This window comes from Protopterus annectens, chromosome 9.part0, assembly GCF_019279795.1.
Source record: "Protopterus annectens isolate FY-2018-M chromosome 9.part0, PAN1.0, whole genome shotgun sequence".
In the NCBI taxonomy this organism is placed as follows: Eukaryota; Metazoa; Chordata; order Ceratodontiformes; family Protopteridae; genus Protopterus; species Protopterus annectens.
This window is the reverse complement of record NC_056743.1, coordinates 802814119-802886207: the sequence shown is the minus strand read 5'-3', so window position 1 is coordinate 802886207 and position 72089 is coordinate 802814119. Positions and strand designations below refer to the sequence as shown.

General features: G+C 38.9%; 1 protein-coding gene across 1 annotated transcript; it reads right to left on the bottom strand.

Annotated features, from left to right (window-relative positions):
• Positions 1-39441: 39441 nt before the first annotated feature.
• Positions 39442-71737, bottom strand: LOC122810913 (chymotrypsin-like elastase family member 1). Its single transcript, XM_044082456.1, has 8 exons — positions 71698-71737; positions 66723-66805; positions 57644-57744; positions 54217-54342; positions 53269-53405; positions 47321-47466; positions 41961-42110; positions 39442-39518 (listed from the first exon to the last, which is right to left on the bottom strand). The coding sequence occupies exons 1-8, from the start codon at positions 71735-71737 to the stop codon at positions 39501-39503; spliced, it is 801 nt and encodes a 266-aa protein (XP_043938391.1). The 3' UTR covers positions 39442-39500.
• Between the last annotated feature and the right edge of the window lie 352 nt (positions 71738-72089).

Sequence of the window (72089 nt, the reverse complement as noted above, 5' to 3'; positions counted from 1 at the left end):
AAACGCAGATCCACATACACATTCACACACACACACGCGCACACACACACACACACACACACACATATATATATATATATATATATATATATATATATATACATATACACACAAAAAGACACACACACACACACACACACACACACACACACACACACACACACACACACACACACAGAGTCACTTACATATGTACACACATATGTATACATGAAGACAGATGTAGAGGCAGAGAGACAGTCTTGCACATATACAGAAACTCAGTTACATATACACACTCACACATACACATAGATACATAGAAAGTGACATGTACACACGTACACACATAGGTGCACCACAGTTTTGACTGTGCCCCTGCAGGTGATCAAAGGTATGAAGAAATACATAAATTATGACAACAGTAATATCAACCACTTACATTGCATAGCGTTACAACTCCTCCTCAACACACACACGTGCACAGCCATACGTGTACACAAAATCTCTCTCTGTTACACACACACATACATACACACACACACACACACACACACACACACACACACACACACACACATATATGCACACGCTGCCACTAAACAAGACACTCAGACACACGCCACAAGAAACACACACAAACAACACTAAACTGATACCCTTACTTATCCCTACCTCTAACCTGCAAACACTGACGCACACAGTTATCTTCCACCCACACACACACAATAGACAAAACCACACATGCGCAACACTAAATCTATCCCCACTGTAGCCCTTACTCTAACCAGCAAATATTCATACACATACTCACAAACACTAATGCCAGAAACATAGGTTCATAGATTAGTACTAAGCTAACTGCCCTTGTGAGCCATTTTAATCCTAGCCAATTATCCCTTGTGAGACTCAAACCCTACACCTTGCGTTTGTAAGGCAAACACCTTAACCATTAGGCCACCCTCCCAACCCTAATCAGCACTGCCAAGTCTTAAACCCATGGCCTTGTATACCATAGTCAGAGCAATGCACCACTACACCATTTGATCTATAAATAATCACCCCTGCCAAGTCTCGAACCCAGGACCCTAACAACTACAGCATAGTGCATTAGCCCACTAGGCCACTCAGCTTCGATCTAATCAGACAAAATTTTCTCTTTATGCCATCATCCACACTCAACCAAATATCCACTTCACTCAGTGTAATTACCACACATTGCTCTCTGTAGACAAAAGTACAGAGTAACAGTGATAAACATATGTACAGTATGTATATGTAGGCCTGCATCAGTTTACAAAAGACAACGTTATTATGGAAATACTAAACTTATATACAATTTTCTAAAAATATGTTCATAGGTTCATAGGTAGGTACTAGGCTATTTGCCCTAGGGCCTATATACGCCTAGCCAAAAAGGTACCCTGGCTTTCGCCAACCAAGAAAATTATTTTCCTGTGCCCCTGTTGAGCAGAGCCACAGAAGTGATCCCTGGGGTGAATTTCCTATCTCCTATCCAATCATTAAGATTTTTCTTGAAGAGTGCTAATGAGAAGCTTTGCTTGATATAGATAGGTAGTTTGTTCCAGAGTATGGGAAGTCTCTGGGACAGAAATCTATCCCTCGAGCATGTTCTGTTTATTGTGGTGACAAGGTTTAGGTCCCTAGAGCATGTAGCTCAGAGGGATTGGAATTTCTTTAAGTGGAGCATGTCCAACAGCTCTGGGTTTGGCATAGCTTTGTATGTTAGGCAGCGATCACCTCTGAGTAGGTGATATGCGATGGAGTAAAGCTGAAGTTTTTTGAGATGGTCTGCCTACGGCATCTATTTGAAGCCTGTACTCCTCTTTGTGAGGTATTTCTGTGACCTTTCCAGTTGTTGTAGATGTCTTGTGAGGTACATACCAAAAGGGGCATTGTACTCTATAATGGGTCTAATGAGTGATGAGTAGAGAAGAACAATGACCTTTTTTTTCCTGGATGAGAAACTTTTGTGATGAGGTGTGCCATGTAGAAGGATTTCCTGACTACTGTGGTGATGTGATTATCAAAGGAAAGACTACTGTCCACCTGTGTCCCAAGGTCTCTTATCACACTTTTGGTGTTAAGTAGACTACCACCTATGTGGTAGTTCATGGGTACAGAGTTTTTACCAAAGGGGATGACAATGCACTTTTTGGCATTGAGCTTGAGGTCATGGCTTTGACACCAGGCATCTGTCTCAGTGAGGCCCTTTTGTAGGAAATCCACATCGTTAAGAGTTTCAATTATGGCTCCTAGTTTGCAGTCATCTGCGAACTTCGTTAGCCAATGACCTTCTGTGTTAGCCTGTACTTCTGAGAAGTAGATACCAAACATGAGAGAACCCAGGACTGAACCCTGTGGTATCCACTTGTCACTGGTCTGAAGTCAGATTTGGAGTTTGCTACTTTCACAGTGTGGATTCTGTCAGTGAGCCATTTGGCAACCCATCTTGTGACATAGGGATTTATACCTAGTTTAGTGAGTTTATCTATAATTCCAGAGTGGGGGATGGTGCCAAAAGCCTTGGCAAGATCTAGATAGGCTGTGTGAACTTTGGTGACTGCTTCAAAGAAGTCTATCAGGTTTAGGAGACATGATCTGCCTTTTACAAACCCAAACCGGTTGGAGTCCAGAGTTTGGAGGTTACCAATGTCATTGTTTATAAGTTCCATGATGATACGTTTCATAGCCTTGCAGACCAGGCTCATCAGGTTAATGGGACAGTAGTTCCCAGGGTCTGTGGTGGCTCCCTCTTTGTGGAGTGGGATAACCGTTGCTGTGCACCATTCAGTGGGCACAAGGCCTGAGGTGAGGATATAATTGAACATGGTACTTAGGTGGTGTGCCAGTTCATTCTGTAGTTTATGTGGAACGCAGCCTGGGATGTTATCAGGTCCCATGGATGCTGTGTTCTTGGCTTTGCAGATTGTGTTTTTTACCTGTGCAGCCATAATTACAGGAACTTTGCATTCTTTCGATGTAGAGATGGGCCCTTTAGGGGGGGGGGTAAAGTTATCACTGGACCTATCTGCCAGGATGTTGGCAATATCAGTTGGTTCTGTATATTTAGTGTCATTGTGCAGTAACTCAGAGCAGAGCTGAGTGTTGCCATTGAGATTCTTGACATAGCTATAGAGTGTTTTGTGGTTGTCTTTAGAATCTGTGGTGATTTTGTTTTCATAACTAGCTTTGGAGGATTTTATGAGGGATCTCAGCTTCTTACTGAGGCTGACCAGGGAGTTCCTCCAATCATGGGATTTTACTCTTTTTTGCAGCAGTTTCTTTCTTCTGCTGTAGAGTTTGTTTATGGCAGGGGACCACAAGACTGACTTCCTTTTTTTGGAGGATAGCATCTTGGTTCTGTTAGGTATAGCACGGTCCATGCACTCATGTTAAGTGCTTATAAATTGCATTTGTGTAGGATTCAACAGTCATACCTCTATTGTCCGTCTGCATGGGTGTCATGAAGTTTGCCACTTCTGTCTTAAGAAGCGTGAAGCTGGCTTTGGAGAAATTTTTTACGGTGGTTTCCCTAATGGGGGTGGGGGAGGGGTGAGATGTGGATGTCTAGGGTGATTAGCTTGTGGTCGGATCTGACCAACGAGGAATTGAACTCTGGTGTGGAACACCGGTTGCCCATGTTGGTAATGACCAGGTCTAGAATATTGCTGCCCCTGGTGGGGGTGTGGATAAGTTGATCCAAGGCATTGGAATTTATGAATTCCAGAAAACGTTGAGCAAAAGAGATGGTAGATGAGTAGTTTTCCCAGTTAATGGTGGGGTAGTTAAAATCGCCCATTATTAGGGTGTTAGGTTGTACCCTAATATTTTCCAGTGTATCAAGAAATGAGGAGTGGGAATCCTGGGGCATGGTGGGGGGATCTGTAGCAAGCTACAATTTGGATTGCGGTCTTGCCCAGAGTTAGCTGCACTTGGATAATCTTGGATGCATTATGCTGAGCAACTAGCCTGAAGGTGTGGATATCCTTAATGAATATGGACACGCCTCCACCTTTAGTGTTTCGGTCCAGGTTAGGTGGCCGAAAGGTGTGGTATGTATTATAGCCTGGTAATGCAGGGGTGCTCTCTGGAGCCTTGAACCTGGTCTCTGTCACTGCACAGATGTCGATGTTCTCCATTTTAAGGAGTGCCTCGAGTGAATGCATTTTGAGGTTTAGACTTCTCGCATTGAGTAGCATTACCTCAGATTTTGCTTGCTTGTACCTGTTAAGGTGGTGAGTTTGTCATTTGAACCTTGCCTAAAAAAGGCACTATAGGGGTTGCAAGAGCCTTAGCCAGTATTCAGAATCCCAAGGGTAACAGGTGTAGGCCATCTCTGGCAAAGCATCGTGGTCTGCTGATCATGTCATCCCAGGCAGACAGATACTGTATCCCCTTAGAATGACACCAGTAGTCTAGCCAGTTGTTGAAGTCAATCATTTTGTCCTTGCACTGTGGTATCATTCTGGATGATGGCAGGATGCTACTCAGGGCTAGGGTCATACCTGCCTGGGCTATAAGATTCGAGAGCTCCTCCATGTCTCTTTTCATGTAGTCCAGGGAGGTACGTCTCCGGTCATTCACACCAACATGGACAATGAAAGAGTCATATTTGTACTTGTTGTGGAGTGACCTGAGTGCGTGCATTGTGTGGCGGATCTTGGCACCTGACAGGCAGCTGACAGTAACTTTCTCCTTGTTTAGCATGGTGAGTGGAACATCAGTGTGCCTGACTATGGAGTCACCTATGATTAGAGTGTTGGGTACGCTGTTATGCCTTATGGGCTGTGGTTGAGTGGCACACTGAGTTTGTGGGCTATGTGTCATTTGGGTTGTGTTGGAGGGTGGAAGTTGCTTGCGTTTCTGCTTTGGAGGTGCCTGCTGCTTGGGCAGATTTTTATTGAGAGCCTCCGTGAATGTAGGTGTGTGTTTTGTGTTTCTATGTGTGTGTTTTGGTGGTGTATGTTTTGAGGGACTATGTGATGAGTGTGGTGTGGTGCAAGTATTTACCCTCTCCTCTTGACTGTCTAGTCCAGTCTTGGGTGAAGAGAGCTTGGCTTCCAGTTTGGCTACATAAGTCCTGCTCTCACAAGTTGTAGTGTTGGGTGGTAGGAGGAGAGGGTTGTCTGTGTACATGAGGCAATTGCTGCATTCCCCCAAGATGCCCAGATTCATCAGGTAGACAGGAGAAAACACTGGGAACTGACCCTTAGACATGCCTGGATAGGTGCTTATTTATTAAGTAGTAAAACCTGTTTTACTCTAGACAAGTAAGGAAAGTTGAGTGCTGTAGTAATTTATAGCTTATTTAGTGCTTACAATAAGTTCTGAACAAGTGCTGGGCTCAAAGAAACAGATTTGAGTTTTAAAACTAGAAAACTGGCTAGTTCTAAGAGAAAATTTGAAGAGCGGACTTTATGGTTCCGGGAATAGTTTAACCCTAGCTAAGTGGGGGCTCAGAAGCTTACAAACAGTCCTGGATACAGCAAATTTGTATCTGGACTAGACTACTTACAGGAAAGGCAGGAAACAAGCTTAGAATTTTTTTTTTGTAAAGTGGAAAGGAAGTAAGGAGGAGCAGAAGATAACTCAAGGTTAAGAACTAAGTGGATTGGCCTTCTCAAATGTTCTCCCTTTATTAGGTAGAATGAGGTAATGACACTAAACTGGAAGGAGTGTCCCAGATCAAATTTACAGTAGTGGAGGGCAACTGCAAAGCCACCAAGTATAAGAACAGGATACCAATAAGGAGGGAGGGTGGGAAACAAAAATCAAAACAAACAAACCCAAACAGGTGCTTAATAAATGTAGAAAAGTTCCAGTTAATACCTCACACACAGTGAAACTAGCTAGAAAAGTATGCAGCAGACAATAAAAGTGCTATAAATAACTCATAAAAATAAGCAAAAAAACAAGATACTTAATGTTATATATCACAGATCAGGGTTTTCTCAGTGACCTTTCTCTGATTAGCTCAGTGTGACATGGCAGAAACACTCACAAGTTAACTTCTTAAGCAACAGAAAGTTGAAACCTGAAACAACTTTAAAAAAAGTTCGAAAGAACCAATGAGGTGCTTACTCCAAGCCGTAGTCCAGGTAACCCCAATCAGCCAATGACCATAACCCCCCCCCCTCACTGAAATGCAAGAATGGCTTTGACTAAACTAAGATGGACTGGAACATGTGCTCAGACACACAGTCTCTACAAACAAACAACTAGGCCCAAAACGCAAGCCTGAATATGGACAATGCTACAACTACCCACACTACTTAGGCAGAAAAAAACTGCAGAAATACTCTATCTAGATAACAAAAATATTGTCAATGCAACTTTTTGCTGCATTATGTTTAATCAACACATGAGATGAAGTTTCTTATTGTCAGTGCTGCAGGTCAACAGCTGTTGCTTTGTTACAAATTTTCAATTCTATCTCCCAGGTTGAGTGATTTGAAATAAAGGGGTGTGCAAGTTAGCTGAGCCCCATGTGAGTGGGTGTTCTGTGTCAGAGCCCTTTATGGAAACTATGTTTGTTGATGTGAGTGAAATATTGTTATGTGCAGCATTTTGTGCCTGCATTTATGTGACACATATTTTTTTAGTTACAATAATCGAATTTCAGTTATGGATTGTTTTGCAGGGCAAAAGCCCTTCTCTGCACCCAAACAGCCATACCTCCATTAACTGACAATCTAACTCCCAGGTTGCAGTTTCTGTGGAGAAGGAATGCATGTGTGAAATGCAGCAAGCATCATATGTTGCCCTTTCCCCAGCATAGCGCCACCCTGGATTAAGGATATTAATTAGCTGGGTGGGTGTATGAGGCTTGTAGTTCTGATAGAACAATGTACTATTTATTTATGTTATACCCATCATTTTTCTTTTGACAAAATGTTCCTGAGTTGGACAGTTCTCTGAATTGTTTTAAATAAGTTTGGACTCCTTAAAAAATGTTTTGCATAAACTGATAATTTTCTCAGTGTAAAATGAAAGAATATGCTGATTCATCCTATGGTCAAGTGAATTTTCTACACAAATTCTCTTCCTGTACTGTGGTTCAGACTGCATGGTGAGGCAATGAATTCCACATGAGAAGGTGTGTAGCAATGTATGAACAATTGTGTGACATCATTAAGAAGTGCAAATGGCTAGGTTCATTCTCTGATCTCAGTTAAATACCTGTGTTTCAGATATCATTGATCGTTCTTCCTTACAGCAGTTCTGGCCTGTTAAAACAGCATGTGATATTATTGCCTTACACTACACTGATTTTATACTCTTGATATAGGATAACAAAATACAGGCACTGTATAAGGTCATCCTTTAATTGCCCCTGATTGCACACAAGTTACAAGTTCAGTACCATCTGCCCGTTAGTCTTGTGTACTTACTGCTAATATTCTACCCACTTCTGTTTTGGCAGTTTTATTTTACTCGTTTGCTCTTGCAGGAAATGAGTAATAGCTTTTAAGAAGCCCACGGGAAGCCACAAAAGAGGAGTGCCTAAATATGATCACATTTACTGATGACTATCTTTATTAAGGTAGTGCAGCATTAGTTGTATGCCTCATATATTATAACACACTTGCTTTTGCATTACTCGTTTCCTCCTTAACAATTTTATAAACGCAATACCTACAGCAAAAGCCAAAAAGGAAATGCAGAAGGATGAAAGGGGAGTATATGCAGGCCATAATCCCTCAAGCTGTCTAAGATTTAGCATACTTAACAGCAATTTAGAAGAGCAAAACCTAAATTATATGCAAGTCCACATTAAAGGAGAATTTCAGTGGCCATCACATGTCAGCTGACCCAGACTGTGTGCAAAGCAACCATTAGATAACTAGTCAGGAAGAAAAGTGTATAACTATGCATGCCCTCTGTTGTTGTCCATAAATTTGCAGATGTTGTCAGCTCACTTCATACAGTTTTATAAATAACTTAATCAGATTTATATAAAAGATGCCTACACACTTACCTAAGGACCATTTTGAAGTTGTTGTTTGTCTTTTCGGCTTTTCCCGGTTAGCGGTCGCCACAGCGGAACTCCGGTCCGCTAATGATTGGCAGTAGATTTTTTTTATGGTGCCGAGTTGCCAGCCCGACGCCCAACCATCAGCGAAGGCACGGCCATTAACGCGTGTCTTTCAGAGGCCACTTGACCACGGGGAGGACTTGCAGACTCCACACAGATGACACTCCAGTCGTGAGTAGAACAGGAGAACCTGTTGCTGTGAGGCAACAACGCTAAGGACCATTTTGAAGTAAACATTTTAAACACATCTTTCAGTGCACATTGTACTTGTCAGAGAGAAACTTCCCCCTTTTCTTCTTGAATACTGCTATTTTGTATGACCACCTTTTGTATGTGTGCCAGTGCCTGACCACCGAGTAGAAGACTGTGTTCAGTTTACAGCTTTTTTTGCACTTGAAACACTTGATTTATTTAAAATATTTGATTTATTATACTCCCACGAGTGAAGAATTGTGGCAGACAAAGACATAGGTTGGTAGTCACTGACATACGAATATTTGAGATGGTCCTGTGTGAAGTGCAGCAGAGCTAATCATAGATATAACTGGCAGGGACAGCATCTAAACACGGAGGAAAGACCCCCATAAGAAAACATACGCACAGTGGTAATGAAATGGACAGTGCTATGATACCATATGGCAGGGGCAGTGCTACAGCAGTATGCATGGCTGATGTGATCAATATCGCGATTAGGGCAGGTTGTCATGGTTAGGTCGGTGCATGTTCATGCATGCCATGCAGCACAGCTGCAGCTAGCGGCCAAAAGAAGGGCACAGCTGAGCATATTGGTCAACAGAAAATCTAATGCAGATCTGCACAGCACAATGGCAACCCATTTGAGCGTGTAAATGAGGAGAAAACGGAGTATATAAGGAAGTAGCAGCAAGCAAAGGTAAAAACAGAAGGGTAACCATAAGGTATTAAAGGCTGGGGAGGGGAGGGGAGGGTAATTTCTTTTTGGAAAGGAACTTTATTTCTAAGCCTTACATATGAAGGTTAGGTGAAGAATGTACTGAAGAATGGAAATGGATGGAAAAGAGAGAGAGAGAGAGACAAGGGCAGGTATCAGGGGCAGACAGATGGGCTTGTATGCACACAAAAGGAGGAGAGGACAGTAGATAGACACATGCATACAAAGGGTGGACAACTGGTGATAAAGGGGACTGGACACTGAACAAATAATGCAGAATGACATACACAGATATAGCTAGCTAATCTGATGTCTGGTGCATTCTCCAATCTGGCACTCCCTCCCCTCAAAAAAACAAGCTCTTCTCCCTGATCTGGCATTCCAAATATAAGGAGCAAGCCAAGACCATTCTTTACAAACACTTACAAAAAAAAGCTGTGCTTAAACTGTTGCAAAGTACTTGCTACATTTGTAGCAAGCAATTTCCTATAGTTTATGGTAGACATGGAGCACTAAAGTGCTTCCTTGGAAACTGCAATTGCAAATCCCCCCAAAATCTTTTTTGTTTTTATTTGAAGTGCAGGAAACAGATTGCTACACTTTCAAATGAAAGAAGTTCTTTTATTTCTTAATGTCAAACACAGAGCGCTAAAGTACTGCTTCAGTTGAGAACCTGAGAGCATTGCAAATGCAATACTGGCATTGATAAATGCCAGTAATATACTGAGGACACAATCACTCCCCGTAACAGTTTGCGCACAGGGCAGCTACCCACTTCAACCCACCCTAGCTATGCTTCTGGTGATACATAATAGAGGGGACACATGGAAAAGAGGATAGGATGGATTCATGGTATGGCTGAATGCCAGGCAGACCAAGACGTCAACCGAGTGGCTGATATTATGGGCTGGTTTCTCATCCGGGGGTTAAGTGGCCAGAGTCTGCTTGTCAAGCTACCAATTATGCGGGAAGATACTCTGCACTGCTAAGATTGGAATCCAGTTGCTGTTGCACCTCAAAAATGACCCACCTTAACTACTGATGCTAGGAAACTATTGGAGACTCCTCAGGTCGAGTCTCAGAAGAGGAGCCTTCACCCTACCCATAACAGGTAGACATGAACCTTCCAGGTCATCTACAGCAAGGAGATCATTGTCTGTTTGCCAGGAGGAAGTCATGGCAGCCACTGGTGATCCAGCCCGAGAGTGAAAGTGGCCAACAGAGACCAAGATGATCTTGGCCTCACTTCCTCTTCTACAACTGGTCCTGCAGGATGCTGACACAATGGTTAGAAATTATCTCACACACAAACACACACACATGCACACATATGCTAAAAGCACAAGTGTAAATGTACAGCTGTTTGGCACAGAAGTCTACACAGCCTGTCTGCTAGGAGAGGTGCTACCACCTACTGCAGCACCCACCCATGTTCAGCTAATGCTTCTCTATAGCCACAAAACAAGGCATGTCCTCTTAAGCATGCATGTACAACACTGTACATAGGAAAAGACAATGGTATAAATGCTTACTGTACATCTCTGGTTCACTGTCCTGTACCTATGCCTTCCAGCATTGGAACAGGTAAGGATGATCTCACGTCATCACAACTACAATGGCACTGCTTCCCAGTATGACTTGATGCCTATTGCATCACTCAGCACCTGGCCCAGTTTATACCAGGTGTGCACTTTCTTCAAAAAGTCATTAGTCTGGCCCAGAAGGTGCTCCTTGAAGCCTCTGTGCAGGGCAAAGAGGTAAATTCTGTTCTCTGTGGCACACTATGCAAGAGCACTGCTTTTTATAATTGCTGAGGCAGTCAGGATCATCCAGTATGTCCACTGTGAGAGAAATATGATAGATGTGTGTGCACTGACATATGTCTGTGAATCATATGTCATATAATATATTGTTGCACTGTGGCAAGCTAAATGAATACACATGTTGCATGCATGAGCCAACAGATTGCATGCTTTGCAATGTGACATGCACAGTGCATGTCAGCTTCTATGGGAACAGCATCACACATAGGCAGTGTTTCACATGCAGTGGTGCTGTCTAGCTTCTTTAGCATAAGCAACATGTTAACTGCCTCCCTGTTAGCATGACATAACTCATTTAACTTCATTTAAAACACAACCATATAGTTATAATATAGAGGAATTTGAATAAAACTGCTGTACATAAGGTGCTTCAAAGAGATAAGGAAAAAGATCATCATCAGCCATTGCAAGCCTTGTGGAAGATGTTGGAATGAGAGAGGCCAGTGTCAGGATGTAGGAGCAACTGGAACCTCATGGTGGTACTGGGTTCTTGCTTTGAACATCAGAATCTGTGAGGATTACATGTCACAGAGGGTGTGTGGTTTCCCTGACTAAATACATAAGCATGGGTACAGTAGTAAGGGGGTGAGCCTGTGCATAACACTAACTGCAACTGTTAATCAGGTACATTAAGGGTGGGAAGACCATGGTCATACACCTGTGCACCTTGTGGCATAGCATGTACACCCACTAATTGAATGACTCACTCACTCACTCACTCACTTACTCACTCACTCACTCACTCACTCACATGTTTTGCCTCAGAAGTACATGTACTGGCTTGGTCACCTGAGGGAGGCAATACCATAAATATGTTACTAGACAAGGGAATGATGTACTACTATAGGTCCTCAACGCATGCATAACGTGATCTTGCAGGGATAATTGCAGGATGTAAATACTGTAGACAGCCATAAGAGCTGTGATGAAGGGCCACCAATAAGATACTGCATGTAAATCAAAAAGTTCAGGGCATTGTCACAGAAAATGTCTCCACAAGAGTGAACTACTAACACCAAAATAGCTTAGAGAAGTCACGGATTTTGTGGTGTCACTCAACAACCATGGGGCGTGGCATTCATACTTGGGAGTGGCTTGGTTGTGGGAGCTAGACTGGCACAATGCAACCATGTATCAGTAGCATAAGTAAAAAGGTTGTATACTAATTAGTTAATTAATCATGTGATGCATATTAGGGCTGCATCTTGGGAGGATGTATTTAAAGGATGTTACTCAGTACTGTCTTATCTTTTGTCTGAACAAGTACAGGTATTATCCTGTACGAAAGTGCTTATTTTTATCTGCAATAAATTTTCAACTTGAGTGCACCTTGGTACAGAGCCTACCTTTTTGCTCATTTTCCAGTTTGTTCTTGTTTTACAATGTATAGTTTGTTTTTAGTATGGCTACTGACCTTGGGCTTAGCACTCCCTCATTGTTTCCAGAGAAGTCCATGGAGATGAACACTACTCAGGATATCGGTGCTTTAACCTGTTTGATATATGCACTTAACAAAAAAGTGGATGATTTGGCCAACATGGTAGTGAACAATTCGAACAAACCAGCTACCTATTCCAATACCATGGAGGGTCGTTTGTCCTCCCCTGCAGCCTCTGCTACCTCTGGTTCTGCAGCTACTTCCAACCATAGGCACGGAGAGGAGAATTCCGATGTGCGGAGTACATCTCAACATTTGAATGAATCAACTACCTTTGAAAACTCAAACCAGAATGGTAATGTAACTGAACTTACATCTACCTTACAGGGACCGGCTTTACTGGTTTTGAATTCTAACAATACTTTTAATTCTGATGTTACAGACAGTTTACATAGATGGCTGCAGCCCATGCCTAATTTAATTTTAACACAACTTATTCAGCCAATAATACTGTTCCCAATTCATCACCTAATATTAGCAACAACTTGAAGAACTTAGATGCACAATCATTCAAGCTGAAAAAGTTACAACTGGAACTATTATACTTCCATGAATGTATAAATAGAGGTATTGTGCCGAAAGGCTTGAGAACTTGGTGCTACCCAACAGAGTTAATTCCTGATTCTCCATTTCATATGGAACTTATTCAGTTGTTCAGTCAGCAAGGCATCCAGCTAATGGAATGCTTTTTTAAAAACTATAACGAACAAATCAAATCTTTAGAGGAAGGAATCCGTGTTTTAGATGACACTGTTAAACATGACATAGAATTTCACAGATATAGATACGATTATGATCATATCTTCAGTAGCATCGATGCTCAGATGCTGAAGTTTCAGACAGCTAAACTAAACTAACTCAGTAGGGATGAGAACAAGTATAGCAGGAGAATTGCTTATCCACGCCCTCCGGAGTCACAGCAATGGGGAGTGACGGATCGTACAACCAATCAGAGTTCCAGAATGACGAGTGACATGAGAACTTCAAGAAATTATGACGCTTCACTTTTAAATTCGCTTGTAGAAGGAGTTAATGCCATGCTTGTAGCTGAGGGTCCTAGACAAAGTGAAAGATTACAGAACGAAAACAATTATGCACATTCTTCTAATAACATTGGGATGCAACCAAGCGACATTCTAAATTAACAGAATTTTCAGGAGAATCAGAACTCTGCCCAGCCAAATCCGAACTACAAAAACAATAGGAAAAGAAACCACAGAAACCAGCGACAAGCTCGGAGGTAACAGATTGCAGCCTTTGCCCACTTGGTGAGTGTACTCTTTTCCCTCTAAATCACAGCAATAACTTACATGTTTCACCTGGAATAGAGGAAAAACATTTGGATATTATTTACAGTTCCGTGGGTGATTTCAAGGTGTTTAATTTCTCTTGTTTCCATGTGGATACCAAAATAGCAGATATTTTAGCTAAAGGCATGACATTTGTACCCTCCAGGAGTTTCGATTTACCTAGCAGCATCATAGACTTGAAACTTTTTGTTAGAAAGCTAAATTTGAAACTTCTTTTGGGTGCTAATAATGTTAATCATAATAATGAATTTCATGTGTATAGTACATTTAATACTGTCTTAAATTCTACCCTAGCAACCTTTGAACAGATTTGTGAATTTGACTTGTGGAATATCAAACTATTTAGATCTGCTTTGAGTACAACTAGCAATAATAACTTGAATGCTGATGAACGAATGCTAATATCTAATTTAACTATTAGTGATTTAAGAATTTCACAACTGGATAAAGGTGGTGGTATACTGATTTTTGTCTATGATTCCTATAAAATGAAAATGAAATGTATGTTGGAAACTGACAGCTACAAACTGGTGTCTTTAAATGAGCTTAATGGGGCTCATAAAAAAATCAGAATATTTTTAAATGATTTAGTCATAGAAACACACATTACTTTCGAGATGTATAATTGTTTAACAGTCCCGGCACCACAAATTCCAATCACATTCGGAACACCCAAGATACATAAGGATTTATATAACCCTCCTTTATGCCCAGTAGTCAATGGTCATAATTCTATTACTTACCCCATGGCCAAATTTGTGGACAATGTACTTAAAAGGTTTTTGATAGACGAACCACAAGTATGTAAGGACTCATGGTCTTTTTTGGCAAATATCAATGGATTGGGATACACCGGGGATAACAACTTTGCAAATGTGGACGTTAAGGACTTGTACATGGTGATCCCTCATGAATTAGGTATAGACTGAATTAGCCAGTTGTTGGTCCAGAAAGGCATTAGTAATGAGGAAATATATTTGATTCAAGAATGTCTTGACTTGATTCTTACTAATAACTTCTTCTTATTTGATGATTCTTACTATTTGCAGACCCAAGGTGCTGCCATGGGGGTCACCGCATGGAGCTAGCTTCTCCAATTTGGTCATGGTCTATTGAGAAAAGGAATATATTTTTAAGAACAATCCTTTTTGGAATACATTTATCACTACACACATTACCTTGATGATATTTTTATAATTTTTAAAGGCAACGAAACCATCTTTAAGGAATTTATGAGTTACATTAATACCACCACGGATTTTCTACGTTTCACTAGTGAGTTTCAAGGGGAGACTATTTTCTATTTGGACTTTAGCCTGAATAAAATTAATATCAGACAATGCTATGTGGCCACTATTTTCAGAAAAGAAACATATTCTAATTCTTTTCTGCATTATGCTGGCTCTCACCCTGACCATCAGAAGAAATCAGTGGTCAAAGGGCAGGTAGTCAAGGCTGCCAGAATGATTTCCAATTTCAATGATTTCCTAGCTGAATACCAGTTTCTTAAAGATATGTTTCTTAAACGTGGTTACCCACAGTCTCTGTTGGAGGATATCATGAAGGAGGTTATTTCCAAGAGGTCAATTGGGCATTTTAAAGCCATTCTAAATGATTCTGCATTCCGTGATGGGAATGACCTTGGACACTCTAGTGTACATATCAGCAGACCAAATAATAATACCACTACAGATTTTTCAACTACACTCATTACTCTATTTTGTAATGAAGCACATATAATATATAAGAATTGGGACCTGATATCAGCAGATGCTAATTTAAGGGACAATTTACCTAGTAGACCCAGGATTATATTCAAGAGGGGTATAAACTTGAAAGCCATCTTAGAGCAGCGGAGAACTGATAACACTAGGATCAAAGGCATGTTTAAATGTGAATCTTGTCCTTATCGTAAACATGTCAGCACAGGACTTTCCTCCATGATCAGAGACATGAGATTTTCTTGTATGGGTAGATTTAACTGTAATACCCGCAGAATCATTTACCTGGCCCAGTGTAACATGTGTCCTGTTTTTTATATAGGTAAATCAGACAGGAGATTTAGGGACAGGATGTATGAACATCTATATGTAATTAAGAACAAAAGAGTTGAGAATGCTTTGGCCAAGCATATCATCAATTCACCAGAACATATCTTTGAATTTAGAGTAATTGATAGAGTTGACACTAATATCAGGTGGCCCAAACTCCTTACAATTGGAGAAATGCGAACTTTTGTGGCAGCTAAGATGTGATGCATTCAGGTATCCAGGTATTAATGAAATGTGCTCCATAGCATGCATACTAAAACTAAGGAGCCTTATTAGATAAAAGATTTTCGGATACCTAATTCTTTGATACAATCAAACTTGTATGGATGGAACTAATTATATATGCATTCAGTAGCTATACACTGTTATACTTATATTCATACATCTGCTAACATACTTGTTTATAATTATATATTTTTATTGACTTTATCTTTTTTAAATGTTACATATTTGTATATAACTATTTTTAATAATTCAGAGAGTTTTTTTAGCTAACATATTCATATATTCATATATTTATACAATTCAATATATTTATATAATTATTTATTTCAGTGGTCTTCATATTTAATTGTATTCTGAGTATTTCGCTGCTTTTTTATACTAATTAGTTAATTAATCACGTAATATAATTTATTAGGGCTGCATCTTGGGAGGATGTATTTAAAGGATGTTACTCAGTACTGTCTTGTCTTTTGTCTGAACAAGTACAGGTATTATCCTGTACGAAAGCGCTTATTTTTATCTGCAATAAATTTTCAACTTGAGTGCACCTTGGTTCAGAGCCTACCTTTTTGTTTCTAAGTAAAAGGTTGTTAATGTCCATTACAGTGCACCATATCACACATAATGTTATGATTGAAGTAAGGGATTCACCAAAGCCCACCTCTATATCTGTTCTTCTAGACATCTCAGGTCTGAAAGTGCAACAGTTGGCATGACAGTTTTCTTTGTCAACTTATTTCATAGTGGTATTTTCATCTGTAGTAGTTTGCATGCCAAAGGGGGCTATGGGTCCATATGTGTGTGGTTTTACAAACATGGCACGTGAAATTATAATTTCGCAGGTTCCAGTGGTGATTTGTGCTCCACAGAATGGCCAGTCCATACACTGCCATGCATAACCAGGTTGCGGTACTTTCTTGTTTCATTTTATTCTGTGCTATGTGTGTCCTGGCTCATAGCTGTGGAGCAGACACCACCTCTTTACCAGTGCTGCTTTGTATTCGACTCCCTTCTGCCTCGGCTGCAACTGCTGCTGTATGTTTTGTCCCTGATTCTCCACCCTGCTTTGCTGCTACTAGTATGATTTGTAGGGCAGGCCATGCCATGATATTCACTTCATGTTCCATTTGTTTGTGTAATACCATGTTGTGGAGCATGGCACAGACAGCAAATACCTTGTTGCATATGTCTGGACTATATTTAAGTGCCCTTGCTGAGACATCTAGAGATGGGAAGCACCTCTTCAGTAGTCTGGCATTTTCCCATGTGCTCTGTTATAGGTCATTTCCTTCATGAACTGAGGATTGTGCATTGGGGGTCATCAACCAGGGCTTTTTGGCATATCCACATTACCTTCAATGGATGACAAACTATATATTATATCTGTGCATGTACATGTAACACAGAAGGATTCGTTTATGCCCTAAAATGTATGTGTAACCTGTTTTATATTGGGGAAACTTATAGAAGCTTTAAGGTTCACTTTCAAGAACATTTAAGAGATATTAGAAATAAAAAGAAAGGGATAGCTCATTGGGTTATTATTTGTTCTCTTTCCACAATTCTAATTCTGAAGATTTACAGGACTGTGTTTTGGAGAAACTAGAGGTATGTTTAGGGGAATGTATGAGTTTGAAGGAGAAACTTTTAAAAAAGGAAACATTGTTGATTTTAAAATATGGCCCTTTGGGCTCAGTAAAGAATGTAACTGGAAATATGTAATTTATTAATTGTATTATTGATTGATTGCTTGATTGCTTGTTTTTTGTATATAAGGGTTGTTTTGAAATATGTTTTTTACTCTTGGAAGGCTTTTGCAAGCTGAGGCGCTAAGTTTTATTAAACTCGTAATTCTTTTGGACTGATAGCCTTTTTGTTGTTATTTTTATCTTCTTTTTTGGTAGTTTGCTACATATTATATCTGGCCTGCTCCCTCCTTGCATAGAAGTTATGTGTATAGGCCTATCTATCTGGCATGTGTGTACATGTACCAAGCAGATGACACTGTAGGGAGCCCTTTCGCAGGACAAATAGCTATAGGTTGCATATGTATGAAATATGTCAATCATGTGTGATTCACAGATACATTGTAAACAATGACCCGTGCATTACAGGCTATATGCAGTTCAGGGAACCTCTTCCTGTTAATGTATTGCAGGTCCACTGGACCTAGTAAGACCCTTGACAGAAATATGGGGGCAATCAATGCTCCCCAGAACCTCAGTGATATGGACTATGCCATAAATGCCCCACATGTTACTGATTCTCTACGCTGTTGTCAAAGGAACCAGATATACTTGTCCACATGCTATAGAGGAATTGGTTTAGGGTTCACGAGGCCAATGCCTGTGATACTCCTAATGTGTCCATCACAGGATGATGGACATTCTCTGTACATAAGATGGTTAATGCTACACACACCTTTGTGTTCATGGGAAATGAAATACCACACATTGCTCTTATGGGTGACACAGTTTGACTGCATCCATTGCAGTATCACTTTCCATTCAGAAAAGCTCTACAGTCTGTTCACTGGTCAGGTGTTTGATATGTTACTCACTGTTTGTACCATCCCTGTTGATATGGATGGCTGCAACATGCTGCTTTGCTATAGATTCTGCTAGTCCTAGTATGGCACCCATTATGTAAATGTCAAACCTCAGCTTTCAAAATGAGTGAGCACAGCCATGCAGCACTGCCTTTTATACATTTCTGAATTGGTCTGTCATGTTCAATTCTTTCATTTCAATCATCTGTGATTGTACAGGGTCCCTCTATTACATGTCATTATATAGTCATTAGCATACACTGCATACCAAAGTTTTTTGACTGTCGCAAGTCCATGCTTTATCTTAGAATCACCCATACCCTGTTTGTGGCTGCCATCCATGTTTCTTTGCATTGTGCAATGTGCCAAATGTCTATGACTCTCACCTATAATATGCTAGTGAAAGTAAAACTGCACAGAGTTTTATTTTTATGTCAGTGGCCTCTATTACTTGGACAAGAGGTTGTTCACTTCAATGTGGTTTTGCGAAAAGCATCATTTTTAAGTCTGTACAAAAACAATCTGAAGCAAACCCTTTCACTTTAGTGAACAGCATTTGTTTTCCAGCAAACCAGTACTTCTTCCCATTAGGTTATTACAGGACAACAAATGCCCGTGCCATTATCCAAATAGTTCCACATCTTTGGGAATCATCCTTCTCCATTGAATAATCTTACTTTTTTACATTGAATGTTGTCTTCAAAACCAGTTAGATACATTACAGTTATTCCATTAAAATGACTGAATTACAGAAAATGTCAACAAAGTAGGTAACTCTAAGGAGGAAAATCCTGAGCTAGGTCAAAATTAGACCAATAAAAAAGAGAACAGTCACCATCTCCAAAGAAACCATGGACGTTTATTGTATCCACTAAACAACACAAACAAGTTTCTGAAGCTAATGTGTTTTGTCAAGTGCATATCGCACAATTACTTACAGATTTGACACTAAAGTAGGGCTAAGTAACTTATAAGAATAACTCAGGTAATAACAAATAAGCTGAAAATGAACATATAATATCTTTACATTAACACCCCCCTGATGGAGAGTGGTTGCCCATTGCCCAAATATATATAGGATGCAGAATAGAATCACTTCTTTTCTACAATGCTATGAATTTAATGGCAGCTTCAGACTGTATATACCATTCAGACTTGGGGACAGTCTACCCTAAACCTAGATATCCAAAAACATTTATCTTCAATGGAAAAGTTATTATCTCACCCCATGTGATGCCCACCACTGCTACCAATATGTGATGGCCACCAATATGGGTCATCCCCATGCTGGGCCAGGAATCAAGGAGCCTGAATCCTCACCACTGACACTAGAGAGGGACGTGCACTTGGGATACAAATGGATACACTTGGTATTTCCAGATGCAGACCTCTCTGCATCAAGTACAATTTCCCTTAAGAGCACACAGGGAACACACACAGCCTGGGGTTTGGATGTCTCTATATCTGTCTCCCTCCAGGTCTCCAATAAGACTACCCACTGGTACAGCTGTAGGGTTAGGTCCTCAGCCAAGTGTCCAAGCCAAGTCCTCCAGCACCCTGTCTATAAACCCAGTGCTTTGTGTCCCTTCCCCAAGTAGCAGACACACACACATGCATATACACACATACACACACACACACACACACACACACACACACACACACACACTGAGAGATTTGATTTTTCACATGCACACATCTGGGAAAGGCTAGCACAGATTTACGTGCTGTGTCCTTTTCTGCCCAGAATATAAGGTCGTTATCACTGCCACCAGACATGCCACAATCAGCTACTCTAAGGCCCTTAACAAAGGGTGCCCAATTATACTGTTTAATATTAATAGTGTTCTATAGTTAATTTACTTACCACCACAAGGCAAGATGCTATCGGTGAGGGTCTTCCTAGTCAGGCTTTCCAAACAGAATACTCTATACCCTGAGATTTCTCTTTTTAATATTTAAAATATAATTCCTAAGAGGGCAGCAGAATGACTTCATTTGGTCAACTGACTCTAGGTTCTCACAGTTTTTCCCTTTGAAGCTGAGACAGGAATTCAGCACAGACAACCACAATACATATCCAAATATTTATGGCAGTGCCTGTGGCCTCCCCTCTTTTCACTGAGCTAATGAACAAAGGCTCTTTCCCAAACTTATCGTCTCCGGTCCTATGCTGCACTGTTGGGTGCTGTCTTAATGATTTAACAGATTATTTACATTTCCCTTATTTTTCTTAAAGTTGACATTTGCTGTCCCAGTGGTCTCTATTAAAACATATACATTTAATGCAGTTGCAATAATACATGCATATTTCTTTTCATTTCAGCAGGGTGCACTGCTGATACATTTTAACACAAGCAAACCTCACAAATATATTTTCAGCACAAGCATCTGTACAAAGCAGTTTTATATACAAATGACACACAGCTCTAATAAATTTGTAACACAGGCATCTTGTATAAATCAGTTTGATATTCAAAGGACATATCAGTCTTCTCAAAACTCCAGTAGGCTATGCTGGCACTTGCCCATATCATCACACCCCCCCCCCGAAGATTGAAGCTAGTTTTTCAAGTGACAGTTTAGAAACATGGCCCAAGAGAAATAAGCCTATCCGGGAATATGTTACCCCATTCCCTGTCTTGCGAATACATCTGCGTTGGCATTGCTGACCCCACTATGCTGTTGTGCTGACATGTCATATGCCTGCAATCCTAAGCTCCACCTTAATAACTTGGAATTTTGCTGGCTGGCTCAATGTAGCCATGTTAGGAGATTGTGGTCTGTAATTACAGTGAATTTCCTTCCATACAGATAAGGCTGAAGTTTCTGCAGTGCCAATACTATAGCTAGACATTCATTTTCTACAACTGCATAACATTCCTCCCTGGGTTGGAGTCTATACCACTGGGTGCTCTTTTCCCTTTGAAGAAACTTGGCTCAGTACAGCCCCCCCCCCCCCATGATTTGATGCATCCACCTGCACAACGAATTCCTTGCTGTAATCTAGATTGGCTAACATGGGGGATCCTCTCAATGCTCGTTTAAGCTTCTGGAATGCCTGCTCACATGCTGGGGTCCACACTACCTTATCTGGCCTGTTTTTCCTTGTCAGGTCTGTGAGGGGAGCAGCTATGGTACTATAATTGGGGACAAACTTTCTATAGTACCCCGTTGTCCCTAAGAATACCCTCATCTGTTTTTTAGTAACAGGAGCAGGCCCGGCCTGAATGACTTCCACTTTGGCAGGTTCTGGTCTGATCGTACCACTCCCCACTCTATGTCTGAGGTAGGAGACCTCTGCCATACCCACCTGACATTTACTGGGCTTAATGTTCAAACCTGCCCTCTGCAGTCTGTCTAGCACCTCCCTGACATGTTGAAGGTGCTCTTGCCAGGAATGGCTGTAGATGGCAATATCATCCAGGTAAGCAAGGGCATAGCCTTCTGCTCCTGCTGGGATACAATCTACCAACTTCTGGAATGTTACTGGGGCATTTTTCAACCCAAAGGATATCTTTGTGAACTCATACGAGCAGAAAGAACTCACAAAGGTTGACATCTCTCTAGCAGTGGGAGTCAAGAGCACCTGGCAGTAGCCCTTGGTAAGATCAATAGTGGTCAGATACTTTGCCCACCCAGCAGCTGTAGGGCTTCATCTGTCTTAGGTATGGGGTAAGCATCTGACTCTGTATGACTATTTAGTTTCCTGTAGTCCACACAGAACCTGGGACTGATGGACTCCTGTATTACTCATAGTTCCAACATCTCCAGCATCTCCTCCCTCATTGTCTGTCTGACTCGCTCAGGCACCCTGTAAGGGGCCTGCTTGATAGGTCTTTGGGGCCCTGTATCCACATAGTGCTGCGCCAGGTGAGTGCACCCTGGTTTCCTAGTGAACATGTCCCCAGCCTCCTGTAACACTGCCTGGATTTGTCAAACCTGAGTAGGGGATAGCCCCTGGTACATTGCTACCCTTCCACTGAGGTGTCATCCCAAGCATCACTGAGATCAGTCACCAGATTGCCCTCAGACTCCTTCTGCCATCCACTGCAAATACTCGGCACAAGGGCCTCCCTGTCATGGTAAGGCTTCATCATGTTAAGATGGTACAATTTGTGCCCCTGCCTCCTGCCTAGCAGTTAACATCATTGACCTTCCTTACCAACTTGAACGGTCCCCCCAAGCTGCCTGCATCTTATTGTGTCTGACAGGAATGAGAAGTATCACCTGCTGCCTCACAGCATACTCTCTGCCTCAAGCATTCCTGTCATAAAAGGCCTTTTTCTGCTGTTGGGCTCCTGCCAGGTTCTCCTGGGCCAAGCCCATGAACTTCCTAAGCCTTGTCCTTTGATTTAGAACATATACCACAACAGACTCCTTATGAGATTCACACTCGCTATCCCACTCATCACAAATCGAATCTAGAGGTCCCCTCACCCTCTGCCTGTACAGCAACTCAAAGGGTGAAAAACCTGTGGATTACTGGGGCACCTCCCTGTATGCAAACAATAGATGGGGCAAATATTTGCCCCACTCTCTCTTAAACTGGTCTACAAATGCCTGTAGCATGGTCTTTATTGTAGAGTTTAACCTTTCCACAAGACCATTAGTCTGGGAGTGGTAGGGGGTGGTCTTTAGGTGCTTCACCCTGCAGCAGTCCCACAGACAAGCCAGCAAGTCTGACATGAAATTGACACCTCTGTCAGTCAGTATTTCTCTTGGAAAACCTACCCTGCTGAAAATCTGTAGCAAAGCATTTGCCACCTTCATTGTTTCGATGGAGGACAGAGCTACTGCCTCAGGGCATCTAGTACCATAATCTACTACCACTAGGATATACTTTCCCTATGGAACTTGGGGTACTCAGAGGCCTCACAGTAGCCATAGCCTCTGGAATGGCTCCTCAGTCACAGGCAAAGGCATCAAAGGAGCTTTGACGTTGTCTCCTGCCTTGTCTATTTTTTGGCACTTCTCACAGGTCCTGTAGTACCCTATTACATCCCTGGCAATCCCACGCCAATAAACGTTTTGCATACTATGTCTCTTGGTACATTTTATGCCCATATGACATGCAAAGGGAATGTCAGGTGCTATGGCTAGAAGTGCCAGACAGTAAGCTCTGGGCAGTACCAACTGCTGTATTATCTCACCTTCTAGTCCCTCCTCAGGGGTCCACTCTCTATACAGTAACCCTTTGTTTCAGTATACAAAATCTCCTATTCCTTGAGAATCAGGTGCCTCCCCAGCTACCTCCCTCAAGCCTAGTAATGTAGGGTCTGACAGCTGAGCCTGTCTCAACTCTCTCATTGTAACTCTTCCCAGCACCCCTTCCATAGGAAGTCTGGTATCCTCTGACAGTGGTGCCTCACTTTCAACCTAGGTACTACTACTCACCTCTGCCCTTGCAGTCACTCTGTCCAAGGGAACATCAGTACCCATCAGCAGCTGTGGCTCGCCTTCAGTCTCACTGCTACAGGGTAGTTCCCTCCCTGAAGTAGCCACATCACCCATCCTGGCTTCAGGTGTGCGGTCTGTCTGGTTCTCCCTCAGGCTACCAGACTCACATTCATGTCTCCAAGCCTGACTGAGCGTCACTCCATGCACACAAGGTACTGCATTATCAAAATCATTCCCTATCAAGACATCTGCAGGGATATCCTCAAGCACACCTACTTGCTTGCTTCCTTTTCCAGCCTCCCAGTCAAGGTGAACCCTGGCCAAAGCCATTTGGAATGGGATCCCTCCTAAAGCTCTGACTGGAGTTGACTGCCCAACAAGTACTGCTCCTCTTAAACCACTGCAAGCTTCAAAATAATTATATCAGAGGCTGTGTCTCAGCAGTGGCCTGTTTTCCACCTACTAAGATTGGATGTAACCTCTGCTGGTAGTTTAGTACCCCTGTTGTCTACAGACAACATACCACTGGCATTCTGTTGTTTCCACTTGCTGGGTCGCCCACCTTTTGTTCCTCACCTTGCCTCCATGGACATCTATATGCTAAATGGCCCCATTGGTTACATTTAAAACATTTAACCCTTGATCCTGGCCATGTACCTAAACTAGTGGCTTCCCCTATTACTGGCAGACTCTGTTGGGGAAGTTTAGGTTGCCCACCATGGGTTCCCTGATATCCATCTGCAGCACTAGGAATCCCTTTCCTGTGCAGTGATGCCCTATTTGTTAGGCATAGGTCTCCTTTTTCCCCCAACTCATCTGCAGAGCTGCATTCCTTGTCTGCCAACCAGATTCTCATGTCTTCAGGCAAAGTGCTGAGGGCTTGTTCCCTCACCAAAAGTTCTGACAGCCCTTGAAAAGTGGTGACCTGACACCCACTCACCCACCTATGAAAATAAGTGCTTAGTTCAGCAACATAATCACATACACTTTCATCTGCCTTGCGCCTATGCTCACAAAACTTTTTTCTGTAAACTTCAGATGTTAACTTAAAACATTCTAATAAACAGTGCTTAATTTGATCATAATCTAAATAATCAGTATCAGACTATTTGGAAGCAACAGTTACAGCTTTACCATGGAGTAAGGAGGTGAGGAACTGTATCCAGAGCCCTCAGTCAGCATTATACTGTTTGCATACTCTTTCAAAAATATGAATAAAACTATCAAAGTTATCACCTTGTTGGTACTGAGGAAGACATTTATTGACCTTTATTGCTTCTGGTGTACAGTTACTCCCTTCCCCGTTACCTCCATGATCCTGGCAAAGAGTCAGCATTTCCTTTTCATGTTGCCTCTGCCTCTCATTTTCTTCGGCTTCCAAACACTGCAGTCTCTCTGCTGATTCTACTTTGACCTCCAAATGCCATAGTCTGTCTGATAATTCTAATTCCAAATGTTTGGACTCCAGTACAAGTCTCTTTAACTCCAGACAGATTTTTTAAGTCCTCTGAGGAAAAGTTGAACTGTCCTGTTTCTGAGAACTGCAAGTGCCCATCAACATATTGGTTATCCTCCTGGTTGCTGGCCTGTGTTGCAGCTGTGATTAAGGCTGTAATCATTTCCCCTTTAATCAGGTTGGCATGCACCAGTCTTTTGGCTTGGCACATCTCAGCCAACTGGTTCCTTGTCAGCTTGCCATAATCTTCTGCTGACATCCTTGCCTGCTCTCCTTGAGTAACTAAGCTAACAAAAAGTAAAGAAATAAAACTATTGGGATATGAAACTCTGAATATCTATCACATGGTTGCTGAGAGTACACTTTTCTTTAGTGACAACTGCTTATAGGCTACAGGAGTTCAATATCCACACCACTGCTCACCAGTATGTGAGCATGTGATGGTCCCTCTACTGCCAACCAAATATGTGATGCCCATCACTGTTACCAAAATGTGACGGCCACCAATATGTGCCATCACCATGCTGGGCCAGCAATTAAGGAGCCTGAATCATCACCACTGACACTGGAGAGAGACATACACTTGGAATACACATGGATATCTCAGTATTTCCAGATGCAGACCTCTCTGTATCAAGTTCAGTTTCCCTTAAGAGCACACTGGGAACACATTCAGCACAGGGTCTGGATGTCTCTATATCTGTCTCCTTCCAAGTCCCTAATAAGACCCCCCCCACACACACACACACACACACACAGACACACACACAGACACACACACACACAGACACACACACACACACACACACACACACACACACACACACACACACACACACCTGTGAAAAGCTGGCACAGATTTGCATGCTGTGTCCTCTTCTGCCCAGAGCACAAGGCAGTTATCACCTCCACCAGACACTCTACAATCAGCTACTCTAAGGCCCTTAACAAAGGGTTCCAATTATACTGTGTAATATTAATACTAATACAAATGGTAGTAGTTTACCAAGATGGCTAGGCCTTCTGGAGTATCTCACTCAGTGTCACCATATAAATATAAGTTCTCTCAAAGGTTAGATACTTTCTACAAGGACTGGCCACAATAAAAGTTTTAAATATATTTAATAATAAATAATATAAGAGCATGAAAATACTGACAATATATTTACAGTAAACCATAGAGTTCAAATCACAGAAAATTTTGAAATTAACATTGATAGACAGACTCATACAAATAAAGAAAAACACTCTCTAAACTAAGCTTCACTATATTCCTGACTGAATCTAATCTTACTGTTCCCTAGTTAAGTTATTTACTACCACAAGGCAAGATGCTGTAGGTGTGGGTCTTTCTAATCAAGCTTCCCAAACAGAATACTCTATACTCTGATATTTTTCTTTTTAATAGCTAAAATATAATTTCCAAGAGAGCTTGCAGAATGACCTCATTTAGTTACCTTTCTCTAGGTTCTCACAGTATTCCCCTATGAACCTGAGACAGGAAATTAGCACAAACGGCCACAATACACATCCAAATTTGTATGGTAGTGTCTGGAGCCTCCCCTCTTTTCACTGAGCTAATGGACAAAGGCTCTTTCCCAGACCTATCCTCTCCAGTCCTATTTAGCACTACAGAGTGCTATTTTAATGGTTTAACAACTTATTTACATTTTTCTTATTTTTCTTAAAGTTAACCTTTGCTCTCCCAGCATCCTCTATGAAAACATATACATATAATTCAGTTGCAATAGTGCATGTACATTTCTGTTTATTTCAGCAGGGTGTACTGTTGATACATTTTAAAACAAGCAAACCTCATAAATACATTATCAGCACAAGCACCTGTACAAAACAGTCTGACATACTAATGACATACAGTTCTAATACATTTGTAACACAAGCATCTTGTATAAATCAGTCTGATATTCAAAGGACATATCATTCTTCACAAAATTCTAGCTGGCTATGCTGGCACTTGCCCATATTATCACACCCCCTATTATATCCACGTTAACAGCCTGAGGCACACTAAACTTAAATGCATGCTTCTGTTTGGCACTTTGCATATGTCTGAACAGGACATGACATTGCTTCCTACCTTATGTTTTTTTATCTGACTAAGGTCCCCCAATACATTCCTTTAGTTTCCTGTTACATTTTTTGGGGGGTGGGGGTAACAGGACAAAACAAATATATGGTGAACAGAATGCATTTACTGTAACTACAATTATAGCAGGGTATTATCATTTTACCATTATTTTCCAAACTATTATCATCTTCTTGCTCTTTGTAACACAGTATTTGTTTCAAGTTTGTAGAATTCTAGGATATAAACATGTATTCTTCTGATAAGAATATCAAATGACTGTAGAATAACCCAGTGTTAACTATTTTGTAAGTGCTTGCTGCATTTATTATATTTAATAAGAAAAATGAGCTTTTTCTAGCCATCTCATGAATGGGAGATGAAATGTTGGTATAGCTTTTGTTTCCCTTTGTATTTAATACCTGGTTCCTATTACATCCTCTCATGTTGACTTCTTGTATTAATACATGGAATTATTTCTTAGAATGCTCTTGGAGTGCCATCCTTCTAAAACCTCTTAGTATTTGTCCATATGCAATACTGGGGAACACATAGCTTGGCTGCATGTTAGCTTTATGTAAATAACTCACCTTTCTTAAATCTTTCCTTATAAGTAATTGTTTCTAAACTATTTTTGATATATTGGAGACGTACATGCAAAAAGTTGCTCTCATTTTATGATGTTGTCCACTTAAACATCAGAAAATCAGTGTTATCAGTAAAGTAACTATGGAAATGTATAAGTTCTTGATGAGTTCTCCTCTATAAAATACATATGCTGGCAGCAAACATTTTATGAAAAATAAATTTCATATACAAAGTAGTAGTGTTAGTTAAAATTGTCTGTTTTTCTCATATCAGTGTCACTATATTAGCATATGTGTTTGCCATAGGAGTACCCATGGCTACCCCAGATATGTGGTGATGTATCTTATTTTGAAAGGTGAACACATTACTTTCTTGTACTAATGACACCAATTTATAAAATGTATTAATAAAGCTTTGGTCAAAGTTGCTGTTCATTGTTAAAAGAGTGAGAAGTACCTCAATCCCAAAATTGTTAAGGATGACAGTAAATAATCAATATCAAATGTAACCAATAAAACCTGCTCTTCACATGCAACATTAATCAATCACACAAAGCTGTTAAAAAATCATTGCTGTCCTTTATTTAGTTGTTAAAATGGTAGAGACTACTTCAGAACAAATTCCAGAGAAAAGGAAATAGGCTCAATAAACCACTTCCTTGTGGAAACAACTGGTCTCATCACGGATTAAAAGCATCTTGATGTACCTTCAGTAATCCATAAAATAATGGAATGACAGGATGATTAACACAAAAGTAAGATAAGATTTCATATAATTTAGTATTCTTACAAGGTTATATTTAGTTTAGATCCTGAATGATTAACCATACAGATGAAGTCACATATTTTGATTTACATCTGCATGGATATAAGATCATGTTATTAGAGTTGATAATCATTCACAGAAAGTCATAAGATGGACATCACAGATTCTGCTTCAACTCCATGTTCATTTACAACACACAGAGGCCATATTAGCAAAGCATTAAAGGAAACCACCACCTTAGAACTAAAAAAATCTAGTTTTTCACTCTGCCTCTGTTTTCTAAGCTATTTTAATACCTAAAAAATCCCTCTGACGTCTTCTTATAGAATTTGTTTTCTGCAAAATGGCTGTCAGTGGAGCTTGACATATCAACCCGATTTTATTTTTCTTCAAGCCTTTCACTTTCTCATAATCCATTTCAAGTCTGCTTTGTATAAGTCATGTTAGACATAAGGAAGTAGTGGTGTATTCCCATGCCATTGACATATAATAGGATTAGTGTCAGCCAATGTCATCTTATATACCTTTTTAGCAGGACTGCTTCTTTTCTTGAATGGCCCTCATTTGTGTGCGTCTCAGGGCTTGTTTTATAGTATATGAAGGAATTATACAGCTGCAACCAAAACAGCAGCTAAATTGCAGGCCTTTTTTAATATCTTTTTGTAGCCCATCATGAACTGACAGTCGCCCCACCATACACATACACACACACACACACACACACACACACACTTTAGTAAGTGTGCTGATACCAGGGATTTAGCCAGAAAATTCCATTTTGTACTCACAAAAGCTTTTTACTGTCCCCCCAACCCACCTGGCATTTAAAAAAATGGACCCATCTTTCAAAATGTTACCCCAACAGTTAGCAATCCGATCTGCAAGCAAGTTGTTCACCCGTTAGAGGTATTACTTTAGATAGCTATAGACTTAATATAGACTGAAAAAAATCAATGTTTCTGAGTGATGCAAGAACAAAATGTACTCTGTAGAGTACAAAGAGTATGCCTCGCTACACCCTTGGCTGATACTTTACAAGAATTACAAGAAAAAATATTTTCTGACTTTCTTCTAAATGTGACAGACATCTTTGATATACATTCAAGTCATCTTAAAATGTGAAGTAGTATAAACAACAAACATTTAAAGTTTAAAACTTAGCATTTCAATACTGTGATGCTGCTTTTGTAAATTTGTCAAAAGAGGTGAAGCTGCATTTGAACCATTGACTGATCTAATTGCTCTGTTTTGCTATGAAAGGCATGGCTACATTGGAATCAGTTCTCTTCCCATCTGCAATAAAGACAATGGAAAACAGTTCCACACCTCTCTGTCTTGTTCACAGCAGCCTGAGCTTCTGGCATTAGCAGGACTAATTATCTGTATAAGACTGTCAGCAGTACCTGACTAAACATTTCTCTGTGTTTACGGTATGTCATGCAGGTGTACACAAATTCCCCTGCAAATTATGTGAGAAGTTAAACTTAAAAAAAAGTGGGTGGTCTTTCCCGTCCTTTGATTCCACTGTGAGGAAATCAATGTTTTATAAAGTACAAGGTACTTTCAGGTACATACACAGTACTGGAATCATATTGTAGGTAGAAAAGCAACCTAAGAGTTGAATTAAACTGTAGGAGAAGTTTCAGTTTTCCTTTAAGTACAGCTTTTTAAGATTTCTTACTGAATGCTATAAAATGTCAGAGTTTTGCAACTTCCATGGGGGCGGGGGGGGGGGTGTTACCCATATTTCCTTTAGGCATTAACATAGGCTTCTTTTTTGTGTGCATGTGCAAACAAATGTCTCAGTGGTTCACATAGGTTAGTAAGGTCTGTTTTACTTCTGAGCTTAAAATAAAATTAAAGAATATTTTTTCCTCCATTTACAGGCTTTTATCAGGGATTATTCAAAATGTCATGGAACCTTAACATTTCCAAATTATTCCCCTCCCACAATGTTCTTCAAAGATCAACTGATTCTTTTGCTAGATTCCCTCTTGTTTTACAACTCTTGTATTTGGATCATCTCATTTCCATCAGTTTATGATGTCTTCACTCTTTTGCCATCTAAATCTCCTGCTACGACAGAGGGCGCACACTGTCCAGCACTTTCAGCGGGCTTGTTTGTGTCTGTACAGTTTCACACTGCCCAGCATCAGCGGGCTTGTTTGTGTCTGTACAGTTTCACACTGCCCAGCATCAGCAGGCTTGTTTGTGTATGTACATTTTTATTATTTTTGTACAGTTTTATTATTTTTCTCATCCTTCTTGCTATAAACTTTTGTCATATTGACATAATCTACAGATTTTATAAACTGTTATTCATGCTATCCCTGTGTTATTTCATTACCTGTGATTTATTCTTTACCTCTTTTTTAGCTCAACCCCTTAATTTCCTCAAATTATGTTCCTTGTGGCCTGTTTTCCCTTAATCCGTAACTTATTCCCCAAGAATTTTTTCAGTGCTTTTGCCATTTCCTCAGAAATATTTACTCCACTTTTCTCTCCTCCTTTTATTATGCTTTAGATTTTATGGTCATCAATTTATCCAAAAATAAAAGTTGATGTTGCTAAAGCAGGTTGCTATTTATGTAACAGCATTGCTTTATCCACCTTTATGCTCTGTTGTGCAGCTCAGATTCCTGCATATTTTTAGATTTTTAAGTGTTTTTAAGTGTTCTGATTCTTTTTAGTAATAATAATAATAATTAAAAAAATAAATAAAAAAATAACAAGAAATAGAAGTCCAACTGTTACCAACATGACCCAGTATGGACAAGCAACCTTGGAGTTGGAGGAGATGATGTGGGATAGTGGGACTGACCATCTGATACTATCTCACCCATCCTAGGAAGAGCGAGGTGGCTTGGCATGCAGCAGTGCCGGCACCTACTATAGAGGAAGGTACATGCGGCAATGTACTGGCCAAAAATGTGTGCTTGGTTCTGACAAGTCACATCCAAGCAGGAGCATGCACACTCACAGGGAAGGCAAAGTTGGCTCTCACATTTCAAAATGTCCATGTCAGGGAAGGGACCGGTTAATAAAAAAAACACTCATGACTATATGAGTGATGGCCATGCTATGAATGACTCTTGCCTTTGTGGTGAGGAACAAATGGACACGGTCGTGATGGTCAGCAACTGAAAAATAAAGCTATTAGTAACATAGGAATACAGGACAAATACTATGCAAGTGATCAAAAGGGCCATAAGAGGCCTAGCTATATACACCTTTCAGTAGACACACTTAAAAACTGTTGTCACATTACAAGTACTTAATAGGGCCCACTTACCAAAGTAAGAAGGATCATATTTGATAAACATGGTACAAAATTTGCCTACACATCTAGTCATCAAGACTAGCCTTAAAGGCAGGCAAAGCAGCACTTTGCTTGACCTACAGCAGTAATTTATTCTATAGGCTTAGAATGTATTGAGTTAGGAACATATCCCTCCAAAGTGTCTTGTTTATTTATTGATGTCAGTTTTCATTGAGTTAGGAACTTATCCCTCTAAAGAGTCTTGTTTATTTATTGATGCCAGTTTTGTTCCCAAGTAAGAATGTATGTAGAGCCTCTGGTTTTACAAAGAAATTGATGATCAGATAGGTCTGGGTCTTTCATTGGTTGAAAAGCAGATACAAGTCACCTTGAAGCAGCTGGTCATCTAATGAGTATAAAAAGAGTTGTGGTTATCTACTGAGAGAGTTGAAGGATTTAAGACCTTAATTTATTTATTTTGGGGTTAAAAATCTCTGGAGCCTTTGCAGTTGAGTGATATGCTTGGATTTGTACATACCATAGGGGTACCGTATTCAATGATGGGTCTGATGAGGGAGGAGTACAGTCCTAAAATAACTTTTTTTGGAACTTGAAGATATTCCCTTGGAAATTAACTGAGCCAAATGAAAGGATCTCATTACTATGGTGGAAACATGATGACTGAATGAGACAGAGAGATGTCCTCATATGCACCCAGGACTCTTATGACTCTACCTCTTTGAAGATGAGTACCACTTATAACACGTAAAGTGGGAACCATTTTTGTGTTGAATGCTGCTATAATGCACCTTTTTGCATTTAGCTTTAGATTGTTTTCAGTACACTTATATGTGCATATTCTAGATCTTTTTGGTACAGTGTACAGTTTAGTATCACTGGATGAGTAGGTAACAGTGTCCAACTGGCAAACCTAGGCAACCATATTTTTAGGGAAATTGTCCTGGATGCCTGGAAATAAATGCCAAACAGGGGAGTCCAGCACTGATCCTTGCAGTACTCCATTAGTTACAATTTTACATACAGAGACGATACAGGAAAATCTTGCTACTTGGGATCTGCTGGAAAGCCACTTTGCAATAAAATGGATAACATAGGGGTTCATTTAACCTTTCAATAATACCAGCATGGGGATAGCGTCAAAAGCCATGGCCTGGTCAAGTTAAGCAGCTTGCATGGCGTGACTATTGTCTACAGCCTCTACAACCTTTTTAATATTCAGGAGGCAGGGCCTCCCTTTTACAAAACCAAACTCAGTGGGTCAACATCAGTTAAGTTGCCTATGACTGCATAAATGAGTTCTGCAATGGTGCATTCCACTGACTTTGCATATAAGGTGAATGGGTTTATAATTACATGGGACTGTAAAGGGGCACCCTTATATAGAAGAGACACAGTGGATGCTCTCCAGGCATCAGACACAAACCCTATGGATTGTCGGAGGCTGAACAGTTTAAGTAGAGGCTTTGGAAGTGCATGCTTGGCATTGATGAGGATGCAGCCTGATATGCTGGCAAGTTCCAAAGAAACATTATTTTTAGCCTTTGACAGAAATTTTAAGACTTATTCCAAGATGATTATAGAGAAAACAAAATTTTCAGGGATAGCGAGTACAATAATGTGGGTAGGTGGGGTAAAGTTAGCACTAAATTTAACTGCTAATATATTGGCTACATCCTTGGGATTGGATTGTGTTGTATAACTATGCATAATCTCAGAACATTGTTGGACATTAGTTCTTAATTTCCTGACAGAACTGGAGAAAGATTTGTTGTTTCCCTTGATATATGTAGTAACCCTGAGTTCATATTCTGCTTTACATTTTCTAATAGTGTTTTTAATTTTCTTGCTGGCATGCTTCACTGTGGTCATGAGGTAGGGTAATAGAGATTTCTACAACTTTTCCACATTTTTCTTCTTTAGTTGTATTTTATTGAAATGAAAGTTTTGCCAGAGAGGTTTACTCTGGAATTTACCATTATATTTATGTTTGGTATAAGAGGCTGGCAGGTATCAATGAGCATGTACAGGTTCTTCCAGACGATCATTATCAGCAATTGTTATACAGCTGCAGAGAGTTTTGCTTTGCATTTTTGCAGCTTCACTGCAAAGATTAGAAGGTTTGCTATCATCTTTCTGGGTTACTTCATTGGCTATGACATCTGGAGTCCAGCAACTTTCCCATTAGTTAGCTGCAATAACAAACGACTTCCTTATAAAGAAAGTTTACAGGCTTTTTCCTGTGAATCATCACATCAAAAATCAATGGCAAATGTTTTTGGTGATTTATGTAAAATGACCAAAGCATCCATCGGAAGTTATAAAAAAAGCATTTTGTTTGCATGTGGCAAGCCTCCCCACCTTACTTATATATGCCAATAGCACTGTCGCATGACAGGAGGTGTTAAGAGAAAACGTGGTTTATAATGCAGAGCAATTTTGCTTAAGCAGTGATCTCACCGTGCCTAAAGAAGTACAAACACCAAATGTATGTCATGTCAACAAAATGTGTTTGATGAAACAACAAACAGAAAAAAACACAACTTGACAGAGTGTAAGGAAATGGTTTGCTAGTATAGTACAGGAGTATTCTTCAGCTTAGCTACTTTGGCCTGTCACCTCCCTTATATATCTAGGACATCGCCATTTAAAAAGCTGATACCTGCCAAAATATTTACAGTTATTTTAATTTTCTTTACAAAAAATAGTTAATTTAGATCTTGTTTTTTTTTGGTCTTTTTAAGTTTGTCTTTTTTAGGAGAGAAATTTTAATTTTACTTATGTAAGGTATATGGCAACAAGATTGCTATATTTATTTCATGTGCATTATTATTAAAGTACTCCTACTCTATTTCATAAGTGCTATGAGATCTTTTACATCCACCTGAATTAAAACAAACTCAGGCAGATGGAGTCTCAGGTTTTAAGTGTGTGTGTGTGTGTGTGTGTGTGTGTGTGTGTGTGTGTGTGTGTGTGTGTGTGTGTGTATGTGTGTCTGTGCAGGTGTGTGTGAGTAAAATTACACACGTAGTGTTTTCAAATACATAAGCCATACTTCAGTTATACTACTTATATAGTGACATGCACAGATATATGATAACAAAACATGTTTTTTTTTAATTAATCCAAATACATACTAAAATCTATACACATTGAACAGTTACTATATCCCACTGGATTCTAGATCACTCTTGCATATTTATTTACAGCTAGTTGAAAAAAAATATGAGTAATATTTTATGCAGTTTGTAGACCTAAAGTATTCATATTGAGGTGATTCTTAGTCAGATTCAGACAGCTTCCAGAGTGATCTAATTTATCACTCCTGGACACATTTCACTCAGAGAAGGTGGTGGTGATTTCCCCTAGGTATGATTCTCTAGACAACACACCTGAATCTTCATAAGTAGACATCTGGACTTCTTTGAGGCTTGACTTTCAAATAAGTGTTATCCCTTTCTTCTATACACTTGCATATTTAGACCTTGAACAAGATAATTACTTAAGTTGTTCATTTGGACTAGTCAAAATGTGAGATACATTGTTCTCTGAGAAAGTCCAAAATCTCCATTCATCCTTATTCTTTCCCCTTTTGCAACACAGAAAGGGTTTCAGATGAGTTGCCATAATAAAACTTATGTTTATGTTGCTTTTTTATCAGTTCAGTTCCTCTTTTCCTTTTGTCAGGTACTAGTAATGAGTGTCAGGTAGTTAGTTTAGTTACAAGACATTTATCCATCAACAAATGCACAGGTGAAAGTCTCACATATGGCAATAATGTATCCATTTATTACAAAACTAATTGCTGAGAATCTGAATTCTCTGAATTATTACATTTTCTAAGATTTTTATCTTTCTGGATCATCTGATCTACTCTCTCATTGCTTTGCAGATATCTAGGACTTGAGACAATGTGCTTAAATTCCCATTCTTCACTTATGGACAGAGATTTGCATTATCTGATAAATGGCATGAGTTACAAAAAATGTAAAGTATAAAAGCTCTTCAGCAGTTAATGGGCAGTGAACAGGTGTTATTATCAAAACTATATCTGTATATAACTGATTCATATAGCAAATTTATGAAAGAAAACTGTATTCTATTTGCTAAAAGTAACAGTGGGTACTTTTCCGTTAACGGGGCAGCACTCGTCTGTTACGTGTTTCTTTGGGAGAAAGTGTTGCAAGATTATGTTATGTTATGTTTGGAGGCACATGTAAATGTTGCCGTCACCAAATAGGAGCAGTATTCATACAAACTGTGTGTGTGTGGGGGGGGGGGGGGGGGGGGGTTATGTCCTGAGCATGCAAGTACAATGCGTGCAATTACAAATTAAGTAAACAATCCAAAGAGAGAGAGAGAAATATCACCAGGCTGACTGAAAATGCAGTCCTTTTTCCAGGGGAAGGGACTACTGTGTGCCCTTTCTTGTGTAATAGTATTGCATACAATTATGCATGCATGTTTGTCTTTTCAAAAAAAAAAAAAAAAAAAAAAACAGAAAAGTTAACAGAGCTGTGTCTCTCGTCTTAGCACTTTTTTCATTTTATAGTACTGGAGAGTTTTTTCCAGTTAGTGTAAATAAAGAAAATGAACTTATGAGTAACTGCGGTGGTGGTGCTGCGGTAGCGTTGTCGCCTCACAGAAAGACGTTATCCTGTTCGATTCTCAGCTAAAGCGTCTTCTGTGTGGAGATATGCGCGAATGGGCGTACCTTCGTTAAAGGTTGTGCGTCAGGGGGGGCAACTCGGCACGTAAAAAATCTACTACCCAATCATTAGCGGACCGGAGGTCCGCTGTGGCGACCCCTAACCCGGAAAAGACGCGATAACAACTTATTGTAGGAGTGCTTTAGTATCACTGTGATTGAAGTTAAAGAATAAGACCAGAACTTGTTTAACTGGTACATAGCAACAATTCTGTCTTTGGGTGTCCCGACTTCGCTCTTCTGTCAGCAACATACTCAAGCACATCAATACAACCATTGTTTTATTATGCATTCTTTGGCATTAATACTTATTAAAAGACAAGAGCAAGTTAGTAGTATCACACCTACATGAACGCATGAAGACTGGAACAAACTCAATCTTGTTGACCGTTAACTTATACCGTATGTGTGCATGTTGGCATTTTCTTCAGTGAAACAGGATGCCCTTCGGATAAACCCAACGCCATCCAAGTCAGAACGATTGTGCTTACGTCTTTATCTAGGACAAAGTGCTGCAAGCAGATTATTCATTATGTTTGCCGACGAGTGCTGCCCCGTTAATGGAAAAGTACTGTATATATTCATTTCTTTAGGAGAAAGTGCTGCGAGATTGTTCGTTATGTTTGGCGGCACATGTAAATGCTGCCCCGTTAACAGAAAAGTAAGTGTGTGTGACAGATTCCAAACAGTGGGAGAATCGATGCCTTATACAAAAGTTTTTTTCAGTTATGGATGATAAGAAAGGCTAACATACTTTTTTGTGATATTGAAGAATCTGTACAAATTATGCACATTTTCACAATATTTCAAAAAAATATTATTCTACAGTTCCATGCGTGTTAAACGGCAGCTATGACTGGCACAACTGTGTCTTAATGTTTTGTACAAGAGCACTGTTTTGTTCACTTGTAGGTCACACAGCTTTTGTGAAATGAATAAAGTTATGAAAATGTAGATAAGCTATAACTGCTTTTCCATGAAAGCATTTATATGTCAGAATGTCGTCACATTACATACTATTTTTTAATGTTGTTTTTTACTAACACACACTGCTTACATACACCACCTCTAACATGACAGTATCACACTCCATGTTTTGCATTGTTATTGTAAACATGGAAAATGACTCACATTTTCATAGCTTTTTGCAAACACTCCTTAATAACTCCATCTACATACTTCCCTGCTGACCATTCCACTATGCATGCTTAGCAAATGATGTCAGCATATAGATGCCACCTTGCTGCCCTAGCTTTAGTTACTCGTGTACCAAGACTGCAGAAATTAGACTTTGAAAACGCTGGTAGGTATTCCCATTCCAGGTACATAGGGAAGTCTGTTATAAAGATAAGTGTACTCTTATAGGATACAGGGGAACTCTGCTTCTTGATGACTAATACCCTTGCAGGAAGCAATGATTAACAGAACATGTACACAGTCACAGATATTTGTGCACTTAATCATATGTGGACAGGCAGTAAAGGATTGCTATTGCTGTTATCAACTTGTTCTCTCACTAATGATGACCTGTTCTGTCACCATTTGGAATGTTGCCTTTGGCAGCACAAAAATAGTGTTGTAAACTCCCAATCCATCCCTTACAATAATACACCTTCCTCAACAACAGAAACCTAATGTAATTTCTTCTGCTGAAAAATAAAAAAAACTGCAATACATTATTAAACATTCAAATTACACTATTTTATTATGCAAACCCAATATCCATGTTATCAGGCTGGATTCTAGTGTAAAACCATACAATTCAGACAAATAATGTCAACAAGAGTGTCTCTTTTTTTGTTTAGCTAAATAAACACAACGCATACAAAACAATAAAACTTTCAGCAAAGCAGGGTACAGAGTGCAGAAAAAATAACAGCAGTTCCTGATCAAAATACAAGAGCAAGGAAGGTCCGTTCTGTGGCCTGTGAGTGTAATGTTAAGTCAGGTGCTTGGTCCTAGATGCCAAGCAGACAAGTGGCCATGCCCAGGGTCAAAGCAAAATGGATTGGTAGAGTTTGAGTTAATGTCTCAGCAAGTGTCTGTCCTTAAGAGTTTGTCTAAAGGTACTCACCTGCAGGTTTTGAGACATGGAAGAAAAGGTAAGAAAGGTAAGTTGAAGACTTTGAATGACTAAACAATAAACATTAAACTTCATGTTTACAGCTACAGACTACGATACAGCTGCTTAACTAACTCAAATGATAAGGTTTGATCTGAATTCATGCAAATGAAGCTGAGATTGCTCATTAATTATTTAGAATTAATGACAGATGATATGGTAAAGTAGATTACAGCTCCCTGTCCATGAGTACTGTTTTATAATTCTGAAGTTCCCTTGAATATTTGACCTTTTTTTTAACTTTCCTTCTCTTACTGTTTTCCTGACGGTTTGATGGATGAAATGCATCTGAATATCCTTAATGAATAAAGACATCAGTGCCTCTGTTTTTTTCTTCCCATCTTGTCCTTCTTAACTCTATCCTTTTTCTAATTGAAGATCTGCTTCAGCAGATATGGATGCAGAAAACCAGACTGTACACCAAGTAGGATTACAAAGGCTATGCAGACATAAATAGAACTGTTTTAGTGATACTTGTTAAAACCTCTTCATTTGACCCTTGAAACTGCAACTTGTAAAGGCGATTGAAAAGTGAGTATCACTCATAATGTGCAAGAGAAACCGTGTGGAAAACTTTTCAGACAAAAAAAAAAAAAAACAAAACAAAAAAAAAGAAATATTGTAAGAATATATCTTTATTTAATGTTGCTATTGTTTCGTTCAGCATAATTAACACTGTACTGTAGTACTCCTGAGAAACACAAATTGGTCATTTTAGATAAGTATGGCTTTCATTCCTATCCCAGGTTCATGGCTTAGTTGTTGGCAATGATCTAAAAGGGAAAGAAAATGACATCACAGTTAAATGACAGCTTGGTCACATTATATTACTGTATGTACTTGTAGTAATAATTTTGAAAAATAAAGCATACAGTCAAAAAACAACACTGGCAACTTTTTAATACACTCAAAAGAGGCATTTTATAAATGTGTGCTTTTCTGAAAAAAATGTTTGGTTGTTGAGGTTCTTTTTAGTTAAAAGTTAATCTTAGCCACATTGTACTAGACTGCGGAACATTTAGACTCATCAGCTTAGTATGTTGCCACTTTTGCTCCAACGCAGAGAACACCATCAGGTTTCCCAGCAGTGGGGAAAAACGGGTCTATATTACATCACTGAATGCTTAAAAAAAGTGAACGGTGATTAATTGACCCTATGTAAGCAAAAGCTTACAATGTCGAACTGTCAGAACAGCGATTTTTTTCCAAGGGAAAAAAAATCGCTGTTCCAACAAAAAAAAAAAAAAAAAAAAACACTTTAAAAACATTACATTAAGTGGGAGGCTTCGCACTCCACACACCCCTACTTAAATATACCACCTCTGAGACTGCACTACAGTGCCAAATAAGGCAAAGTAACGAAGCGGACAAGCAAATTATTTCCCAGGGAAAGAATTTGCTTAAAAGCCACTTCAATATTTTGCCTTTTCAGTCGTTTATGTTCGACCAAGATGCATTTGAAAGAATGCATCTTCGGTCTTGTAATAGGAACCCGAAAAAACACATGGCATAAGGGAATCATCCCCGTGCATTCCAGTGTGAGGAATTATACTACCATAACCCTCACCCCCAAAGTTACTATTAACTTCTTCAGAGCTGCACAGCCATGACCCAACATACTGCCCCAGCTCCATATCATAGGGGAACCCCCCAAAGTTACTATTAACTTCTTCAGAGCTGCACAGCCATGGCACATACTGTCCCATCTCCATATCATAGTGGAACCCCCCTCAAAAAAGTTACTATTAACTTCTTCAGAGCTGCACAGTCATGACCTGCCCCATCTCCATATCATAGGGGAACCCCCCCAAAGTTAATATTAATTATTTTAATATTAACTTCTTCAGAGCTGCACAGCCATGGCCCAGCATACTGCCCCATCTTGATATCATAGAGGACCCCCCAAAGTTAATAACATATTTTATGTTATTAACTTATTTTAATATTAACTTCTTCAGAGCTGCACAGCCATGGCACATACTGCCCTATCTCCATATCATAGAGGAGGTCCATCTCTAAGTGGCGGGTATTGCCTTTCTTATGTTACCATGACCAGCTACAGTGTTGTTAATGAGTATACATCCATTACTACATGCCTGCAGAGTCATTTGTGTTCATTTGGTATTTAGACATAGCAGTGAAAGAGTAGTACTGCATGTTGTGGACTCAAAAGTACTGAGCCTTGCTCAAAACCCCTTCTGAAAGAAAAACAAACTCTGCTGGGAGTCAAGTTGCACTCCCAAAAATTATCACTTAAATTTAATGAATAGTGCTTATACCCACTACTGAATGGAAAACAAACTCTTCTGGGAGGCACCCACTTTTTCCTTAAACTATCACTTAATATACTATATATCAGCCATAGTCAGGTCAACACCAGAGTATGTTCCTACAGTAGAAATCTATAACCAGTTTTTATTTTTTTTTTTATCCTTAGTCTAAATTTAATGTGGATGTTTCTAATACTAGGTACATTATGACAAAGGAAACTATTTATGATGTAATAGTTCCTGAATCAGAGATGTCTGGAAAAGACTATCTGATGGTCCAAGAGACATATTAAGGTAAGTAAGATTTGCAAACAAATATCATATAAAGAAACATAAACATGTTTTCATTTTTTTAAGAGAAACTAAGAAAGACAATATAGATTATAACTAAATACTGTGTTGATAATAGAATTCTTACAGTTATAGAATACACAGACTGTATTAGATTGGCACATAAAATAAATATTTTTCATAACAAAACAATTCAAAGCACACATTTTCTGAAACCTGAAATCCATTATTATCCAATCTTAATAATAGTAGAAAGATAATATATATTATTGTAAATACTGGGCTTTGAAATTCCAGTATTGTAATTATTTGGTGAACTGAGCCTTCTCCACTCGAGGAAGTACCAGTCAGACAAACAGTGATTGGTCTGATAAGGTACCCAACGAATCACAGTCAGAACAGACCTCACATTCTGACAATCCAAGAGTAGCTCCATTGCTTTATGTAGTGTGTGTGTGTGTGTGTGTGTGTGTGTGTGTGTGTGTGTGTGTGTGTGTGTGTGTGTGTGTGTGTGTGTGTGTGTGTGTGTGTGTGTGTGTGTGTGTGTGAAGGAGGCAGTACTTTCTCCATGAGTGTGATTTAGAACACGTTGGTACAGCTGAAACATTGGTCAGTGTGTATATTGGTAATAAAAAAATGATAAAAGACACTTACATTATTAATCCAGCTGATGTAAGCAGACACTCTTGTGAACACTGTTGGCTTCATGTAAGTGTTGCAGCCAAGGGAAGACACAAAGCTGGTCACACCATGGACATAGTACCTGCCGCTAACATAGCAGTTCAGAGGGCCACCAGAATCACCCTGCAGAAACAAAACAGTGAACTCAATAGTAATAAATTGCTAGCTGAGAAACAGCACAAAACAAGAAGAGAAAATATGTATTATGTGCACGTATCTTGTAAGGGCATACCCTTAATAAACATTTCTAGTTAACCTCAAAGCTGTAGTAGCATCCCGCTCTGACTGCAGCTACAAAAGAGGATGGAGTGTGCATACTGAAGTGGGGTCCAGAAATTTCTAATAACATTGGAGCTCTGTGACTTGGTAGACATTTATGCTTTGTCCCATATCAGGGACAGTTTTTACATATGAATGCTGATTAGTTAGATTTTTCATTGAAACAGATGATGTGCATTGATATGCACTTTTTAAAGCATTGTAAGATTATAAATATGACTGATCATATTTAGAAACTGCAGTCCTCACTGTCTTGTCTCAAAATCAAACTCTGCACCAAAATCAGGGGCAAAAGAGATGTGCATCCCTTCTATGTTCCTGACATCCAACTTGCCTTCCTATTGACTAGGTCTGGGTTTGCACTTACAACGAAACATCTTGGTGAAAATATGAGAAGCAATAAATCCAACAGGTGCCAGGGCAAGTGATTTGCTGGTAATGTCAAGGTGGTTGGAGTTCTGCTAGAAGGTGCAACATATACAGTATGCAACAAAGTATACAAGTAAATGTGTTTAATACCCACAGTTATCAATAATAAATAAGTTACAAACGTTAGCCCTAAATATCATATAACGTATGGAATGCTGTGATTATACTCTGAAACTGGTTAAAGGACAGGCTGCTTTCTGCATCAGAAAGGTGCCTAAAAATTATATTGTTAAGCATCTACAAGAGCTGCTAACCCTGAGTCTAATACAAGAATGAAGCAGTGGTCAGTACTGATCACTACACAGAACAGCAGCATAAGTTAAAATAGCTTTAAAACTGGTTAGAAATTTCACTCTTCCACACTTTTAAACAGAAAGTATGACAGAATGAAGTGTTAAATTGCTTTTAAAGCTATTAGTTCATCAGAGGGACACCACTTATAGTCACTTTTTCCTTTTCTGTAACTGGTAGCACATGGAGAAAATAAAAAAAAAATAAAATATTTCTGCTCTCTGCAGGGAAAAAAAAGATTACTATATGAAGTCAGTGGAATACAATCCACCCCCCAGTTCTCAAGAATAGAGCAAAACAGTTTTCTTCAGATTATTATAAAAAGCTGATTGGCTTCTACAAAACATCAACCAGTCACACCATACCCAATCCATGCCCCCCCTCCTCCGCTTAAGAGAAGAGCAAAAAAAAAAAACCTTTGGCAATTGGCTATCTACAGAGTGTCAGCCAGTCCACAGCCTCCGGAACTCAATCACCTCAAAACTTCAGAGCTTTTGCTCATGTCTCTCAACACTTTGTTCCCAAGGCAATAATTGCCCTCTGGCCCATCCTTGCTACGCTACTTTGTGGATACATCACAGTTTGAGCTGTTAACCAGAGTGCTCAGTCTTATTAGAGAGTAAGTTTTTGTGTTTTTATAAATATACCAACCAGGATTAAGAATTTGTAATGAGAAAACACAGGGATTGGCTGTAGAAAAACATTTGAATTAGAAAGATGAGCTCCATAATGCAGAACAAAAATGTTGACTCTTTCTGCAGCCGAACTGTGAGTTAGAACATTGCTCTTGCTAGAGCAGAACAGGTAAACTTCAGTGATGTGTACGCTGAGGACAATGGCACATGCAATGCTTAACTAATGGAGTATGTCACAATCTAAATTACTCTTCTTCATGCCCAAATCACACAATGATACTAAACCAGCCCTAGCTATTACTTCCCTAAACAAAAGTCAAGTTAGATGAGTTACTCCTGCCAAACTACTTAGGGTCACTATTAATGATAACCTAAAATCTGATTTACACATGTAAGAAGTAATAAAAAAAGACATATCAGAAACTTGGGATACTGCATAAATAAATTTCTCACTGAAGACAGCAGAAAGACTATAGCCTCTGTCTACCTACTTCCAAAAATGCTTTATGCCTCACCTATAATCATTAATCTGCACTCTAACATGACTACCTAAAGGGCTCATATCTATACAGGAAGAATGCAGAGTCCCTGTAATCACAACTACGCAGGTAAAAGTTGCACTCTCTAAAGCCAAAAACACAGCATCCATGGGACCGGACAACATCCCAGGCTGTGTTTTACACGAACTTCAGAACAAACTGGCTCCCCACTTAAGCACCATGTTCCATAATAGCCTCACATCAGGCTTTGAGCCCACTGAATGGTGCACAGCAACAGTTATCCCACTCCACAAAGGGGGAACCACCACTGATCCTGGGAACTATTGACCTATTAGCCTGACGAGCCTGGTCTGCAAGGCCATGGAATGTATCATCATGGAACTCATAAACAAAGACATTGGTAACCTCCAACTCTGGATCCCACACAGTTCGGGTTAGTGAAAGGCAGATCATGCCTCCTGAACCTGATCAACTTCTTTGAGGCAGTCACCAAAGCCGTAGATGAGGGTAAGGTGGTTCACGCAGCCTATCTTGACCTCGCCAAGGCTTTCGACACCATCCCCCATTCTGGAATTATAGCTAAACTCACTAAACGAGGTATAAATCCCTACGTCACAAGATGGGTTGCCAATTGGCTCACTGATAGAACCCACACTGTAAAAGTTGCAGATTCCAAATCTGACCTCAAAGCAGTGACAAGTGGAGTACCACAGGGTTCCGTCCTGGGACCTCTCCTGTTTTGTATCTACTTTTCTGAAGTACAGGCTAACACAGAAGGCCTCTGGCTAACAAAGTTCGCAGATGACTGCAAACTAGGAGCCATAGTCAAGTCCCCAAATGAAGTGGACATCCTACAGAAGGTCCTCGCTGAGACAGATGCCTGGTGTCAGAGCCATATGGCCTCAAGCTCAATGCCAAAAAGTGCAGTGTCATCCCCTTTGGTAAAAACTCTGTACCCATGAACTACCACATAGGCAGCAATCTACTTAACACTCAATGTATGATAAGAGACCTTGGGACCCAGGTGGACAGTAGTCTCTCCTTTGATAGTGACATTGCCACAGCAGTCAAGAAGTCCTTCTACGTGGCACGCCTCATTATAAAAGGGTTCTCATCCAGGAAAAAAGAGGTCATTGTTCCCCTCTACTCGACACTCATTAGACCCATTATAGAGTATAACGTCCCTTTTGGGATGTACCTCACAAGACATCTGCAGCAGCTGGTAAGGCCACAGAAGTACCTCACAAAGAGGATTACTGGCCTCAAACAAATGCCCTACACTTACTGCCTCAAAAAACTCCAGCTTTACTCCGTAGCATATCGCCTACTCCGAGGTGATGTCTGCCTAACATATAAAGCTATGTCAAACCCAGAGCTGTTGGACATGCTACACCTAAAGAAATCCCAATCCCTCCGAGCTACATGCTCTAGGGACCTAAACCTTGTCACCACAATAAACAGAACATGCTGGAGGGATAGATTCCTATCCCAGGGACTTCCCATACTTTGGAACAGGCTACCCATCTATGTCAAGCAAAGTTCTTCATTAGCACTCTTCAAGAAAAATCTTGATGAGTAGATGGGAAATAGGAAATACACCCCGGGGATCACTTCTGTGTCTCTGCTCGACAGTGGCACAGGAAAATAACTTTCTTGGGTGGTGTAAGCCAGGGAACCTTGTTGGCTAGACTTACATAGGCCCTTGGGCTGATAGCCTAGTACCTACCTATGAACCTATGAACTAAACTACAGCAATGTCACAATAAAATTGCAGAATTCACATGCAGCTTTCCCTATAATAATATGTTTCATCATTGCATAGCCCTACAAAACTCAAACAGCTAGAAATACCTCAACAACTGTTACACTCAACTATTTATGGCACACAGTCTACTCTACAAACCAATTAAATGTCTCAATCTAAAAAATATCCTTACAAAATACATACCGACATGCAGTCTGCAATTCACATACAAATCCTTATTAAGCATATACAAAGCCAACAACTCAGCAGGTGAAGCCTTAATTGATAACTAAATCTCCAGAATGTGGCACTCTTTCCTCTAAACCCATGGCTCACTGGCAACTCATTCAAAACGTAGCTGCAAATCCATCTAATGAGCTCATGACTGTGGTCTTTTAATGCTCTAGAATAATTCCCAGCATCCCACTCTCTTTATTTTCCCTCTCTGACCTCACACCTATCTTGCCCACAGGTAAGCCAGGGAAGTCTCCTGTATTATTATACTGTACATAATAAAATATTTTGTAAATCCAAATATTACCTATCCTTACAATCACTTTCTCTGGCATTACTGGAGTGATCTCACTTTAATTACACTTTCTAACAGTAATTCTTACAACATAACTAGAATTCTTTAGAAACTAGTTTCACCTTTATAGTCTGCTATTCTCCTTCTACATTGTTCTGGTTTGCCCACTAGCTATATAAAGAGTAGCTACAATGACTGAGTGCCACAGATATACATACTTGTTTTATAATTCTGTTTACTGCATTATTTTATGCTTCCATTTTTTTTCTGTTTCATGTATTATTGTAACTCTGGAGCTTTTCTGTATGGCCCTCTTCTGAAAAGGGTTTTAATGCCCATTTGGTCTTTCCCAGTAAACAAAGGCAAGTAAGTAAATAAATAAATAATAGAGCTGCATTTGTCATTATTATATCAGATGCTACATACACTCCCAGGAAAATTGAGAGTTCATTTAGCACTGGAGATATTAGAAAAGAAACAATACTCAAGTAAAATTTTGGAAATTAATGCAAAATTACTTCATTTTTGTTTGAAGTATGAATTTAGACAAAAACAGCAGAATTGTTCCGCTCTGTGACATTCTAACATTATTATTATTAATTTTGTTTGAAATCTTAGTAAACAGGGATTACACAATATACTGAACAGGATATGGGCTGAGGTGTACTGCCTGACACTCTTCTCATTTTGGAGACAAACAGCTTACATTATGAGTCCATGTGCTGCCAACTTTCAGTATGATAGGAATAACCTTGTGAAATCTGTTTCTGCCCAGGTATTGCTCCTTGTACCATATGCTCCACACACACACACACACACACACACACACACACACACACACACACACACACACACACACACACACACATTGCACCATGCAGTTTGATTATTCTCACACTACTGTTATTATTATAATAAATATTTACCTGACAGCCGGACTGTGCACCGTTTCCACCACCACACACCATGGTTGACTTCACAGTGCTACCCCACCAAGAGCTGCTGGAACAGGTGGCATGGTCCACAACAGGGAGAGGAGCTTGTTGAAGGGTGGCAGAAACCTGCCCACCAGCTGAAAACACAAGTACACCTTTGTTAAAAAACATATCTGCATTGATTCCTTTCTGTTCAGACCTAGACCTTGATTCATAAGAAATCCATACCTTGGTGTATGTGGGAGATACTCTGACATACCACATTTTCAGAAATAGTATACATTTCCTCTAGATCCAAATAAGTTTTCATTCCCCTTTACTCATATCTAATCAGACATATTATCAAATATAATGTTGCTTTTAGCATGTATATACCTAAACATACTCAGCCTGAGAAACCTTAGACATTCCTAAGTAAAAAGGCTAGTGGTCTCAAAACCTTAGCTATACAGACAACCTGGCATCTCTCTCTCTCTCTCTCTCTCTCTCTCTCTTTTATAGATTCCTGTTTGGCAATCTGAGTCTAGCCTTTTGAGCCATGAAAGGTCTGACCCTCTTTGTCCTCCTTTTCCTTTGCAAAACAAATAATTACTCAAATATCTGATTAAAGGAACTAAATCTTCATCAGCAGATAAATAAGACATGGAGTGATAAAGTCATAACCCAATATATCATATCTCTGGAAAATGTCAAGCAGAGCAGCAACCTTGCCACCTTCAAGGTAAGATGATTGGATGGGCAGTCACAAAATCTAGCTGTCTACCTTGTGCTGAGGGAACCTTTGGATATGTTTTTTGTCTACCTTGTGCTGAGGGAACCTTTGGATATGTTTTTTGTCTAGGCTTATAACTGCCTGTTGACTGATTCTCCAGTACTTTTAAATTAATATTTAATTAGCTGCAAAACATAAATGTAAAACTAACAAATACTAACTTAACCCTCATTACACTGTTAAAACCTGTCAAATATTAACTGGTATTAAAAGACGAACGTTAAAAAGTAATACATATCTAGATTAGAAAACTACCCTCAAAGCACTCCATCTATAACAACCTACGGAAGTACCTTTACTCTGTTTGATAGACTTGAATAGTTAGCATACACAATTATTTCAATCCACTAAAACCAGCTGGAAACAGTAATTCAACACCCCCCCAAAAAAAAAAAAAAAAACAGGGTAACAAAACATAGTGGTGAAACAGAATTAGTGCTGGTCTAGTCTTTCTGATAAATGAAATAAATATATTATATTATAGGGTTATGGAACTAGGTTTGCAACTTTATTTTCAAAAATTTCTGCAGTACAAGCCTCTATGTATACCCTCCCCTCCTGTCCACACACACACACACACACACACACACACACACACACACACACACACACACACACACACACACACACACACACACACACAATGTAAAATAAAATGTAGACACTCACAATCAAAAGCATAGCTAGGGTGAGAGGGGCAATGGCCAAGGGTACAAACTGTTAGGTGGGCTTGATCAGTAATTGATCATCCTATCACGTTTTAATGCAATACCAGCTTTTAAAAGCTGGTATAACATTTGTGGTGAAACCTGAGCATTGCAGCACTCAATGTGTGGTCTAAATTGTAGCAACTGTTCGCTACATTTGTTACTAGCAATTTGCTACAGTTTAAAAAAAGAAGAAGTATTTTTTAAGCTAAAATGTGAGTGCCATAGCACTCTGTGAAGGCAAGGTGAGAACTGTAGCAACTGTTTGCTATATTTGTAGCAAGCAGTTTGCTACAGTTTAAAAGTAGATTTTTTAAAATTGTTTTGAGGAAGAAGGGTTGGCGTAGGGATTAGAAATGGGCCTTGAATGGCTGGGGCAGGAGGGGAAGGGGGTATGTCATGCATCTGACCCACTGGTTTTGGTGTTAAAGCAGATTGCTAATAAACTGCAATGTGATCGGCTTAATGTTTTTTTTTTTTTTTTTTGCTCTTCAATGGAAGAGCTTGGGAGTGATCTATGCTAATCAGCTTAATACAGCAAAGTGTTTGTTTTATTTGCTCTTCACTTGAAGAGCAGAGGTAATGTGGTGCTGTTTTGTGATACAGGCACAGATGTTGCCAACTATGCCGCTACTCACAGTTTAGACACCAAACTACAAACAGTTCTTAATCTAGGCACATAAAATACAGACATCCAAAATATAAAAAAAAAAGTTAAACCCACACCAAATCAATAACAAAAAACAGGCAAACACTCTACTTTCATTTGAACTTCAAATATATCAAAATGAAACAAAAAATGCCCCTTAACCATAACCATACCTTAGGAAATGGTTTGTATGAACAGTGATAGAGTTTCTCCTTATCCTGCCCCTGCATCTAATCCTTCATTTTACCATAGAAAACCCTTTTTGTAACAGCACCACTACACAAGACAGGCTCAGACACAGACACTCAGACACTCACCAACAAATATGCACAGCCCTAAAGCTACCCCCTTACCTAACCCTTACTCTAACCCAGCACCACTTCTTCAAATACACCCCCAGCCCTAATCCCAATCCACTTATCTCTGCTGACATTCTGACCTGTCGACATTCTGGTAGTACCCTTCTGACTGTCTACATTCTGAGCTGTATATCTATATCTAGATCTATATCTAACCATATATATATGTAAAACAACAAACAGAAGTAAAGACACAGCTATTAAAGGTAGGTACTACAACAAAAATAACAAACATTGTGTAAAATATATCACTACCACCATGGCATAGAGCATAAAGCATACATTTAATGAAGATAAAGACTGGGTGAAAGATAAAAACAACCAAAGTCAAGAGAACATAAGTACTTTCAGGTACTAAATACACTTATCAGATCTAATTCATACATTTCTTGTCAATGTTGTTAAGAACACTCATGACCAATCACAATTAGTGATTCAGTCTAAGCCCTTTTAAGGCATGTTTCAAAAGAAAGCATGTATTAAGTCCTGGGGGTGTGTCGACTTGCAGGTTACCTATCCAATGCATCTCAGCTAGCTCAGTTTGTAAAGATATGATATTACCTCTAGCATTTCCTCCGAGAACCTGAAGAGCTGTAATATTAGGTAAAATATGTTTCATCAATGGACTTTTGTAGTCCCTTAATCGAATGTCACTCACATGTTTGGATATTCATTCCTGAAACTGTTTTGCCAACATAGAAACCATCACATTGTTGGTAACAAGCAATATATACCACATTCTTGGTCTTACAATCAGCATATGTTCATGGTGCATAGTATTTACCAGTCACTGGGTGGACAAAATCCTGTATTGTAGAAATATATTTACAACTCGTACAAGTCCTGCATGGATAGGTACCCACTCTATTGGACCAAACCCGATCAATGTATAACTTTTTTTTCTGACATAATAAACATTTTAGATTCTAATTATTCCTAAAGGAAAAAGCCGGGACATCCCCCACTATCCCCTTGATAGTATTGTCAATGTATAAAATCCTTCAGTTATTCTTTATAACATCACAAACATAACGAATATCACTAGAGTAAGTCAGGAGAACTCTGGTGCATTGGTCAATTCTAATATTTTCTATGGCTTAATCCTGACCTATACTTACATTTATCTCTAAACTTGTTTAGGTATGTAACCACTGTAAATATTGCATCTGAATCTTACTGTATGGGTTAATAACAGTATTTATAGCTGACCTGTGTTATTTAATGATGACCTACTCTTAGGATTTTCTTTAACCCTAGATCTTCTATAACTTGCTTAGGTATGTAACCACTGTAAATATTGTATCTTAAACTTAACTGCTTGTTTAGGTATGTTAACTACTGTATCTTAAACTTAACTGCTTGTTTAGGTATGTTAACTACTGTATTTAAAACTTAACTGCTTACCTTGGAGAATTTTTCCCTGGGCCGCCACTAAAAATGGACATGTATCCAGTTGGACTATCCCGCTCAACAAATGTAAAATAAATAAATAATAAATAAATAAAATGACCTCTGTAGTATTCTTTTCCATCTTCTGTGAAAAGAATTGTTTACCACGAGGTTCCTTAACACTGCAGTTTAACATTGTAGTTTCTTGCATACATTTGTATACCTCCTTCTTCTTATATCCTCTTTGCATGAACTAATGAGCTGAGCAAAGGACTGATTAGCCATTAGGAAATCTTCCTGTCTAGTATGTAATTTGGAACTTCTTAGCATCTGCCCTTTTAGTATAATATTGCAAACGTGTGGGGTGCATACCGCTAGGCCAAGAGATTATTCTTTTTCCATTCTTTGTGCTACAAAGTGGTGTTAATTCCCATCCTTCATGTTATATATATATTTATATATTCATGCAGACTGCAAATTGCAGTGGACTAAAACATGGTGTGTAAAAGGAAATAAATGCCTTTGGCCTTTTAAATGTTAATGCTATGAGACCCCTACATGGGAGACGGAAAGAAAGTACTAAGTAGCTTTTCTTTAAGGTAAAAGAATAAGTATAGTTCATATAATTTTGGATTTTGTTAGGTTTTACCATGGACCCGTGTGATCTCTTGATTACTGTTCGTTTCATCTACAATAAATAATGCAGTAGTGCCTCAGAGAGCAGAGCTGATCACTTTCTGGTTTTGTTGTCAGTTCCTAATTTTTTATGATAAGTTAGACTAGGATTCTGCTAGGAGGAATGGGCCTGTGTTACCCCTTGAAAGACTAAGTGATAAGTAACTAAACCTAATGTCTCTTTAAAAGTACGGCAGCCGTGAGAAGTTTGAATGAGAAATAAAACAGGAGTTTATGTGAAGTGCAAATCTTTGGGACCCCATGTAGTTCTGCTATAAAGACAAAAAGGTTCACCATGCTGTTAGCATTCACTTGCCACAAAAAATGTGGCTAGTGCTTATGCATTTTGCAATTTTATTTATTAATTTAACATTTGTTGACCAGGAAAGTCCAGCTGGGACAGAGCCTATTTTCAGAGGAGGCCCTGGGAGAAATGCTCCAGCACATGTCTTTGGAATGTGGGAGGAAATCAGAGTACCCAGAGGAAGCCGACAGAAATGCAGGGAGGGCATGCAGACTCCTCACAGAAGGCATCCCAGCCAAGAGTCAAACCGGAGAACCGAGGCAACAGCGTTAACCGCTGCACCACTGCACCACCGTTATCCCGTAATATCCTGTAATATCCTGTAATATCCCGTAATATCCTATAATATCCTGCATTGTGCCCTGATATTCTGCAGCAGAAGTCCCATTTACTGGAATTTACTTTTTCTGGTGTATTACTTATAAAATCACATCTTCTGCTTGCATTTTCTGCTCGGAAAGCCTTTTCTTCTGATTTTTAGATCATCCCACTGCATTATGAATGCATGCTGTACAAATAAGATGGAAGGCAGGATCTGCCGTAGCTGCATGGAAAACATCGAAGGTTTTGCGACCTGTTAGGATACCATGTGCATTTCTGTGCTTGTAAGGGAGCATATTTAAGGAATTAATCTGTTACCGGAGCAGGTGTATCTTCAGATATATCCTACTTCTAATGCACTTACAATGCATACAGTAATAAGAAATGCTTCATGTACCTAAGACATGATCATATTCTGTGATAATACACGTACCTAAGGCATAATGGTATGTATGATAAAAGAGTGTTATTATGGTTATGAAGATGGCCAGCAGCATGAAAAGAAAACATTAAGAGGAGCTTGGAAGATTCTCTGAGGAAATATAATCGTAACTAATGACTGGCAGAAGGCAGTAAATCAGTTTTACAAACGTTTTTCCCCAAATCATAATTTTCATTATTCATTTGTTGTTGTAGTAGACAACGTGTTGCATGTTAAATATACTTATTGTATTCCAGTTACATCCTGTTTATGCTCAGATGCACATATACACAGCATCACACCAAAATTATTTCTAAAAAGAGAAAAACCAGAAGCACTTACAGCGAGTGTATCCCCATCCTGTGATAATACATGGGTGGTTGTGAGAGAGGATTTCACCATTACTGGGCAGAGCAGCAAGCTGGACATAGCTATTCAGGACTGCATTTGATGCAAGACGCAGCAGGGCGATGTCATAACTGGAACACAGTGTGACAATTAAATGAATATCAGTGAAAGAAGCCCACTGTACAGTTACTACAAGGCAGTTTAAAACAAAATTCATACCTATTCTAAAAGGTCAAGAGTTTTAAACCTAGTAACCTACATATATTTCAATATTAATTAACAGGCAGACCATATCCATTGTTCATTTATATTTCAAACTACATAAATGTGACCACCAGTCCCTAATGGGCTTTATATGCCATTATATCGCCTGTCACAAGCACAAGTCTCCTGTGAGTTGCAAACAGAATTTTTCAACTCATTTTGTATGGAATGCTTCTGCAGAGGAAGGGAAGATAGCTAAAGGCCACTAGAAGGCAAAAAGACTGCTTTTGTTCAAAATAAAGGAACAAAATCAGTTTGTTTGAAAACAAAATGCTTCAAGCTAGGTTTAAAATACCATTTAAATAGACCAGGTAATGATAAACATAATTAAATATTCATTTAACACTTCAAAATAATTAAAAAAATCACAAAATTAACTTAGCCTTTTGTTGTCCCTTAGCCTCAATATAGACCAAAAGGACTATTCACTGTTCAAACTGTGAACAACATAGTCTTCTACTCAGCACTGCCAGCTAGCATCAACTTTTAATAAGATTTCTGCATAATCCCACAGTAAAATAAATCAATAAATAAACACGCATTCCATTAATAGAATCTAAAAGTGTATATCTGATATGCTTTCACATTATGGTACTTCTCCTTCAGAAATCTGGAATGTATTTTGAAATTGCATATAACAACAAAAGCAGTACATGAAATGACATGTAAATAACATACCCAGCAGCTACATTATTGGGATTCCAGTTTGCATGGATGAATTTGGCATTCACAGCGATGTAGGCCTCAGTTCCATCATTCTCGTAGATGTTATGGTCCCCAACTGCCACCCGGAAGGTGTAGCTCCTGTTAATTATTTATGTTTGTAAACATTAGATACACAGGTGTTGCTGTGTAATATGGCATAGTACATTTTTAGTACTCTTATTTACAGAATCTATACAGAATGTTATAACCATCACTAAAATAATTAAAATCAGTCTTACTTAACAAGCACATGTTTTAAAAGGTAAAAATCTGCAAAAAATGTTAATGTCTCTGAAAATATCAAGGAAGCCCTTTAACTAAAAAGCCATTCATAAATTTATGTTTGAGGAGGATTACTTTATCCTCTGAGGTAGCATTCTGCCTTTTTTGCAAATCAAAGTATTGACATATTTTGTACATATTGCTTGTTTAATGGTGGAACAACTTAGAACAAGTGTTTTCAAATTGCTGTATGAGATAATTAGAATGAAGGAAAAGAAGATCTATCAGGATATCGACATGTAAAGTACTTAATATATAACCTGTCAGATTTTATATTTCTTATAAAGTGAACTTTTTATCACATTATTTTTAAAAATTGGATCATTTCAAGAATATATCATCTCTATAACATCCTGGCTCATTTTTAAGAATATTAGGCTGTCTGGAAAATGTATGACTTAACAAACACATATTTTATAAGGTAACAAATCTGCAAAAGAGTGTTAATTTCTGCTGAAGATTATATCAAGGAAGCCCTTGACTAGATAATATAAATTTGATTGCATCTTTTATGTAACTCCATAAACAAACATTTTCAAGAACTGTAAGAAGTCATATAACTTGTAGAGTTGCCTTTGGTTATCTTACAGTGGGATGAAAAAGAGGAGATAAGTAAACAGTTATTCAAAGTGTTATCCTGCAATGCAATACTAGTGACTTCAGAGAGGTAACAAGTAATTTGTAAAGCATATAGGTGATTTATAGGTGACATTTTTTGTTATGTGGCTACAACTGCCTGTATCAAATGATCAGATTTACTTCAGAAGCATTAGATGCAGGACATCCAGATTCCATAATAGCTTCTTCCCACATGCTATCAGGCTGTCGAATAACAAATCCATAGCCTAACACACTACATGGGTAAAACATTATTTGTGTGCAATATGTCATTGTTGTTTACATAAACTCTGAATAGCTCACTTCATACGTATCTATCTGCACTAGGAAAACTGCAAACTGTAAGCTTTTGGTATATATATTGGTGGTGATTAAGTTTACATGTGTGCCTCTCTTATTTATTATAGTACTGTTTTTTGCATATCCTTATATTTCTAGTGAGTGTATTCCTGTTGTTGTATTTGTTGTGCTTCTAATACAATAGAGCTTTCACATTTGTTTTACTTTATTTACTTTTTTGTATCTTATTGTTTTATTTATTTTTTATTTTAATTTAATTTAATTTTTTTTAATTAATTTAATCTGTATTCCTTCTGTCAGCTGTCATTCATATGGTATTAGCCTGAATATTGAAAATTTGTGCAGTTATACACATTTTTTCCTCTGTGTTAATCTGTTTGGCAATGAAATTTACTTTGACTTTGAGATGGAGAATTCTTCAGTATTACCTGATACTTTCCTTACCTAAAATGCAACAAATAGCAGTGATATTACCAAGTAATTTCTGTTAGAAAACACAACATTAAATAATATTAGAAACCATCATACTCCCTCTTGAAAAATGGTCCCTGTCGCATTGAGTCGAACATGGGGAAACAAACATGAGATCACTTGCATTATAGCTGTATGAGCTTCACTGCTTGGGGGTAACTTATTGTATACTGATTTCCAGCTACTGAGAAGCAAAGCATTGTCACCTGAAATGTATTATGTGTTATATTTGGCTACACTACTGCTCCAGAAAAGGGGATTCTCCGAGCCTCAACTCCCCAAGACTCGATTCCCTCGCAATAATGGCTTTTCCATTTAAAATCACTGTCAGGGAATCATGCCCCCCCACCCCCACCCCGTAGTGCAATTATGGAGTTGATTATATTAGGGGACACAGACCTTCACATTAGTGGGCAGGTGTGTTTTTAGGAAGTTATTTTCAGTAGCTTGTTTTTCAGGGAGTAGAGGCTCGTGGGATTGTAATTCGTTCACTCATAGTGGAAGTTTTATATTGTCCAAGTTGTCAGCTTGCCAGAAAAATGTATGTTTTCTGTTTATGGTCAATCTCTTTTTTTCTCCAAGGTGCAGTGACTTCAGAATGAGAATAATAAAGTAAGGGGAGTATGGATGAGCTCCTCATATGGGAATTATGGGGGCGCTGACTCTGCAAAAATGTTTTTTCTATTTTATTTTATGCTCTACTTAACCATAAACTGTTTACCCATGAGTACATCTGCTTCAGAAGTTTATGCAACAGGGCTGTCGGTTTCATGGAATTATTGCAGGCAGTTGTGATATGATGACTATAGTCTCAGGCTTAATGTTTTTGATATTAATCATAATTATATAATGATGGTATACTGGTTTAGGGACAGAGATGGTACACTATATAAACCTTTTCTTATGTACCACACTATAGCTGCTGCCACAGACCACTGATAGAATCACTTATTCTCTGTGGGTTTACTCATTATAGAATGTCTTAATCATCTTTCTCTCCACACCATTCAAACATAAGCGTTCAGTGCATCTTACAAATGTTCTTTCTTCTCTTCCTGCACTGCTTGACAACTAAACACGTTTATTCATGCATTCTTTCATTTTCCAATGCCTGCTTCATTCTATATAGGATTGTGGGGAAATCCCAGCAGGTATTTGGCATAAGGAATTGATCCAATTTGAACCAGCTGTTTCACCATATACTCTTACTGCTGCATATATATGTAGTGTAAGTTTGGATGACCTTCACCAATTGGCATGTCTTTGGGATATAGGAAACAATAGGACGTTCTGCTACAGCCGTACATGAACAGAGAGGGAGAACAAACATACAAACTTTACAAAAGAGTAACCCAACCAGGACCTGAAACAGAGAACAGAGTTCTGTGAGGCAGCACTGCTAACTTCATTATTGTACAATCATTTTTATTTTTTATTGGTTCTGCCATAAATCATTCACGCTTTTTTTTCCCTTACTAGTGATGGAGAAAAACTTCTATTGAGGCTATATATAGTAATAATCTGGTAAGAAATATCATCAGAGAACTTCAAGCCAGTGATGTCCAAATCAAGTACTCTCAAAAATAATTGTAATATAATTGGAGGCACAATGCTGTGCAGAGTAGTAAAAAGGCAGTGAAACTTCATAGCCATAAGAAATATACTATGACCTACGAAATCCCTTTTATCCTTCTTCTTTTACAAGTATACTGCAGAAATAAATCCTTACCTGTCTACACAGTGGGCCGCGGTCATTACCCAGCGGGGCTGGATCAGGGAGCCCCCACAGGTGTGGTACCAGCTGTTACCAGACATGTACTGCAGAGAGATCTGTGAAGTGCAAGAACATGATATAATTCAGAGATAAATCAATAACTACATTTTATAAAGTAACAACGCAACATTAATCAACAGACTACCAAACGGGTAAGTGAAATCCATTTTAAGATATTTGTAACAGTTTGCTCAGAAGTACTTTCACTTCTAGCAGTGCTGGGGCACTTCATTCTGATAGGCCTGGTTGAAAACCTCAGCTATTTTTTGTAATACCTGAAATACCTGTAAAATTTCTTCAACAAGTAGAAATACAACTAAACAGCTTCATAAAAAAATTAGACAGACTTGGCACACATAGATTAGACAATGAAAATGGAGTGGAGCCTGAATTATAAGAAATATGAAGAAAGAAATACATTAAAAAATACACGTATGCAGGGAGAGAACTAAAGAAACGAAATATTTAAATATCAGCATGGACTTTACAAATACCGCAATGTTATAGCTTTCAGAAGAGCTTATCAAGAACAAGCTCACACAATATCAAAACTAATGGGGTTTGGAAAATGAGAGGAAACATTTGATTTTTTAAACAGAGCATGGTGGATACATCCCTATAAAGTTATGCTATCAACAACAGTAAAAAAAATTGAAGAATACATGGGACAAATATAAGGCAATTATTTGTGGAGTGACAGGTTGCAGGTTAAGTCCTTATATAGTATACTAGGGACACTCTACAGTGAGCCCGTGAACATTACATTTCATTAACCTGATGGCAGAATGATATAGTAAATCTGTCTTGTCTGCCCTTTAAGCTCTTTGAACATTTCACATTCTCTCCCTACCTTTCACCTTTCCCATGATCCACTTGTGAAAATGGATGGCAGAAATGATAAATAATGAACACCACAAAACAAGAAGTGAATAAAGGAGTTTGCGTGCAAAGCACAGTACACAACAGAATGTCCAATGGCTCCCAATGTACCTGGTCATTTAGAATACTAAAATACTACATTCCATAAGAAAAAATGCACATAAACAAACCACAGCAAATACTTTGTACTTCCACAAGGTACCTAATATTCTACAACAACAGTAAAACTCTTTTGCATGACATCAGAAAGTACAAATTTTGCTTTACTTTAAAACATTGTCCAAACACTATTTTACATTGTATAGAGATATTCTTTAAGTACTTAAACTTGCAAAGACTGTTATAGATATCATGCTATCTGAGCAATAGTAGCGCAATGACAAAAGTTAACATGCCAGTTTACTGTCACAGTCTTGAAACCCATTGTCCCAAGACCATAATTTTAAAAGATCAAAGTGCTGAAGACCACAGTATCAAACCCCTGGACTTTCCCCCTGCAGGACCCATGTTATCACTCATTCCTGGTTCCACACTCATTCAGGATGCATGTTAGCACTCATTCCTGGATCCACACCCCTTCAGGACACATTATCAGTCATTCCTCAGTCCACACCCGTGCATATTTGCACTCATTCCTAGGTTCACACTCCTAGGGGGATCCAGTATTCCAGATTTTTAAACATTGTTGTTTTCAACATTTTATGTTTTCAATATTATGGTCTCAGGATTATGGGTTCCAAGACTGTGGGCTTCAGTATTGTAGTAAACTTAACATGCCATCACATTAGATATAAAACTCAACACACTCATAAGCTTTGTCGCTAGGGAATGAAGGACTGCAACGGTCATCCCTCTACACAAAGGGGGACCATCAACAGACCCAAGGAATTATATACCCATATGTTTGGCTAGTCTTATATGCAAGGCCATGTTCAGAAATATCATAGAACTGATAAACAAAGTTCAGTTTTGTCAAGGGCCAGTCATGCCTACTAAACCTGGCAGACTTCTTCGAGAAGGTCACTAGAGCCATGGATGAAAGCAAAATAGTGCATACTGCCTACCTCAACTTGGCAAAAGCATTTGGCACAATACTTCACTCAAATATTATAGACAAGCTTGCAAACTGAGGCATAAATCCATATGTCATCCAATGGGTAGCCAAATGGCTCATAGACAGGGCACATGAAGCTAGGGTGGGGGAATCTACCTCCACCAACATGCATGCTACTAGTGGTGTCCCATAGGGCACAGTAATGGGACCCCTCCTGTCCATAATATACTTTTCTGTAATCAAGACAAATGTAGAGGGCCTTTGGATGACCACATTTGATGAGGACTGCAAGCTAGGTGCAATCATTGAACCCCTGAAAGATATATATATATATATATATATATATATATATCCTCCAGGAGGGTTTGACACAGGCAAATAACTGATACCAGAGTCATGGCCTAAAACTCAATGTAAGAAAATTGATAATTATACCCTTTGAGAAGATGACCAGCCCTGGAAATTACAGCATTGATAATAGTCCCCCTAAGAGTAGACCCAGTGGTAAGAAACTTGGGAACTCAGGATTATAGTAACCTAAACTTTGATCATCATGTTTCCATGATGATAAGAAAATCCTTCTACATGGCACAACTTATAAGTAAGGGTAAGGTATCCAGATCTAATGAGATCATTATCTTACTATACTCAGTCTTAATTAGAGCCTGCATGTCCTCCCCGCGGTCGAGTGATGTTAAAGACATGCAGGTAGGTGCGAGTGTGAATGGGAGTGCCTTTGTTGAATGTTGGGCATCAGTCTGGCAACTCTGCTGTAAAATCCACTGCCAATCATGAGCGGACCAGAGTTCCACTGTGGCGACCCCTAACCGGGAAAAGCTGAAAGACATTTTACTCAGTCTTAATTAGAGCAATAATCTACCACAATGCACCCTTTGCCATGTAACAGACAAGGCATTTGCAACAGCTGGAGTGGCCACAGAGGTTCCTCACTAAAACAATCCAAGGTATAAATAGCATGAACTGTGATGACTGCCTCAAAGCCCTGTTCCTGTACTTGGTCTCCTACAGACTATTGAGGGGTAATCTGTGCCTAACCTACAAGGCATTTCTGATCCAGCCCTGATGGATCTGATACACATTCACAAAACAAAATGAACTAAAGTTACTCAATCTAAGGATCTAAACCTCATCTGCGACAGAAAAAAAAACATGTTGGAGGGACAGGTATGTGTCTCAGAGATTACCCATTCACTGGAATGAGTCCTTATTCATGTGAAGCAGAGCTCTTCCTTAAACCTATCCAAATACAATTTGGACCAATAGATCGGAAATTGCAATTCACTGGCTTGTCACCCATGTTCCTTATGGATAGAGGCAACCTGTAGATGTCCTAAGGCACAAACATATACCAAAGCCATTCTGGTCCATGGGCATTGATAAATGTGAAAAATTGGGGCATGAATGGCTGGGCTTAAAAAGGCTCTAGGGCCATTAGACTGTTAATCTGCTAAGATCCCATGATTCTAAGAGCTGGTGACATTGTATCAAGCCTCTTCCATCCCAAATTCTAGAGCAAATTACTTCTTGACTTAAGAATAGCTGAAAGCTTATATGAAATTAAAACATGCCTCACACGGCACTACCTTCCCACAAAAGATGAATTGCACTGTTAGCTTAGTACTCTCTATCTGTCTTCTGCATGAGTGCACTCGAGTGTAGTAAGCATGAAATTACTTGTTAGTACTGGCACATTTTTGCCTGTGCGAATATCAATTATTGTAAAAATATTTTTTAGACTATGTAAGTTCTCTGTCACTGCTTCTCTAAAATGCATGGCTTCCTTCTTTGGATTTGTAAAAAACTTACATTCAGTTTTCATGAGGGAATACCAATTACTGTTACCCATATTATCATATTATTTGAAGTATCTGCTTACTGTCTTCCTTTCATACACAGGCCTCTTTCCTTAATGTATAATCTTGGATAAGGGCAATACATGCTGATTTTAGTGTCTGCTTGAACCAGACACCCTTGGGAACATGGGTTGAACTTGACTAGGCTTATAAGGGTCCTGATACCATTAGCCTAGTAATCTCTTATGATTCCATGGTAATGACTAGTTTTTACTAGTTTCAGTAGTTTTAATGATTTACAGTATTTGTCATTGTGATTCAGGGGCCTTTATCTACATCCCTGTCAAACAAAGACATAATTTATATCAAGTAATACTCTCAAACCCAGGACCATAACCATTAGAGGCTTGAGTACTCAATGTAGAATGTATATGTATATATATAATCTCGAAATAATGAAATCTCAAATTTCAGTATCTCGAGACCATGAAGCCAAAAATCCATAAAGTCGAAACCCCAGAAGTGCAAAATTTAAAATCGGGACTTTTATACTAAACATACCACACACACACAGACACAAACATACATCTCCCTACACATACACAAACACCTACCCGACATACAAGCAGCACCCCCCGCGCCCCCCACACCCTCCCTACTTAAATATAATCACTCTGAGGTCTCACTACACAGACAACCATACAAAAACACCACTACACAAGCTACATTCCCCTTGCACACACACATCACACTAACAAAACACATGGGCACACACTAAAGCCCCTACCCAAAACCCGTAAAACACAAACACTTACCTAACTCTCCAACCATCCACTCACACACCGCAACACCAGAACAGCTAATTCAAAATCTCCGAACTTCGGGATTTTGAATTTCGAGCTTCTGGGGTTTCAGTATTCTGTACTTTTGCCTTTCTGGTCTCAGGCTACTGAAAATCGGCATTTCAGTAGTTCGAGATTCTGAAGGGAACCCATATATACATATACATATATATATATATATATATATATATATATATATATATATGTGTGTGTGTGTGTGTGTGTGTGTGTTTGTATATATATATATATATATATATATATATATATATATATATATATATATATATATATATATATATAGTAATGTTATGTTGTGCAAATACACAGCAATCTGAAACTGTGGCCAGCTACTGAGTGCATTGTAATCTCCAGCTTCAGAAACAGCTCGATTTTGCAGAAAAAGAAGGAAAAAATTGTAGTGCAGCAAGCAAAAATAAAAATAAAAAAATGTTCTGAATACGACTGTATACTCAGTAGCTGCATGATTACCTTCTTGAAATAAGGAAGAGGCTAAAACAGCCCATGCATAATGCAAAAGAGTTTCAGAAAAGTATTATATTATAAAATTACTTGTGCAGTATGAGTCTGGGGTGAGAGCCACCAGTTTTAAATACCAAGCAGTTCATTTCAGCTTTTTTCAGATAGTGTGTGTTTGAACATTTCAAAGCTACAATCACATCATTAACTTCTGAGACATTAATGACTGAAAATTATAGAAGGTAATAAACAGTGAATTTTACATGTAATGATTACTAAAAAGAAACAAACTATTACACAGGTTTTTTACCATGGTGCAGGTGGTGCAGCGGTTAGCGTTGTCACCTCACAGCAAGAGGTTCTTCGGTTCGATCCTCAGCTGGGGTGCCTTCTGTGTGGAGTCTGCATGTCCTCCCTGTGGCCGCATGGGTTTTCTCTGGGTACTCTGGTTTCCTCCCACATCCCAAAGATATGCTGTAGATGGACTGGACACTCTAAATTGGCTGTGTGTGTGTGTGTGTGTGTGTGTGTGCCTTCTGTGGAAGGTTGGGCACTGGGCTGGCAACTCAACACCGTAAAACTCCACTGCCAATCATGAGTGGACAGGTGATCTGCTGTGGCAACCCCTAACCGGGAAAAGAAGAAGAAGTTAATCACCTTAATAACAATGTACAGTAAGTGTGTCCATTACAATGAGCCGAAATAATGGAGCAACGGAAGTTTTTTTAACTAAAGAATTGTGTGAAGAAAAAGAAGCAATTTTTGCATAATGGTGCAGACAAATTTCAGTGGAAGTATTTTGAGTGAGTTTAATATGCTTAATCAAAAAGGAGCAATCAGTGAAAACTATACTATATTCATACATATATAACACATGCACAGATACACACACACACACACACACACACACACACACACACACACACACACACACAGACACACACACACACACACACACACACACACACACACACACACACACACACACACACACACACACACACACACACACTAAATGTGGGCAGACACAGAAAGCCTGGGATTCACAGACAAGCACAATGCAGCTTTTTATTCTCTGCCAGAGGCAGCTTTTAACTAATCAGCTGTATTAACATTAACTGACGATAATCACTCACATCCTGCACATGCCAGCTACATGTGATAATTAGCACTATGCTATGCGCTATATGTCTATCTGCATCACCCACACCCTGCACACCAGTAGCATAGCTTGGGTGGGATGAGAGGGACAACAGACCTGAGTGACAAGTGTTGGGGTGTGTTCAGCTGATCCAGATCTGTCTTTAATGCAATACTGACTTTTAAAAGACAGTATTGCATCTGCGGTCAACCCTGAGGGTTGTAGCACTCTGTGTGTGTTCTAAAATCAAGCAGTTTGCTGCAGTTTAAAAGAACAAGTTATGTTGTGTAAATACACAACAAGCTGAAACTATGGCAGTTCCAGTTGCATACATTTACATTTGCTACAGTTTAAAAAGAAGATTTTTTTTAAACTTAAACATGAACACCATAGTTCTCTGTGCAGGCAGGTTATAAAGTGTAGCAATTGTTTGCTACATTTGTAGCAAACAGTTTGCTATAGTTTAAAAGAAGACATTTTCATTTATTTATTTATTCATTTACTTCTTTAATAAAAATAAGTTGAAGGAGGGTTGGGGCAGGGTACAGAAAAAAGACCTGAATGGCTGGGGCTGGAGGGAGAGGGGGTGTTGTGCATCTGGCCACCTGCTTGGTGCGCCAGTAAAAGGAAGGTCTGTTTTTTGCACTTTAGTGGAAGAGCTGGGGGTGTAGATCTAACTGTAGTGAGCTGATCACTGTGATTGGCTAATTACAGTGAAGTGCTTTTTTTATTTTGCTGTTCACTTGAAGAGCTGAGGGGGTCGGGAGTTGGTTCATAGTACTGGTACAGGGTGCTGGTTGAACCAGCTGTGGTTCTACTGTACACAGCTGCTACATGTGATACTTAGCACTGCATTTTGCACTATATGTGTAGGAATCCCAGCCAGTATCTGTTACATATTGTCATATACTGGTGTATGAAAAGTGTTTATTTACTTAACAGAATAATGCAGGAGCACTTAAACAGTAAATAAAAGGTATGTGGATAAATGAAACACATGTCTGAATGGCTAAAATGTTGGGGATATTCATCCTTTTATCCTATCATGCATGACTGAAAATGTATTCTATAACAAATTATATTACAGATGACAGAAAAAATTGTAAATATTGCTAAATATAAGGGTACCAGAATCAGCAACACCAGTTAAACCATCTGAGATATCATTCAGAGAAATTGTAAATGTACATGGTATTTAAACTCCAAATTCTTAGCAGTTACATAACAGTTTAGGTTTCATAAAATGAGTCCTATGAAACAGTTGGAGAGGAGCTGACAGATGTATTATGACAGAAATGCATGTGGCATATGCTAGAAACACCTATCAAATAGATTGCTCTCCAAGGATGATCTGTCACTTAAGCATAATTTTGCCATAAACCATAGGGAATGTGTTTTTCCCTAAACTGCCTGTTATCCATCACTACTGTTGTTAGTCACCATTCTAGAGTAAATGAAATATGGATTGCCAACTAGCTCACAGATAACACACATATAATCAAAAGAGAGGAGGTTACCTTCACAAAGAGACCAGTCACCAGTGAAGTCCTCCAAGGTTCTGTACCAGGATCTCTGCTGCTTGGCATATACTTTTCTGAAGTAAAAAAACATCACAAAAGGGCTCTGGCTGACTAAGTCTGCAGATGACTGCAAGCTAGGGGAAGTCATTGAATCCCCCAATGGCTTAGCCATCCTGTAGGGATGTTTGTCTCAAATAAATTACTGGTGCCAAAATCATGGACTGAAACTAAATGCTAAAAATGCATTATTGTATCCTTTGAGAAGTCATCTACTCAAGGGAACTATCACATTGACCGTATGCTCCTAAGACTTGACCCAGTTATTCAGGATTTGGCAACTTATGTGGACAGTGACCTAACTTTTGACCAACATGTGTCTATTGTTGTAAGAAAGCCCTCCTATATTGCACAGCTTATAAACAAAGGGATTGTGCCTAGATATAGGGATGTCATTGTTCCCCTTTACTCAGCCCTCATTAGACCAGTCATTGAATATAATGCCTCCTTTGGCACGTATCTGTCCAGATACATTCAACAACTGGAATGCCCACAGAGATACCTTACTTAAAGGATTCAAGGCCTAACTAACATGTCCTACATGGACCAACTCAAAACCCTGTCACTATAGTTGGTATCCTACAGACTACTAAGAGGTGACCTGTGCCTAGCATGCAAGGCATCCTCTGACCCATTACTGTGGATTTACTGAACATAAGCAAGTCAAATTGTATCGGAAATACTTGGTCAAGAGATACCTAAACAACTTCTGCAACATCAACAGAACAGTTTGGAGGGACAGGTATAGCTTACAGAGGTTATTGATGCTGTAGAACAGACTCCCCATCCTCACAAAATAAAGGTCATCCCTGTCCCTATTCAAGCACAACTTAGATCTATAGATGGGAAACAGAAAATTTACCCCCGGATTGCACCTTGTACTACTGATGGTCAGAGGCAGCTTCTAAATGCTTTATCCCATGCATGGGTTCCCTCAAATTATCTATGGCATGAACCCAGTTATTGTCATTAGTGTTAATATAGAACTATCAATCACAGGATGAGAAACTAATCTATAACCAAATAGGATATTTCAAGCACAAAAAGTAAAACTGGATAGGCTTAAAATGGCCCACAAGGGCGGCTAGCCTAGTACTTTCTTATGAACCTATGGAGCTGTCCAAAACACTTCCAAAACACTACCACTTCCCTAGACAGTAGATAAAATAGTTTTGTAAAATTTAACATACAAAATGGGCTAATGACATTTGTGATTTCTATATATGCATTATGTAAATATTTTTACAAACCTGCCAAGGCCAAGCATTGCGCGATGCTTCTGTTCCACCAACAACCCGTTCCATTTCTTCTATGTACATTTCGGAGCATTGTCCTTTGTGTCAAATATAAACAAAAATATCTGTATTACTTTTCATCTTAAATGTAAGACATATAACATATGTGTGCAATCATTGTCTATGGGGATGAATGACATTGCACATTGAGATCTTCACTGATAATAACTGCGCAACAAACACCTGCTTGCAAGCTAGTGATTGGAGTTCTTCTAAGGAGACCATCTACTGAGAGCACCAGAGAAGGACTGAATGTAGTCTAATTTTTAAAATATGTTATTAAGTACAAAGATGTTTATCTGCTGGAGGATATAATTTAAACCAGGAAGCTGACTGCAAACTATCCATGAAAAAAAAAAGCAATGGCTTGAAACCGATTTAATGGTTTAGTCCAAATGGCCAATGCCCATTTACATTTCAGGACAACAAAATAAAAAGTAAAGCATACAACAGCTCAAATGATTGTGCAATATTTAAGTGCAATATAGCACAATACATAAAGTACAATATAAGACTCCGTATACAAAGTTTTAAGACACTCTGACAAATTAAAATCAGACAGTCTTATGGGACAATTTATATAAAAATGAGTTTATTTAAAGTTGTACAAGGAAGCAGACTAAAACTATCTAGAGACTACAATACATAACAACTCTTCCAGGTATAGGCTATTCAGTCATTGGAAGATTCACTTAGAAGTGGGTCATACATTTACGCATAATGGGAAGAATACAAAAATAAAAACTATGCTTTGATTTGACTGATATTTTCAAATGTGGAATAAGTAGAGATAACAAAGAGAGATATGAATGAGATAGGGAATTGGAGGCAAACTAAGGGGTGTGAATAAGTTATCAAAATGGGTCATACAGGGTATAGACAAGTGAGAAAGAAGAAGAAGAGGTTAACATAGCTATGAAGAGATGTGTAACTCATGATGAGGGTTAAAGAAAAGACTTTTAAGAAGTGGAAAGTATGGGGGGGGGGCAGAAGAAAGGTACATAGAAGGTAAGGGCACCTGAAATTAGTTGGCTAATTAGATGGTTGAAGATGTCCAAAAGAAAATTCAATTTTATAGACACTATTTTGAAAGAAAGGAAAGGCTAATGTGGCTGTTCTGATCAAGAATGTAATAAACATAACAAGAACATGGACCAGGCAGTAGTATTAAATTATTATTCTGCATCTGCATTTACAAAGCAGTGAACATATATCAGGATGCAGAAAGATAAGGCAGAAAAGGAACTGGTTAACTTAAAGAAGGGCTGCCCAGGGGTCCCAAGACTATAGGCAGTGCTCCAGCAGAACCTCTCATCTAGGTACTTAGTAATTCATTACATAGTGCTGATGTTGCTGGGGGCTAACAGTGGTAACAATGTACATGGGAGGAGGTAACCAAATCCTGGAAAATGCAAGCCTTCTAGCAGCAGTTGTAGAAGAATCATAGAAAAATCTTAAAGGGCAGGTTGGTTGTTTTTTTGGAAAATGATAATCTCCAAGATTACAAGCAACATGATTTTCTTTCCAATATGGGGAAGCCTTAACCACTTATATGAATGAATTATTACAGAATCTGGTAAAGGAATCACAGTAGTGCTGACATATGTGAGTTATCAATGGGATCAAACCCAAGGGACTGTAATGTATCATGTTTAATAGGTAGGGTACAGACAATTCTGGTGAAAGACACATCGTCGAGAATAAGAGAGTTGACTATCATTGTGCTACCGCTGGGACTGCCACTCGGTCCGCTGCAGTTCACCATGTTCAAGAGATGGCTGAAGGTGTAGAAAATAGAAGGGGTCTCTATTTGTAAGTCACACTGTTTCATTAATGGTGGAAAAGCACAAATATTTAAGGAAAGATGGGTAAACTAGCTAGGTGGACAACATAACTGTCAGTGCTTTATGGAAAGAAATTCAGGGAACTGACCCTCTGTCATAACAATTCTATATCGGGATATCTATTAGAGAATGAGGGATTAAAGGCAAGAGGTCAGCAAGGTAAATACCTATGAACCTAAAATAATCACGGGATGATATCACACTATTTATTTATTTATTTACTTTTGTTAACCTGGATACTCCGACTGGGTGTTAGCCCATTTTCAGTGGACTCCTGGGGAAAAGCCCCAAAAATACAAATAGTTAGCATAATAATAAATAAATACACATCAGGTAAGTAACAATTAGAAGGTAAAAAGTTACATGATATAAAAGAAAAGAAAAAAGAAAAATAAGAGTTCACTAGCAAGTTAATAATAAAATGATTCAAAGTGTAAGAGGGAAAATAGACTGCAAGGAAAGAAAACAAGTTTGACAAAATTAGAAGCATAAGATATGAGCAATTGACAAAAAGAAATATGTAAGCAGCAGATAAGAAAATAGCATAAATGACTGAGGGGGAGACAATGAAGAAGGAAAGCTAGGAGACAAGAAGAAAATAGAAAAGATAGAAAGAAAGAGGAGGAGAAAAGTGTACTAGAAGATTAGATGGAAAAAGTATACAAGAGAAGAAATGGTTTATAGGGACAGAAAGGGAAATAGGAAGTTAGATAAGAGTATAACAAGAGAGAATGCATTAACCAGGAGAAGAACATGAACAGAGCCAATTAGAAAAGCGGTAGTCTTTTAGGAGTAATTTGAAATGTGTAAGGTTGGGATTGTATACTATGACCTGAGGAATGGTATTCCATATTTTGGAGATGTAGCTAGAGTACAGAGAGTCACCAGCTTTACTTTTTAGACTTTGAGACTTGTAGTAAGAATTTGTTAGATGATTGAAGAGTACGATAGTTAGTGTAGGGTTTAAGCATTAGCTGCAGGGAGGGGTATTTTTGGATTGATGGACAAGTCTGTAAGCTGTTGTTAGCTGAAAGTAAGTTAAGCGATGGGGAGGTTCAAGCCAGTGAAGTTGAAGTAAGGCTGAGCAATGATGTGATCTATGTGGAGAGTTAGTAGCAAATTTAGTAATTTTGTTATAGCAAGTTTCAAGCTTAGATAGGTCAGTTTTACTAAGGTTGGTGAAAATGGGAGAGGCATATAAGTAAGGTGGAGAGGAGGTGAGTTCTGGCCAAATCTTGTCTACATTTTGTTTTAAGAAAAGGCTTGAGTCTGTAGAGAGAACCAAGTTTAATATGAGTATTTTTAATAGACTGAGTGAGATGAAGGTCAAATTTCAAACTGTTATGAATGAGGACGCCTAGTAATTTTGTCTGAGGTATAGAAGAAATTATTGTGTTGTTAGATGACTGTATTTGAAAAGTAGTAGGGGGATCCCATGATTTGCAAGGATAAAATAACATAAGTTTGGTCTTATAAGGATTTAGAACCAGTTGTGATTCAGATAGCCATGATTCAACTGATAAAAAGGACTGCTGAGTTGTAGAAGCAAGCCAATTTAAGGAAGATGCAGCAGGTAAGGGCTGAATCATCTGCATATAGAACAACAGAGGCTAAAGGTGCAGATGAATGGAGTGGGTTAGTGACAATACTAAAAAGTAGTAGACCTAAAATAGAGCCTTGATGAACACCTGAGTTCACAGGCAGAAGGGAAGAGAGTTCCTATTGCCATTTAATGGCTTACTGTCAGCTAGACAAATACTTATGAAAGCATGCTAGAGCAGAGGAACTAAGATTAAATGTGGCATGTACATTGAGACATTTTTAATGAGAAACTGTATCAAAGGCTTTAGAAAGATCTAAGAATATGGAAGACACAAATTGACCTTTATTTCTGTATTGGTTTATTATGTTGGTGAAACTAAGAAGAGCATTAGTCGTGCTATGGTGGGGACGAAACCCATGTTAAGTATTGGTTAACAGGTTGTTAGAGAGAAAGTCATTTAAAAGCTGCTGGTGGATACATTTTTCCAAAATTTTAGAGAAGGGAAGGAACGGTATGGGTCTGTAGTTAGAGAACTCAGTGTAGTTCCCTCCTTTATGTAGGGGAATAACATAAGATGTCTTCCATTTAGAGGGAATATAGTGTTCTAGAATGGAGCAGTTAATTAGAATTGCAATGGGACAAGCAATAGCAGGGGCAGCAATTTTTAGGAAAAATGTGGGTAGATTATCAGCTGCAAGAGATGTGGAGAGATGTGGGTTTATATTTGAAGAGAAGTTTTTTATAGTGACAGTTTGAACACTTTTGAAGGAAAAGTGGTTGCTATTTTACTAGTTACTAGTTATTTAGGTTACTAGTTTTAATCATGAGCAGTAGACAAATACAGCTGTAACAATATCAAACAAAATGCTTGGATGTATTCTAACAGGCCATGAAGAAATGAACCTACTATATCAGTCAAGGCTCATGGCTCCTCTCGACTAGTGTGTGTGTGTGTGTGTGTGTGTGTGTGTGTGTGTGTGTAGGTGTGGAAGACTCACTTGAGACAAGAAGAGATAGGAAGTACATGATTTCAGTGCATAGAGTTAAGATGAGAAATTGTCAATGAATGTCTCTGAACTGAAAAGTCATGGGGGAAGAAGAAGACAGTACATGTATCAGATTGTACGGGCCAACTTCTCCATTGATCTGAAAAAGTTCTTCAAAGAAAGTTGTGGACCCATGGAATGGTCTACCAGCAAGTATTGTGGTTAAAAATCCAGAGAAAGGTTTTCAAAAGAACATGGAACAAATACAGAAAGAAAGAAATGGAGGATGAGAAGTTGGATTGTTAAGTATAAAAATAGGCAGACTTGATAGACTCCTAACCTCCTTTGCTGTCAAAAATAATGTAATTCAGATGCACTACACACAAACTTCTGCTATAAGTACATCTTAGCGTGTGTCACATATGTAGACTTCCTATCCTATGGCCTGAAGCTAAAGTAATCTTGGCAGTTTATACATTGTTCCATATTTCTAATTATAACAAAAATGGATTGTAAACAATATCCAGAATATACTCAAACAAAAGAGAAGTGCTTACCCAGAAGGACACAAGCTGCGAGGATTAGGAGCCTGAACATGGCTGCAAACCTGGTGATAATGTCTACTCTGATGTACTGAACACAGACTATCCTTTTTATACTACTCTATGCTATCATGTATTTAAATGATTAGGTGTTAGTTAAGATATTGCTGACTGCAGGTGACATTTCCACCTGTGGCACATTTCATTAGCAACTCAGATGTTGGGATGAAGTGCAGGTGACACTGTTTGCTTTTTCTGATAACTTGTCATTTTTCACATTAGTCAAAAATAATGAGACTACGTGGCCAAAAATTGATGTTCTAAATAAAGAACAAGACACTGTCATTCACCTACAGCTGTTTTGTAACACAGTTTTATTAATCCCTCCATAACTGCTGAAAGTGCAA

Bases quoted from the DNA above. Each gene is read 5' to 3' on its own strand.
- LOC122810913 (XM_044082456.1), bottom strand. From the start codon at position 71,737: ATGTTCAGGCTCCTAATCCTCGCAGCTTGTGTCCTTCTGG. The intron at 53,406-54,216 runs GTATGTTATTTA...ACTGTGTTCCAG, and splicing joins CCCAATAATGTAGCTGCTGG to TTATGACATCGCCCTGCTGC. The intron at 47,467-53,268 runs GTAAGTGCTTCT...TTGTGTTTTCAG, and splicing joins AGGATGGGGATACACTCGCT to CTGGTGGGCAGGTTTCTGCC.